This window comes from Cibotium barometz, chromosome 38, assembly GCF_041138505.1.
Source record: "Cibotium barometz isolate CiBa-2024 chromosome 38, ASM4113850v1, whole genome shotgun sequence".
Classification (NCBI taxonomy): Eukaryota; Viridiplantae; Streptophyta; class Polypodiopsida; order Cyatheales; family Cibotiaceae; genus Cibotium; species Cibotium barometz.
The window spans coordinates 46,174,179-46,246,267 of NC_141083.1; positions in this window are offsets into that span (position 1 = coordinate 46,174,179).

Consider the following 72,089-nt stretch of genomic DNA (forward strand, 5'->3'; position numbering starts at 1 on the left):
ACTCTAGACAATGTGATGTGTGTTATCTTTCTCAAGATTTATAATTGTGGGTTTTCAACATCGGCTAATGATAATGTTATCACCAAAAAAGTTCAATTGCATGTGCATTGGTGTGCCACTCACTGCTTCCCCCACCAATGTGGTAGTGCTTACTACGGACTTGGAGCTTTTGATGTTGTGGCCTTCTCCATCAACTTTTTTATTGTAGGGCCTGCTCGGTGTTATTTACCTTGCATGAATGCATGATTCTTTGTGGATTACAAGTTGTGGATTACAAGAGGGCATTAGCGAGGTTTGAAACATGTGTATCATATAAAGAGATGGTTTCCCTGAAACTCTCTCCTGCTAACCAACTTGCATGTTTCATTTCTTCTAGATTGGTGGTTGGCATGTGCAACACATTGGCATCATCGACATTGTGGATAGGAAGCCAGGTCCTCCACACTCTACCAAGAGCTTTCCACCATCACCTTTGACATCTCCAACCACCGGTGTTCTCCGACCGCTCCGACCGTCGGTACTCCTCCAACGTCTTCGACTGCCGTCTCACCGCCGATGCCCCTTCAACACCTCTGACCGCTCTGGCCGCCGTCACCGCCTATGCCCTCTGACTGCCCCGCTGCTGGAACCCTTTGACAGCTACGATCGCCATCACCGTTGGTGCCCCTTCAACATCTTAGACCGCCGATGCCCTTCGACATCTCCAACCACCGGTGCTGTAAGATTCCTCCCTCCAGGTTTTGAGGTGTGCAGGTGTAAGAACCTTCCCTTCTGATCTTATAATTATTCCCCTCTTTGAAATAAAAGAAAGTTCATATGTTACCCTGTTTTAGCCTAGAGAAAGAAAATGTCTAGAGAGAGATAATTCAAAATCGAGATATTTTTGGATATAAAAATCCTCCTGGTGTCTAAAATGGTTTCCCCTGAAACAAAAAATCAAAAAGAACTTTCCAATGTGCAATTGGAATTAATTGAAAATAGGTATAAAGGACATTAGCCTAAGGGTCCAGATTTGGATTATGGTCCAATTAAGGTTCCTATTGACCAATAAGATTAATTCAAATGTAGGGAGGAGATAAATTGAAGAATAAAAGAAAACCCCCCCAAGCTGGACTAATGGATCCCTAAAAAGAGACTCAATTTTGTTATGGTACGATAGATGAAGTAAAGGTACGATAGATGAAGTAAATCTCGGATAGAAATTGTTCTATGGAAAAGAATCAACGGCTGTGCCTCTCAACAATGAGGAAAAAGGCATTGGTCTCTATGATCCAAGTGCAATCTTTTCCTTGATCTGACAATGGGGCTTACGGGTTCGGTTAGGTCAGTTCAGTTAGTTAAGGCTCTTGACTACGTTAGAGTAAAAATATCCTGGAGGAATCGCCCGTGTTTTTCGGGTGAGGGAAGTTTTTTTTCGAGTTCGATTTTGGAAGAACCGAGGGATAAGTCTCTTGTCCGGATATACGTGGGCGAGGCCTCGAGTGAAGGACCCTGCCCACGCAAGAAGTGCTACTTTTGCTGTTAGCACCCCAGAATTCGTTGCGCGGTGGGGATAGGGATGCCCCTTTGACATCTTTGACTGCTATCACTACCGATGCCCTCCGACCACTGTCATTGCCGGTGCCCTCTGACCACTCTGACCACCATCACCGCCGGTGCCCTTCGATATCTCTGACGTGCATGGACAACTCCGATGGCACTCATGGAGGCAACACCTCTCTCCCTTTCCCGAGGGAGGGCGAGATCCTCTTAGAGATCCATCTCCCTTTCCTCTCGACTGAAGATCTCCCCTCTACGCTACATGATGCGGGTTGGACTTTGAGAAGGAGGACACCCAAGGAGGAGATAAAGGGAGCACTCTCTCGACAGCAGCATGACAGACACTCTCTCGTAGGACACTGATTGTAGCACATTCTGGCAGAGGGACTCTCTATTGTATCACCTTCACTCTAGCACATTCGGCGGAGAGGACATTCTCTGGTGGTGGAGTGGTTGCAGGATCAAGGTGCCCAGTTTTGTCCACTCAGGCATCCTGTAAACAGTAAAAAACCAGGTATTTGTTTACCTTTAGTGGCCAATCTCTCCTAGTAGCTAATGAGGGAATTTCCTTTCAAGTTCTTTTGTTGGAACATCACATGCAAAGTTGGGAATATAGTTGCATAATCTGATTAAGCATTAGATAGTCAAAATTTCTCATTTCCTTAGACAATGTATACATCCTGTGTCCCAAATTTGGATTGAAAAGTGCTAATATCTTTTGCATACTCATGTGAGATTCCCACTTTGGACCTTAGATCTTCACATAATATAGACCTTAACTTGATTTTTTGAGAAAATTTTAAGCTATTAGTCTATTTTATTTAAATATTTCAAGGTCTTTAAAGTGTTATAATATATGTCACTTTTTGCACCCACCATAACTACCACTTAAAATGCTCAATCTTGTAGATCAAAAGAGTGGTTAGATAGTGAGACATTAGTAGAATGTGGTGGTTAGTCAAAATTGCAAATCCAATGATGGTTGGATTTTTAATGATCTCTTTTCCAAAATTCTTCCAAGCTATTTAGAAGGCCTGTAAATATTAATAATCTAATTATAGTAAAATTACATTTTTGATGTAAATCATCTAAAACCTATAGGGACTAGTGTACTTGTAATGATACATCTATGCAAAAAAGTTGGATCACTCTAAGTATGGAAAGATCATTTTTAAATCAATTCATTTTATTTTTAATTAATTTTACTAATTAGACTAAATAGTATTAATTTAAGTTATGTTGGGTTAATTTGAGTGCATGTGTATTTTATATTAGTTGCTTGATCTCATTTAAAGTACCTTCCCCCCCTAAACTTCATCTCCAGGCATTGTCCCAGTCCAGCATAAACTGGACACCCTGATCTTGCAACAACCCGGTGTATGACATTCTCTGTGTTGGAGCACAGTCTCTTGTATCATTCTTGTCTACAATTTGGTATACATTATTGCGATCTTCTAGTGTTCTATCTATCTCTCTGTGTGAGTGAGGTGAGTGAGTGGTTAATGGTGGGTGTGGTGTGAGGGTGTGGTGTGAGTGAGAGGCCTATAGGGATACTGCGGGGTGTTAGGTGGTGGTCGGAGAGCATGGTAGACAATATAGAGCATAGGTCTTGTATGTCTAGCTAGTGAGGTTGACTCATCCTTGGTGGGTATACTTCCTTGAGAGGATCCACGCTCCCTTTTTTCCAACCCTAGTGTTTGTGTTGGTAGTCCTCGAGTTCCCTTAGTAGCGAGGACCAACGGAGTCATTTATAGCTAAGACAAAATTTGGCGATCATGATGGGACTCTCCTAGAGGTCAAGCATAGTCTCAAATTTTTTTTTTGTTCTTTTTGGTGATTCCTGTTCATGTGGTGAGAGGAGTGTTGTGTATGCCCCCAAAGACTAGAGCTTTTGGAGGTGATTCACCCCTTCATTCTCCTCTTCAAACTAGTCATCGTAGGGTTCTTCCTCGTTCCCTTACTCTTCCCTCTAACATATTTCTCTTTTAACCCTATGGCAGCTCTAGGGCCATAGCCATTAGCTACTGTCCTTAAAAGCGTGCAAGTTAAACTACCAACCTTCAAAGGTACCATCACTGAAGATGTGGAAGACCATGTGCAGCAGTTCCTCACTATGTGTGACTCAAGAGGTTTCAACCGAGATAATGCACACTTAGTCTTGTTCCCAACAATGCTAGAAGTAAGTGCCGACTAGTGGTACACTCAATTTGCCATCAACCACTTCCCGGATTGGGCCACCCTAAGGTTACAGTTCTTAGCTACCTTTTGGCCTCGGAACTACTTCGACCTCATTACTCAAGAGCTCAACCAACTCTCCATGAAGGCGGGGGAGTCAGTGGCCCAACTTGTCACAAGAGCTAAAGTTTTGGTCGCTCGACTACCCCAAGATCCTAGAAACTACATGCTACAACATTGGGTACTTCGAGCACTCCCTCCTCAAACGGCGATGAAGATGAGAGAGACCTTTCCACCCCAAGACACCTTGCAAGACTTCCAAGATAGAGCTACACAATTGGAGAACGCTCACCTCATGGCAGAGCGTAGTACCTCTTGGTCTCCACTTATCCTCGACATATCTTCGGCTCCTCCAACTATTCCTCTAGTCTTGACGGTAGCTTCTACATCCGCTTCCATGGATGAGCTAGCCAAGCTCAAGAAGGAGCTTGAAGATTTCAAAAGGTCACAACAAGAGGTTGTGGTCGTGGTAGCGCTCAGGAAGGAGATCGAGTAGCTCAAGGTCAAAGATCCCAAGACGAGTCCATGGTGCCCGGTATGTAGCTCATAAGGCCATCTTAAAGAGAATGTGGGGGAGAGGGAGAGCTTCAAACCCTAGCAAGCAAACACACACACACACAAGAGAGAGCAAGACACAAGACAGAGATGGATAGCTAAATTTTCTTCTATCTTCTTCTTCTCTACTCAACCAACATAACATAAAGATAAGAGTACACGCTATGTGGGTTAGTACTCAACTACTACAACATACAAGAGCCGGTCCATAATGTGAACCCGACTAAATGAGCTGGCGCTATAACTATGCCAGTCTCTAGTAATCCAAGATGGCCGTCACATAGCCTGTCATCCCACTAGCTGCATATCACCCATAATCTCACCAACCATGCCAGTGGTGTAGTTGCAGAAGCTAATGTGAATGGATGTGATGAGATGTGAATGGATAAGATGTGATGTGGATGTGATGTGATGTGGATCTGGGTAGATGTGAATGAATGTGATGTGATGTGGATCTGGGTAGATGTGAATGGATGTGATGTGATGTGGATCTAGGTAGATGTGAATGGATGTGATGTGGATCTGGGTAGATGTGAATGGATGAGATGTGATGTGAACCTGGATAGATGCGAATGGATGAGATGTGATGTGGATGGATGTGATGTGATGTAATCAAGATAGATATGATCAGATGTAATATAATGTGATTGGATGAGAATGGATGAGATGTGATGTGGATGGATGTGACGTGATGTAATCAGGATAGATATGGATAGATATGATCAGATGTAATATAATGTGATTGGATGAGAATGGATGAAGGATGATGGGAATAGATGTGATCAGATGTAATATAATGTGATTGGATGAGAATGGATGAAGGACGATGGGAATAGATATGACTGATGTGGAATAAGTAACGTGAATTAATGTAGAAGAATGTGGAATAAGTAACGTGAATTAATGTAGAAGAATGTGGAATAATTAACGTGAATTAATGTAGAAGAATGTGGAATAACGAGAAATGATGTGAAACAATGTGGAAAGATGAGAGTTCGTTAGAAACTGTATTTATGAAACCCTGTTTTTAAAAGGCTATTTTATGTCAAGAATACTGGGGAAGCATTTTGACTATCTTATCGATTAGGGTCATGACCACCTAAGTGAAAGTTGCAACAGCTTGCGGAGAGTCAGTGTTGGCTTACTATCCCCACAGCATAACTGAGATCCAGGCGTGATAGTCATGTAAATAAGACTGCCAAACCATCTTTCTATACATAGATGGATCATCCAACTCTTCACCAAAGTCAGCCCGCAGCTTCACATTCTGCTCCAAAGGTATACTCATTGGCTTACACCCTGTTATCCCATATTTTGCCAACATATCCAATGCATATTGGCGTTGCACTAACCATGTCCCTACATGGTCTTTGATCACTTCAATCCCAAGAAAATATCTCAATTCACCCAAGTCTTTCATATCAAACTGTCCACTCAATGCCTTCTTGACATACATAACATGTGTCTTGCGTGGCAAGGTCGACCAAGATCTTGACCAGCCTCGGTTCGATTTAAATGGTGAGTTTCTGGTACGGTGGATGAGGGACCAAGGAAGCAGTCTATGAGTGAAGCACTAGGTGACCTACGAAGGAGCCTAGAGGGTGCTGACCATACAGTGCTCGGGCACTGGGTTGCCATGCGTGCATCGAGGAAGATAATGGAACAAGGAGTTAGAGTTGTTTTCTGAACAAGGGCATGGATCTGGTCGATTGACCTTGCTAGTCTTCAACGGATGAGTCCATGGCTCTTTTATATGGATCTGTTGGTTGATCTTGCTGATCTTCAACGGAGAGTCCATCTGGATTTTTCTTATGTGATTATAATTCTGAGTACTATGAGCTAGTAACTATAAAAGGCCCCTGAGTGAACAGGTGGTGAGCATTCTGGTTGCCAATGATGCCACAGGTACATCAATGAGGGAATGATTAGAAATTGAAACTTAAGCTAGATATTTTGGAGAATTATGATCAGTGATACTATGGTTGTTAAATTTGAAGCAATGTGATGAGCTATGGTGGATCAAATGCTAGAATCAACATCATTAGAAAAGAGATTAGATGATTATTAAGACGTGATTAGTGAGCAATTAACTGATAGCTTAATGTAGGCATGGATAATAAAAAACTAGCAAATTCTCATTAGGCCAATGCCTCAATTTATAGGGTTTACATCCAAGCATCTAATCCCACCGATCTCTCCTTGATTCACTCCACCTCTTTTGCTTGATTCTCTCCACCTCTTCCCGGAATATCTCCACACCTCCTAAATCTCCTCATGCTACCCTTTATTCTCTCCTAGTAGATACTTCTCACCTTTTCACACCTTCTCTCACATTTACAGACTCTCTTTTATAGCCTCTTGCTAAGGGCTTGTTCCCGCACACACCCTATTCACTTGTATATTTCAACACCTCCCCTCAAGTGAAAACTCCTAGCACACCTGGACCCTATACCAAGTTTCCCTCTTACTTGATAGTCTGTGAGGGACTAGTGCCTCCAGTCCCTAAACTCATAGTCCTTGACACACTCTCTCTCTATGTGTCCAGGGCTACTACAAGTGCCCGTGACCTTGACTAAAGTGCTCACACATACATCTACCACATGGCCTACATCATCAATGGCTCAGAGGTGGTTTTACTCTGTTGGGGCAGGTTACATTAGGTTGTGGGGTTTCTCCTCTCTCTCTCTCTCTCTCTCTCTCTCTCAGAAAAGATGATCCGACTCCACTTCCTTTAGGAGCCTCCATGAAGTTTGCCGATGTCGTTCCTTCTCCACTGGGTTTGCTGTAGCACTCTCTTGCCATGTGTCCTAGTTTTCCACAGTTGTGGTGGCAATAAGTGAAGGTCCTTCCTCCTGCTCTGCCTCTTTCTCGTCCTCGTCCCTCGAGAGAATCCTCCTCGGGTGAAGAATGCTTTTTCTTCTCCAGCTGTTGAGTCTAGCCATTTCTTCTCTTTGACCCTGGTCTCTTGCTCTAGTAGAGCTCCTTCTATTTCGTGTAGCTTCAATTCAAGTGCATTCTTTAATGTTGCTACAATGTTTTCTTCTCCAGCTGTTGAGTCTAGCCATTTCTTCTCTTTGACCCTGGTCTCTTGCTCTAGTAGAGCTCCTTCTATCTCGTGCAGCTTCAATTCAAGTGCATTCGTTAATGTTGCTACAATGTTTTCATATTCACCTATGTCCACACTCTTCAGAAGCACTGCTAGTGCCTTATTATCTTCTACCTTTTTGCCAATGGTGGCTGACAGTTGTTGCTTAATGCTTTTATATTTGTTCAAGTGTGTGATTAAAGGTTCACTTTCGTTCATATCCAGTTTGTAGAATTGCATTAACAGATTTATCTTTGGATTTTTTGCTTGAGTGCCAAATAATTTATTGAGTTCATCCCATGCATCTTTTGCCCATTGTATCCCTGTGATGTGATTTCAGTGTGCGATAAGTCCTAATGCTTTCTCATTCCTGCTCTTCCACTCATTTTCCCCTCACACCTCTGGGCATTCATCTCTTCCCTCAACTAGCCCCCACAGATTTTTCCTCACATGAGCAGATACATGGTTTTTGTCTGCCATGTGTAAAACTGCTCCCCATTGAATTTGGCTATCTCTTGTGTCGTACTCATGATGATGTGAAGGGGGTCTTACCTCTTGATCCAATTTCAAGATTCAAGGGCAGTGTCTACCCTTTTACAACTCAATCCGGTGTTTAGGTGATGATTACAACAGATTTATCAACATAAATTCATTAAACCAAGGGTAACAAATTTGTACGGAATGGTTGCAGTATCAAACCATTTTGGAATTGCAATCTGAAGTTATAGGGATCTGTATAAGATATCCAATGGTTAATTTGAACCCTTAATTACACTAAAAAATAGTGATTAGTACTAATTAATCATTGATTTGTAAATTAATCCTCTATTTTATGTGCAAAAAATAGAGTATGCGGGGAGTCCAGATCTAGGGCCTTAGAGTTCAAATGAGCTCAAATCCTTTCAAGGCCATCAATAGAAATTAGTCTAGTAGAGGATTAAGCCAAGAAACACAAGATTTGACCAAACATTGAATGCTTAATCGCTGTTTTACCAACTTGCAGATTTGAGGAAGAGCTTGGATCTCATTGTAGACTTGATCAAATAAAAAATTGTCTTCTCCAGCTTGTAGAGCACCCTTGAAAACCCCTAGGACCAAGAGGAATTAGAGCAATTATACTACCTGGTGTAGACAAGATCTCATTTTTCCTTTCGAAAAAAGGCACCAGCGATTTAGTGAAAATTGGCAGCAGCAGTGCTCGGCGGTTTGATGACTTGTGTTGATGGGCTGGAGCATGGGGCTTGTGGCTATGTGTGGCTAAAAGCTTGGAGGATATTGTTAAGCCTGGAGGGAGATCAAGCCCCTCCACTAGCTGGGGGTGTAGAAAGCTCTTTGAAAAAGAGGTAAAAACTTAATTATCTACTAATCCTAATTAGCTAAGTGATTAGCAAGATAATGGGCTCATAAACTTGATGGATTCTAGGCTAGGCTGATACCATGTAAAATTTGCAGCAATGTCATGAGCTATGGTGGATCAAATGCTAGAATCAATATCATTAGAAAAGAGATTAGATGATAATTAAGACGTGATTAGTGAGCAATTAACTGATAGCTTAATGTAGGCATGGATAATAAAAAACTAGCAAATTCTCATTAGGCCAATGCCTCAATTTATAGGGTTTACATCCAAGCATCTAATCCCACTGATCTCTCCTTAATTCACTCCACCTCTTTTGCTTGATTCTCTCCACTCTTCCCAGAATATCTCCACACCTCCTAAATCTCCTCATGCTACCCTTTATTCTCTCTCCCAGTAGATACTTCTCACCTTTTCACAGCTTCTCTCACATTTACAGATTCTCTTTTACAGCCTCTTGCTAAGGGCTTGTTCCCGCACACACCCTATACACTTGTATATTTCAACACCTCCCCTCAAGTGTATACTCCTAGCACACTTGGACACTATACCAAGTTTCCCTCTTACTTAATAGTCCGCGACTAGTGTCTCAAGTCCCTAAACTCATACTCCTTGACACTCTCTCTCTCTACGTGTCGAAGGCTACTACAAGTGCCTGCGACCTTGACTAAAGTGCTCACACATACATCTACCACATGGCCTACATCATCGGTGGCTCAGAGGTGGTTTTACTCTGTTGGGGCATGTTACTTTGGGTTGTGGGGTTTCTCCTCTCTCTCTCTCTCTCTCTCTCTCAGAAAAGATGATCTGACTTCACTTCCTTAGGAGCCTCCATGAAGTTTGCCGATGTCGTTCCTTCTCCACTGGGTTTGCTGTAGCAGTCTCTTGCCATGTGTCCTAGCTTTCCACAGTTGTGGCAAGTGAAGGTCCTTCCTCCTACTCTGCCTCTTCCTCGTCCTCGTCCTTGAGAGAATCATCCTCGAGTGAAGAATCCTTTTTCTTTTCCAGCTGTTGAGTCTAGCCATTTATTCTCTTTGACCCTAGTCTCTTGCTCTAGTAGAGCTCCTTCTATCTCGTGTAGCTTCAATTCAGGTACATTCTTTAATGTTGCTACAATGTTTTCATATTCACCTTTGTTCCACACTCTTCAGAAACACTGCTAGTGCCTCATCATCCTTTACATTTTTGCCAATGGTGGCTAATAGTTGCTGCTTAATGCTTTTATATTTGTTCAAGTGTGTGATTAAAGGTTCACTTTTCTTCATATCCAGTTTATAGAATTGCATTAATAGATTTATCTTTGAATTTCTTGTTTGAGTGCTAAATAATTTATTGAGTTCATCCCATGCATCTTTTTCCCATTGTATCCCTGTGATGTGATGAATGATTTCATCATTTTAACTGAGTGCAATAAATCCTAATGCTTTCTCATTCCCGCTCTTCCACTCATTTTTCCCTCACACCTCTAGGCATTCATCTCTTCCCTCAACTAGCCCCCACAGATTTTTCCTCATGAGAGCAGATACATGGTTTTTGTCTGCCATGTGTAAAATTGCTCCCCATTAAATTTTGCTATCTCTTGTACCGTACTCATGATGTGAAGGGGGTCTTACCTTTTGATCCAATTTCAAGATTCAAGAGCATTGTCTACTCTTTTACAACTCAATCTGGCGTTTAGGTGTGATTATAACAGATTTATCAGCATAAATACAGAATGGTTGGAGTATCAAACCATCTATGAGTTGCAATCTGAAGTTATAGGGATCTGTATCACATACCCAATGGTTAATTTGAACCCTCAATTACCTCAAAAAATAGTGATTAGTGCTGACTAATCACCTCACTGATTAGCAAATTAATCCTCTATTTTATGTGCAAAAAATAGAGTATGCGGGGAGTCCAGATCTAGGCCTTAGAGTTCAAATGAGCTCAAGTCCTTTCAAGGCCATCAATAGAAATTAGTCTAGTAGAGGACTAAGCCAAGAAACACAAGATTTGACCAAACATTGAATGCTTAATCTCTATTTTACCAAAGTCACCTGCTGCTGCAGATTTGATGAAGAGCTTGGATCTCACTGTAGACTTGATCAAATCAAAAACTGTCTTCTCCAGCTTGTAGAGCACCTTGAAAAACCCTGGGGCCAAGAGGAATTAGAGCCATTGTACCTGGTGTAGAAAAGATCTCATTTTTCCTTCATAAAAAAGGCGCTAGCAATTTAGCAAAAATTGGTAGCAACGCTCGGTGGTTTGATGATTTGTGTTGATGGGCTGGAGCATGGGCTTGTGGCTATGTGTGGCTAAAAGCTTGGAGGCTATTGTTAAGCCTGGAAGGAGATCAAACCCCTCCACTAGCTGGGGGTGCAGAGAGCTCTTTGAAAAAGAGGTAAAAACTTAATTATCTAACTAATCCTAATTAGCTAAGAGATTAACAAGATAATGGGCTCATAAACTTGATGGATTCTAGGCTAGGCTTTGATACCATGTTAAATTTGCAGCAATGTGATGAGCTATGGTGGATCAAATGCTAGAATCAACATCATTAGAAAAGAGATTAGATGATTATTAAGATGTGATTAGTGAGCAATTAATTGATAGCTTAATGTAGGCATGGATAATAAAAAACCAGCAAATTCTCATTAGGCCAATGCCTCAATTTATAAGGTTTACATCCAAGCATCTAATCCCACTGATCTCTCCTTGATTCACTCCACCTTTTTTGCTTGATTCTCTCCACCTCTTCCCAGAATATCTCCACATCTCCTAAATATCCTCATGCTACCCTTTATTCTCTCCCAGTAGATACTTCTCACCTTTTCACAGCTTCTCTCACATTTATAGATTCTCTTTTACAGCCTCTTGCTAAGGGCTTGTTCCCGCACACACCCTATTCACTTGTATATTTCAACAATGGTTTCATTTAAGATTGTTTTAAAGACAGTTGAATCTGTGAAACAGGCAATTTCATATTGGGTGTGTAAGTGGTATGACTATCTTAAAGTTTGCTTGAAGCGCCAGCTAGGGGACCTGGAAACTTTTTTTCCTAGTACCTAGGGCAAACATAACCAAATTTCTAAGTGGATCCTATTACTACAGTGGTTGGGTAGTTGGCTAACCCATGGGATTGGATGGGGTTAGGCTGGACTGATGGATCCCTAAAATGAGACTCAATTCTGTGACTCAATTCTGTTATGTTATGATAGTTGAAGTAAAATCCCGGATAACCCTTATTCTATGGAAAAGAATCAACGGTTGTGCCTCCTCTTGATGAGGAAAAAAGTGTTAGACTCTATGATCCAAGTGCAAGTTCCTCCCTTGACCCGGCCATGTGACTTGCGTGTTAGGTCGGAATGTCAATGGGTAATTTAAGGCTCTTGACTACACTAGAATAGGTTTTCCTGGTGGAATTGCTTATGTCTGCAAGGGAAGTTTTTTTGGATTCGGTTTTGGATGAATCGAGGGATTAGTCTCTTGTCCGGATATTCATGGGGGAGGCCTCGAGTGGGAGACTCTGCCTTGCGCAAGAAGTGCTACTTCTGCTGCTAGCACCCCCGAATTTGGGGGCTGGGATCTTTCACACCTGCTCAGCTCAGCACATCAAAATTGGATAGAGAGGGCATTCAAAGTGTTGCATTATTTCTCAATTTGTGTTATAAACACCATGTTATGCCATATACAAGACAAACAAAATCCCAAGGATGTATGGGATACTTTGGTGAAGTTGTATGATATGACTACAGCACCAAAGAATATGCGATTGAAGCAAAAGATCCATGGTGTGATTTGCACAACAGAAGTATAAATGATTATGTGCAGGAGATCAAAGAATTTGCTAATGCCCGAGAATGTATTGGTGCCCCCCTGGACGATGATAATTTGGTAGCCATTACATTGAATGGCTTGGGTAAAGAGTACAAGGCATTTGAAACCTCTATCAGGGTTAGAGGTGGAGAGACTCCCTAGACTTTGATGATGTGATTTCATTGCTTATTGTGGAAGAGATGAAACTTGGTCTAGGTGCTTCATCTAGCACAAATGAAAATGCAAGGGATCAAGTATTTTATACTTATCAAGGTGCTAGAGGAAGGGGGAGATTCAGTCCAAGAGGACGTGCAAATGGACATGGTTGGCAGGATAGGTTACCACACTCTCAACAGAATTTTCAGCCAATCATTAAGTGATAGAGGTGGTCGTGGTTATGCACCTCAAAGAGGACGAGGTAATGCTCATGGAAGAGGTCATTGGCAAGGCCAACAATCATCTATGCAACATGTGGATTGTCACAATTGTGGAAAGTTTGGTCACATGGCTTGTGACTGTTATCGCAAACCGCATGATTAGAGAGGGCGTAGAGCACATGGTAGCAATTTCGTACATGGTGGTAATTTTGCATCCAGCAGTCATGATGGTAGTGCAAATCATTTGTTTGCAATGAAGTATGTAGTGGGTTCTATGATGACACATGGAGACAGTGATCTGATGCATGGTATATGGATTCAGGAGCGTCAAATCACATGACTTGCTATGGTGAGTGGTTTGAGCACATGAAACCAATGGATGAAAAAGGATATGTGGAGATAGGTGATGAAACTCAACATTCTATCACTCATGTTGGGAGTGTGCCATTGGTGATGCATAATGGCAAGGTGAAGTCTATGTGAGATTTTTTGTATGTGCCTTCCATTACAAAGAGTTTGGCTTCTGTTGGTCAAATGGTTGAGCAAGGATTACATGTATGATTCAATGAGCATGGATGCTTCATTGAAGACTTTAAGAATGGTTGTAGAGTTATTGCCAAGGGCAAGAAGGAAGGCAGGTTACTCAAATTGGGGATGCAGGTATTCGAGAGTTGAAGTTGGCCATTTTTTCTAAAAGCGATAATGTGGTATAAGATGTTGATATGTGGCACAAACGTATTGGGCATGTGAACATATAGAAGTTGAAGAATATGCAAATAAGAGGCATAGTTGGTGGGCTGCCTAGATTCAAATATGATGGGAGTATGCATGTATGTGATGCTCCAGTTTGGAAAGCAAGCAAGGTTGCCATTCCTTAGAGAAGTCAACATGAGCAGGAGGCCACTTGAGATTATTCACACTGATGTATGTGGGCCTACACAAAGCCCATCCATTAGTGGCAGCAGGTACTACGTAACCTTCATTGATGATTATAGTAGGATGACTTGGATCTATTTCCTCAAAGAGAAGAGCAAAGTGTTAGCAAAGTTCATGGATTTTAAAGCATTTGCAGAAACGCAATTTGGTTGTTGGATTAAATGCTTGAGAATGGATGGAGGTGGTGAATACACCTCACATGCATGAGAACTTCTTGAGGAAAAATAGCATTAGAAGGCAACTTTCATGCAGGTACACACCTCAACAAAATGGTGCTGTTGAGAGGAAAAACAGGGTCATTGGTGATGTGGCTAGGATAATGCTAAATGATAAGAGCATGCCAAAATTTTACTAGGCAAAGTATATACCATAGTGTTGTATTTCCTTAACAAGACACCTATAACTGCCATACACAAAAGTATGCCACAGATGCGTCTTATTGGATATAGGCCAGACATTGGGCCTCTAAAAGTGTTTGATAGCATTGCTTATGTGCATGTGCCAAACGTTGGGCCTCTAAAAGTGTTTGATAGCATTGCTTATGTGCATGTGCTAGATGAGAAGAGGAAGAAGCTTGATCCAAAAAAAAAAGTGTATCTTCGTTGGGTATGCACAGGATTGCAAAGCATACAAATGTTACAATCAAGATACTAGGCAAGTGCTTATTTCACGAGATGTGGTGTTTGATGAGCTTGCTAGTTGGTACAAAGGAAAAAAAAGATGAGGATGCTAGTGATTCTAGTGATGATGATGTGCATGTGAACTTGCAATAAGTAAGTTCTACTTCTATGTCTGGGCCAAAAGAGTCAAGCGGTAGCAGTGTACATCCATGGTCACGTTAACTAAATTTTCTATGCATATGACGGGAAGGAGAAGAAGAGAAAAGAAGGTGGGATGAGGAGACTCTGCACACTGGAGATTTAGGATGGTTCAGATGAGGGAATAGTTGATACTGCTACCACCGAGTTTAGACAGGAAAATGCGTTGACAAGGAAAAAATAAGTGGTGACACGGAAAGAAGCCGAACCAGTTGAGGAACCCCAGAGACCAAAGGGAGTGGGTGAGTACTACCCAAATGCTGAGAAAGAGATAAAAAAACTAGAGGCTACACAAGTCCTCGTCTTTAGAAAGCCAAAAAAGGTTTAAGGAGGAATGACTGCAAGCCAGTGAGGCTATTGAAATTGTCTATCCTGAGTGAAATACCACAGAGGAAGCAAAATTGCTAAATGTGCAAGAACCTATGTCAAAAGACAATAAAGGTGAGATTGACTTAGAAGAAGGAGGAAATAATGAGTTATTCTCAAAGACTGACTCACAAGAAGGAGGAAATAATAATTCATACCAATTTGGGAGCTTCTTAAATATGAAAAATCAACCATCATGCTATATATCATTGGAAATAACATGCCACATCATCAGCAATTTGGAAACTTCTTGAATATGAGAAATTTCCCATCATGCTATGTATCATTGGAAACATCTCGAAGAGTAGATTCCTAATCTATAATCTTCAAAAACATTTGATTTGATTTACAAAAATTTAATGAGCAGCCCGTTTTTCTAGAAAAAGTTGACATGACATTTCTTAGAGGGCCCTTTTGTGTCCAAATTTTGCCTAATGATTCTCGACTATGGAATTATTTAAAAAATCAGGCGGAAGGTAGAATGCAGGCGATCCACCAACCAATAAGGAATTACTTTTACCTCTCAAGGAGGATGTAGATACACTTGGAGGAAGGGATGACTTCCTTGAACTTGTTCAAATTATGGTTAATCAGAGATGGAAAAGTAATATGAGAGTGATGACACAAATGTAGGCCAATCCACAACTAACGATAAGGAATTACTTTTAACTCTCATCAAGGAGGATATATATAGGCTTGGAGTAAGGGAAGACCTACTTGAACTCTTTCAAGTTCTGGTTAATTTGGTAATATGAGAGTGAAGACACAAATGCAACACTTCCCCAGTGCTGCATAAGGGTTATCATGCTCTTGCAATCCTTGATGAATGGAGCTGGAGTAAGTTGTCCACGAAGAAAAGTTGGGAAAAATGGGAAAAGCCAGCCTTATACAATGGCTGAGTGTACCATGTCGCAACCTATTAGAGTTTTATAGAACTTGAAGATGAAATATACACTCAAATTCAAGATTATTCACAGCCAGAGTTGCATTTGGGAATGTGCATAAGAATGAATGCTATATGCATTATGTATTGGGCACATTACATCAGTGTAAAAATGGGATCAGACACTGCCCTTGCTCAGAATAAGGCAAGAGGTAAGACCTCCCACATAGATTTGGGTTTGCATTGCATAACGACACAAGATAAACATCAAAAGCCTAAAAGAACTGTCAACAAAACATTTAAACATGTTGCTCACATGGAGCAAGAACTGACGGACAAGATGGAGCAAGACCTGACGGACAAGCTCATGCCCCAGCCATGAAAGAAGAAGAACATCTCTTTCCAAGAAGAGGATCCACACCAAGAAGAAGATCTAGAGGAAGCATTGAAGGAAGACATGGACACGAGAAGAGAAGCTGCCACAACAAGAAGAGGAAGACACGGACACGTGAAGAGAAGCTGCCACAACAAGAAGACTGAAAGAAGAAGAAGACACGGACACGCGAAGAGAAGCTGCCACCCACGACAAGAAGACTGAAGACAAGAGAAGATGTGAGGCTCCAAAGAGTGAGGAGCCATGTGAAAATCTCAGAGAGAGAGAGAGAGAGAGAGAGAGAGAGAGAGAGAGAGAGAGAGAGAGAGAGAGAGAGAGAGAGACCCCACAACCCAATGTAACCTGCCCCAACAGAGTAAAACAACTATATAATGCACTATACTAAATATCATGCTTTTGTTTAATATTAGTACAAACTATAAAATGAAATATGGTCAGAGGGAAGGCACTTTCATAGGAGCGTGTGAATTCTAAAAGAAACACATTTGATTGTGGTGTGATGGCAACTTTTGAGCAAATGAAGAAAACAATATAGAGGAGGCCGATCAAGAGCAAGAGGAACATTAATTCGAAGAATATGGATATGATGAGTCACCTATCGATCATTTGACAATGCTTTTTTAGATAATGATAGTGATATTGATATGGAACCCCATTTTTTCATTGAGCTTTCATTAGATATAGAATTTGATGAAGCAACACAAATGGATCTATTACAAGATGGAATAGATTCATGATCTTGACATTGTTTCTATAATTATTTCCCTTCAAAAGTTTTCAGCTATCTTTATTTTTATTTTTCAAACATGGCTTTAAGGGTTCCAAAAGGTTTTTTAAAAACTATCATTAATTTTTCTAGACATGTATGACCTAATTTCAATCTTCAACTCTATGAAATTTTTTATAACACTATAGTAGCAAAATTTTACATGCTAGTTATGCTGCCTAACAACAAAATCATAGTGTAGCAGCAAAATTTTGATGCTATAATTTGCTGTGCTGCCAGTGAAATTTTGATGTTGAGTAATGAGAATATCAACAAAATTTCGCTGCTATTCTTGTTGTCCCGTATTAAAATTTCATTGCTTCCAAAAGATGTTTTTTAAAAACTATCATCATTTTTTGTATGTATGTGACATGTATAGCCTAATTTTAATCTTCAACAACTCTATGGAATTTTTTTATAATAGTATAGTAGTGGAATTTCGTTGCGAATTATGCTTCCCAACAACAAAATCATAGTGTAGTAGCAAAATTTCACTGCTATAATTACTACGTCGACAATGAAATTTTGCTACTAAGCAACAAGAATAGCAGCAAAATTTTGTTGCTATTCTTTTTGCTAGCACACAGAACGAAATTTTGTTACTATGAGCATCGTTATATTGCTACTGAACAACCACAAAATGCCCCAACATCTCGAAGGCCTCAACACTACTAGAAAACGTTCTATGTCGTTGACGTGTTATAGTGTCTCTATCAATCCTCTACTTCTTCGACATGATGCCATCAACATAAAATTTTCACTCATGTCGCCCACAATACAGTAATGATTTTAAGAACAAATATTAGGCTAGGTGGGAGGGTTGTTACCCCTTTCGTACACATTCTGTAATCCCCACCCTAGCTTAGGTATTTCACATTGCATATGGCCAGTGGCCCACCTTTGTAATGGAAGCTAGCCATATAAGTCATGTACATATGAAGAGAAAATGTTTTGGGCACCCCATAAGTGTGGGAAACTAGGCAAATCCTAGATATATATAAGTGGCTTATGAGCATGTGAAAGGGGTCTTTTTACAATACAATCTACAATTGAGAGCTCCTCTATGTTGGAGACAACAGATGTTCTCCTGCTATTTATAATTGTACTACTTTCAAGGTCAAAGGGTAGCATGTAGTCATAGTGTGTGAACATTCCTTGTGAATGTACTAATATGTACTAGTGTGTGTTTGTGTCAGAACCTCCTCTTAGGATTAGATATTATGCAAGTGTGCAAGTGTGTCGAATGCTTCCTTTTGGGAAGAACTAGTCCAAGATTGATCGAGTCAAAAGATAAGGCTCAAGCCTACAAAAAGGCATTATACTCAAGCTTCTAATTATCAATCCAAATCAATTATTGAGTTGTGGAATCTCTTGACTCTCTTGAGAATTATCGTATCTCTCTCTCTCTCTCTCTCTCTCTCTCTCTCTCTCTCTCTCTCTCTCTCTGTGGACTGCTTCCACATAGCAATGGCATTCATCTTTGAGCCTCTTTAGGCCTTCAACATAAACCCTAATTGCTTGGGCTCTAAAAATTCACTCTTTTCTTGGACCTCTAAGTTTACCTTGCAGGTTATATCATCACTAGCAAATGAGCACGATGTTCTTGTTAACATTTTGTGTTATTCTATTCCTTCTACACAATTGAGGGTAGTTTCTCTTCAAATGGGAGAACTTATAGGTATATATCTTATTATATTTTTGATGCACAATAATCATAGAAAAATTTGCTTGATGAACTATGTGCAGAAACCAGCTTAATAAATGGAATGTGTGAATGTGCACAAGGTTATTTCATGACGCGAATGTGCACAAGGTTATTTCATGACGCGAATGTGCACAAGGTTATTTTATGTGCAAGTGTGCACAAGGTTAATTTATGAGTTATTTTTGCTAGCCACGTGCCAAAATATTGTACAAATTATTTATACATGCTTGTGCATGGCGTTGCTATATTATTAGCACATATGTTAAAAGAGTTATAGTTATTTACACTTAGTGTGGGAACAAGCTCTAATAGAGTGTAAAAATTGGACTATTAATAGCTCCTTGGGCTATATATTGAATATAATTCTTAAAATACTAGCATGGACTGGGAGCTACATGCATGAGCGGAGAGATTGAACCCAATAGTGTGTTGATGGTGATGTCTACTCTACTCATGTTTTAATTTTATGCTATGCTTCAATTTTATCAATTTAATTCAAGTTTATGATTTAATCCTTGATGTATATATAAGTTTTGATTAAATTATTTAAGAAGTACACGAGGTCCCATGATAATGCACTTGAGAGGGTTCCATACCAATCTTGTCTAGCTTGCTTGGAAAATAATCTCATATATGTATTTATCCTTATTTCTTAGCAGGCTTGCTATCCAAATCAATATTCTTATGAGTGTTCCTCTTTTGATCCATGTTCTTTGATCTTTTCATCTTGAACAATAGGAGGTATCTTACACTCGATCCGATCCGAGGATGATAATCAGTACTAAGATTTAGAGCAGTTTCTCTAGCTTCAAAGAAAGTAGTCCAAAAACACGATGTAAACTTTGCATCTCAATCACTGCCAATCCTTTTGGGCAATCCATGAAGTCTGAATATTTCCTTCAAAAAGACTTTAGCAATATTAAGAGTTGAATAAATCTTCTTTATTGGAATAATGGGTGAGATTTGTAGGACACGTGTCCCCACATCTCCCCCCCATTCTGTCTCCTTTTTTTAATCACATTATTTAAACACTAGTTAATGACACTTAAACACTTAAAACACAAAAAATAATTATAACTAAGCCACAAATGTCATGGATTATATTAGAAATTTTAAATTACATAGTTTATTACACCTAATCCTAAACTACATTTTGCTGAGAGCTCGTTGCACTAAATTGACAAGCTCAGCACGAGTTGTTATTTCTTGCATGGAAGAGATAAGACAATTCTACCTCCACTTCGTGATTGCTTCGAAAAGATTCTCTTGGGCTTTGTTGATGTTGTCTTGAGTACACCTGCCATGCTCTTGTATGCCATAAACAAGATTTGTGACATACTGCTTTCTACAAAGTATGCATCTTTATCATTTTGGTACATGAGCAATAATAACATGTTATTGTTTATATTCATTAATGTTTTGGGCCTAGCCATTTAAAATAAACCTATACAAATGCATTACATTGATTAAGCATTGATGGATGCATAGGCTTAAAAGCATTAATGTAGACTTTACGTATAAAGCCTCTATGCATAAGGCTTAAACATTGTGATTAAGCTTTGAGCATAGAAGATTAATGCTTAAGCCTCTATGTATAAGGATTAAACATTATGCTTAAGCCTTGAGCATAAAGTCTTTATGCATAAAGCCCTTATTCATAAGGGTTAATCCCTTATGCTTAAGCCTCTATTCTTAAGACCATATGCATAGAACATAAGCATAAAGTTTTTAGGCTTAAGCATAGAGTCCTTATGCATAAAGCCCTTGTGCATAAAGTCTCTATTCTTAAGACCATATGCATAGAACATAAGCATAAAGTTTTTAGGCTTAAACATAGAGTCCTTATGCATAAAGCCCTTGTGCATAAAGTCCTTATGCTTAAAGCCTCTCACAATAAATCCAATATGCATAAAGTCCTCCTCTATGTATAAAGCCCTTATGCTTATGTGTAATGAAAAAAAATACTGCCAAGTACCCTCGGGTGTACCATAAACAAGTAAAGAAATGAACTATGAAAGACAAGTACTCTTACCTTGAGAAGAGGATAAGTAGGCAATGCATTGCAAAGCTGAGCTTATGTTTTAAGGATAATCTACAAGCATCGGATAATATATATGTTAATAAGCTTTATTTATATGACTTTAGCTTTATGCATATGGCTTATGTATTAAGTTTTAAGCATATGGCTTATGCATTAAGCCTAATTCCCTTATGCATAAATCTCTTATGCTATAAAAGCCTCTATGCATAAGGCTTATGCATATGACTTATATATTAAGCTTTAAGCATATGGCTTATGCATTATGCTTAATGCCCTTATGCATAAAGCCCTTATGCTTATGCCTCTATGTATAAGGCTTAAACATTATGCATAAGCCTTATGCATAGAGTTTTAATTCTTAAGCCTTAAAGCTTTCTACATAGAGGTTTTATGCGAAGCCTCTATGCATAAGACTTAAAAATTATACTTAAGCCTCTATGCATAAGGCTTGAACATTATGCTTAAGTCTTGATCTTAAAGGCTTTATGCATAAAGTCTTTATGCACAAGGCTTTATGCAATAAGTTCTTATGCATGAAGCCATAATGCATGTAAATTAGTTTTGCCAAAACAAAGAGGTTTAGGATTTAGGAATGTACTTACTTGCCATGCTTGCCAAGCATGTCCTCCAGTAATAACAATATATCCTTAGTCTTGCACCCTTTCAAATAGAGTTTCTAAACCCTATTGTAATGCAAAATCATATTCAGGGGGGCGGTTCACTGCTTCAAGCTATAGACATACAAATGCATGAACATTATAATTATGTTGTTATTTAAGATAACCTTCTTTAATTAAAAGATAAGATATAGTTTGAGGCTAATATATACTTACAAATATTGTTGGGATATCGACTCCTCTTTCACGTGTAACATCGTGCCATAAGTTATTTGCCATAATTTATCCAAGAAAAAACATAAATACTTAAAACACTTATGCATACTCTAATGCATATGGCCTATGGCTAATGCATGCATATGGCTATAGCTATCGGCATGCATTGGAAGCTACCAGCATGCCTAGGTAGCTATCGCCATGCATTGGAAGCTACTGGCATGCCTAGGTTGCTACCGGCATGTATTCGAAGCTACCGGCTTGTCTTGGAAGCTACCAGCATGCCTATGTAGCTACCTACATGCATTAGAAGCTACGGGCATGACTAGGTGGCTATCAGCATGCATTGGAAGCTATCGACATGCATGGGTAGCTACCGGCATGCATTGGAAGCTACCGACATGCCTTGGGAGAGCTACTAGCATGCATTGGAAGCTACCAGCATGTCTAGGTAGCTATCGGCATGCATTGGAAGCTACCGACATGCGTGAGGCTTATGCATAAAGCTTATGCATATGGCTAATATATAAGTCTCATACATGAGGCTAAGGCATATGGCCATCTCTTGAGAGAAGCATAGCTCTCTAAAGGCTATCCATAGAGCATGAAAAAAATAACAAACCCTAATCTTAAAGCCCTAAACTTACAAACCTTATAACATGTAAAAGCATAAGAGACGAATCATACAAGAAAGAGATCTCTTACCTTGTGAGGCTTGTATGTGTTGAAAACCTACAAAATTAGACCAAATTAAGGGAAAAAAAGTATTAATAACAAAACCTAATCTTAAAATCCCTAAAACTTACAAACCCTATAAGCATGTAAAAGCATGAAAGAAGAAACATACAAAGAAAGAGATCTCTTGTGAAGCTTGTATGTGTTGAAAACCTACAAAATTAACCCAAGTTAAGAAAAAAAAGTATTAAGAAAAATCAAGATCTCTCACCATATGAAGCTTTAATGGAGAGCTCTTAATTAGGAGAAAAGAAGGAAAAATACTCGTAATGGTTAAGCTTCAATAAAAAGGAAAAAAGAAGGAAAGAAAAACTTAAAAGAGGGAAAGGAGAAAGGAAATACTCACAAGAAAGTTTTCATGGAAAGCTTGTTTGCATAGGAGATGAAAGAAAAAAGTAGACATACCTTGCTTGAGCTTGAGGAGGATAGGGTAGGAGAGGTAGAAGTGATAGATAAGACATAAACCTGTAAAAAAAAAAATCAAAGTACAAGTTTATTGTATTCAAAAGATAAAAACTACCTAGCAGCAAAAGAAGTGATATTTTTACAATATAGTAGTGTTTTTTTGCTGCTATATATGCTATTGAGCAGCGAGAAAATGCTGCGGAGCAGTGACAAATCGCTGCTCATCATCGTTAAAACCCATGATATTTTCCTTTCGAAAACGCTGCAAAAACATTGTTGTGCTCGCGATGTGTTGTAGTGTTTATGCATAATGCATGCATGATTAAAAAAGTGCTCCCAAGCACCCAAGGGTGCACCATAAACAAGTAAAAAAAAGGGTCTGTGAAAGACAAGTGCTCTTACCTTAGTTTAGAGAAGTTGAGTGTTTGTTGAGAAGTAGAGTTTTTCGTTGAAAGACAAGTTCCAATCTACAAGTAGAAGCACAAAAACAAATTAGAGCTATGCAAGTGAAGACAAGTGAGACGAATAAGAAAAAGAAGAAGACAAGAATCAAGACCTAGTATGCACATATAGATTGAAATAAAGGGGAGAGAATAGAGAATATAAACCCTTACCTTCACGAGGTAACTATGAAAGCACATAAATGAAGGAGAAGAGCACGAGTTTCATGCTTGAGGTATGGAAGATGAAGGGAGGAAAGGAAACGAGTTTAGTGCAGGTTTTTGGTTGAACAAAGAAAGGACACGTGCCAAGCGAGAGGAAAAAAGTCCTTTTGCATGTAGTTGTAACTCTCTCACTACGTTGCACGAATATACCATCATCCTCTTGTAGTGCATAAGCTCTTGTTTCTTATCAATTGCATCGAGTTTGGTTGAGAGCTCTTTCTTCAAAGCAGCACATTTTTTTTTTGAGCTCTCCAACTAAAGCCTAATCCTCATCAGTCGAAGCCCTTGTCTCTTTTAGAGCTTCCTTGTAAAAGAGGGTTAGGTTTCAAAAATCTATGGGTCCAATTCATGACTAAGGGGTATTGTTAGTCACACTTTTTGTTTGAACATGAACCTGGGAAGACAAACCACCTCATATATGTTCACTCGTCCATGCATAATTGTGAATGCATATTTACCCCAACACTACAAAAGAGGTAAGTTGATTGGATCCCTTCATCTCTATGAGCCTATGGATGTTTGTGGAAGGGTCTTAAGACAACTAACCCCACATAGGGCATGGATCAAAAAAGGGTGGCTTGTGAATTTTGTGCTAGAAGGTGGGTTGTTATAGTACTCTTCCAAAGGGGGTTGTAGTACCCTTCCAAAGGGAGTTTATCCTAAAGTAGAAGAGTAGACAAAAAAAAATCTACCCTCAAAAATGAAAGACTAAGTTTTTTTAAATAAAAAAAGGGTAATAGTATACCCTTCCAGCTCGAGGAGACGCAAACTTTACTCCCGTCTCTGAAAGCGCTTTCAGCGTATCGCGTAGTACGTATCGACAGGGCAAGCTGACACGCACACTGCCACAAAAGTAAGCATGGGGAGCAGCTGCAGGCCTGTTCGAGGCACACGTCAATTTGGAAATCAAAAAGTGAAGTTTAGTATCACGAGCGGATAAGCTTTGGCGCCGTCGACGTCCGCCTGCTGCAGTACTACTTGTAGGGAAGCTGCTTGGCATTTGGCCTTATCGCTTGTATGGTAGCGAGCCTATCTGACCTTATCCCTTGTATGGATCTTATCAGAAGATGAACAATAAAACTGTCGCTCACATTCGTCAATATGAGCACATGCAGCAGCAGGTCGATGAAGCGTCCAATGTTCTTCCCACTGGGTGCAGCAGCTTGCGCATAATGCTCTCTCTCTCTCTCTCTCGTCGGATTGCAGGAATCAGCCTGACCTAGCTTTCATAAATAACTTCTCCTCTTTTATTTCTTGTATTTCTTCCATCATCTTGCTCCTGCTTCTTTACGATGATGTTCCTTAAGGCTTTCTACGCTCCTCATCCCTCTTTCTTGTGCTCTTGCGGAGACATGAGGGTAGGCATTGTGCCAAGCTGCATGCACCAAATGGGCAAGGGTAGCGTGATCTGTTTAGAGTTTTCTTTTGGGCGTGCACGAATAAACCATCGACCGGAATATTTTGTACCCCTTCGACGAAATGCAATGTAACGAGACGGGTCTAGTGCATAAGTACTTCAGCCCTGAGTTACCTTAGAGACAATGATTGATTCATGAATCATCAATTACTCTCACTATTTCTTCCTTTCGCATTTCCAAATTCCAGCTTGTTTATTCTTGCACTTGTTTTCTATGTGAGAATTAATCTTAATGCTTTAAGCTTAATACATTAAGATTATACATAGGATTAATGCATAAGCTTTATTAATGCATTAAGACTATGCATAGGCTTAATGCATAAGACTTATTAATTAATGCATCAAGCCTATGTATAAGCTTATTGCATTAAGTTTATGCATTAAGCTTATGTATAAGCTTCATACATTAAGACTATGCTTTAAGCTTACGCATAGGCTTAATGCATAAGGTTTATTAATGCATCAAGACTATGTATAAGCTTAATGCTTTAAATTTAATACAAAAGCTTAATAAACCATTAGCTTACACATAATCTTAATGCATTAAGTCTATGCATAATATTAATGCTTTAATCTTAATACCTAATGCATTAAGCTTAATACATTAAGACCATGCATTAGCCTTAACGTATAGGCTTAATGTTCACCTAACATAATAAATGCTCAGTTTACTAATCTCTTCTCTTGTGGCTAGGTTAAGAGAATTCATTCTTTGGCAACTTGAAGCTCTCTAAAGCAACGGTGCCTTCTTGCAACAAGCATTAGAGGTAAGCACCCTTCTTTCATTCATGTTTTCATAGCACCTCTGGGTGCCACGGCTTTCTTTTTCTTTAGTACATTCTTGTTTGAAGGTTATGCATGCATGCATAAGCTTTAGAAAGCTTTATGCATGGGCTTATGCAGAAGCTTTAGGCATGAGCTTATGCAAAGGCTTTATGCATAAAGGCTAAAGACCTATGCATTAAGCTCAGGCATTTGGGGGTGATGCAAGGTAAGATGGAAAGGGCAAGCATCTCATTAAACGTAAAATATCTTCTCTCATCATTTCTATTCCTTGTTTCCTCTTTATACCTTACCCCCCACTTTATCATAACTTCACTTATATTCAATTTGAAAGAAGGCAAAATGTATTCACCTTGTTCCACATTGTTTTATCCATTATCCTTGCTCTTCCTATGCCTTATGGTAAGTGCAATACCATCCACATGAGATGGGGTATGGGATAATCCTCTCCATGCCACTTCCTAATCACCAACCCTTAGCGGATGTGGAAGAAGTCATTATATAAATGGAACAAAATTCTCACGATCATGTGGAAAAAATCAGTGAGATGATTTTCATATACAACCTTATTGAGATCTAGTATGGGCATGATGTAACAATATGGTTTTCCACAAATTGGACAAGCATGGTGGGTAGAAGTCGTAAGTCCTAATTGTTTGCAAAAAATGAATATGTTAGTTTTTAGAGCATACTATTATGTTGCAAAAGATAAATATATTAGTTTGCAAAAAGCTAAATATATTAGTTTTTAGAGCATACTATTGTGTTGCAAAAGAAATATTTATACATTAAAGCCAAATACTCAAAGTTGGTAATTGAGGATAGAAAGGATATCGCAGCACTAAAAATCATGTATTATCCAAATAAAATTTACCTTCACCTCCACGCTACTTTGTGAAAGCAACTAGGACACATCATACACTTGGATGCCATGCCATAGTGTCTCAAGCTTCGTGGTGGTCAAAGGTTCAAGATACCTATCCATGCTCTTGGACTTTTTCTTTCTAGGTACAAGAAGAGATAGCTTCATATGACCCTATCTTTAATGAGTAATATGTTAAATTTGACATCATTGGATGCGTGGCCAATGGTAGTAGGAGTAAACTGCGATCTTCCTCAATGGAAGACCTATCCATGCTCTTGAACTTTTTCTTTCTAGGTACAAGAAGAGATAGCTTCATATGACCCTTCTTTATTGACTTCCATTGAGGAAGATCACAGTTTACTCCTACTACCATTGGCCATGCATCCAATGATGTCAAATTTAACATATTACTCATTAAAGTATTGTGATGCCTTATTTCTTTGAATTAACCGTAACGTTGTATGTGCTTTATTATGATCCATCATAAATGCACAATTTCTCCCTTGCATTGCTCACATGGACACATGATTGTTAACCCCATTTTATGTTAACTTAGCATCTCTCCATTACATACAAGAGATAGCATGATAAGTGTCATCAACAACACTCTAAACATTGTAGTTATAAGAATAGTTGGCTATGTCATAAAACTATGTAACTTATAAGCATCTATTTCATCTTTCATCAAGTTTTGGTCACCCAAATGTGAATAAAGGCTAGTTGTATAAATAACATACTTCTCATAATTTGAGACACAATCCTTCTTTGTGCCAATTAAGTCTAGCCTTATCTCTTTTCTCTCTTGCGTGTCTAGGGTGTGTAAGAGAGCTACATTCTTGGTGTATGTTCCTCTTATGCTTGGATTCTTGAATGTGAGAGTAGAGAGGAGTGAGTGTTGTTGTGTGGAGAAAAGGCAACTTCATGGTAACAACTTGAGAAGGAGGTAGGAGAGTGGTGCTAGCTTCTACCGAGATATGGGCTTGGACACCTACAAGTTTTCCACAAACAAGTTCCACAAACAAGTTAAGGTGAGCATTATCCATACACTAGGAGAGGATGGTGTAGCATGTAACACTTTTGGCAGTGCTAGGGAACTCCTGGTCTTTTCTACTCTATTTGCACTCCCTGTCATCTTCTTTTAAGTCTCTTTTCCCTTAATATGGCTGTTGAAAGCTGTGTAATTGGTAGAGAAGAGAATAAGAAATAGGTAAGTTTGTGAAGAAAGAGGTGAAAAAGGATTGTTTTAGCATTTAAATTTCTTATTTGCATTGTTTGAAAGTTAAGAAGGTAAAAAAACAAGCACTTGCATCAATACTTGCATGGTGAGAACTCCATATTCATGACCGTGATCGTGATTGTGCAAGGAACACCCATTTGTTGCATTTTCAAAAATCTTGAAAATTCAAAAAAATAAAGAGCCATTGATTCCATTGCTTGATGTCATTTTTACATTCATGTTGCAAAGGAATAATCTAGAAAGATTAAGATTTGCACCCCTTAATTATTGATTTTTGGTTGATACTTGCGGAATCACATCATCGTGAATATGTAGTCTATAAAGTCACCCCATGACTTTCGATCACAACATGATTTTATGACAAACTCATTTGTTCCATGATTTTTGGGATTACGCATTAAAAACATCTTATCTCTGAAAGATTCCATTACAAAATTCACTCTTAAGATTTTAATACTTACATGTGGTATTAAAATTTAAGGAAGGTGATGGGTCTCAAAGGTTATTTCAATTTTCAAAAGAAACTCATCTTTGAAAGTTAGGTTTTTAAAATAATGCTGCCAAATAAGGCTGCCCGAAGTATACTTTATTGAATGAATGAACTGTGATGGGTTAATTCACTTGAAGGTTGTGGAGTCTTGTAAATACCAAAGCAAGGTTTTGAGTTGTATGAAAGGAAAGTTTGGCAACAACTATGTTGATTGTAAAAGATTTAAAATACATACTTGGATTAAAAGTTATTTGTTGAATTTTCTTTGTAAAAGTTTGGCACATTGTTGGTCTTGTCTTGTTTAATAAGGGTGGCTTCACAAATGTCTGTGGAATAGTTAAGTCCCTACATCCCTACTTGCTTGTTCGTTCTTGACTTCCTAAACCATGGAGGAACCTCGGGGGGTTCACCTAAAAATATGTAAGTGTAGCACGTGAGTTCATTAGGAGGGGTATATTAATTCAAAAAAGTTACAGAATTATATTTACAGGAGGGATTTTTAACCAAATTTGGGAAAAAAAACGTAAGTTTATGAAGAAAAAGGGATCATTTTATTCAAAGAAGTATGTAAGTGTAAGGGGTTTTTTAAATATCCCTTGAACGCAAGTGATATATAAAATTTCTTAGAGATGAACTCCCCGAGGGAGGAACATAGTTTATGTATTTTATCTATCAATGGTTTCATCTATTCAAAGTCGGGTGCGCATCACCTTCTGTAAAAAGACTCGGGTGTTCACATCAAAAAATGTTAGTGTACCATGTGAGTTCAGCAGGAGGGGTTTTTTAATTAGTTATATTGAGAAAAATTAACAGGAGGGGTTTTTTAATTCAACTTTAGAAAAAAATCCGTTAGTTCATCGGGGAAAAAGTTTTAGTTAAGGGGTTTTTTTAATACCTCTTGAACACATGTGATACCTGGGGTTTTCTAGTAGTGCACCCCCCCGAGTAAAAAGAGGGTTAGGTTTCAAAAATATATGGGTCCAATTGATGACTAAGAGATATTGTTGGTCACACTTTTGTTGAGCAATATTGTGGATCTAGCAAGATAAACCACCTCATATTTGTTCACTCATCCATGTAAAATTGTGAATGCATATTTACTCCAACACCACAAAAGAGCTAAGCTGATTGGATGCCTTCATCTCTGAGCATTTGCTTATGGACATTTGTGGAAGGGTCTCAAAACACCAACCCCGCATAGGGCATGGATCAAAAGGGTGGCTTTGTGAAACTTGTGCTAGAATTGGAGGGTTGGAGTACCCTCCCAAAGGGAGTTCATCCTTAAGAAGAAGAGTAGAATGCCAATCACTTGTTAGTGCACTGGGTAAGGTTGGAGTTTGAGAGTCCTAACACCATGGGTTCAAATCTCCCCCTGTGCGAGCAATGGCATTAGTGTGTGTGAGTAGTATAGTTGTACTTTCAAAATTCAAGTCACGCCAAAAAAAAGAGTAGAAAAAAAATCCACCCTTAAAAAAGTTTTGAAAAAAAGTTGTAGTATGCCCTTCGAGCTCTTTAAATGAGGGTCTAAGAGCTCTTTAAATGAGTTTCTAAGCAGTGTGCAACAAAAACCTGAGTTTAGTGTAGTTTGCACTTGGATATATTGAAAAATACCTTCTAATTTAAAACTTGAAGATACAAATAGCTCGAAATTCTGAGAACAAAAACCTTCAGATTTCAAGATTTTTCTTTATAAATAATTTCACAATTTTAAGATGAAGGTTTTCCACTTGTTAGGATTTAAAAAAAAACAAAAAAAACAGTGGTTCTAAGGCTACCCCTTGCTGCTACAACTACAGTGTAGAGTCTAGTGCTACAACTAGGCAAACTTTACTCCCGTCTCGGAAAGCGCTTTCTACTGTACAGCGTTTCGCGTACTAGCAGTAGGTATCGATAGGGTGAGCTGACACGCGCACTGCCACAGAACGATGTCCAAATCAAAAAGTGCAGTTTAGTAGTATCACAAGCGGATAAGCTTTGGCGCCGTCGACGTCCGCGCCTGCTGCAGTAGTAGAGACGGTCGTTGGCAGCTTGGCATCTGGCCTTATCTCTTGTATGGTAGCTAGCCTACCTGACCTTATCTCTTGCATGGGCTACCTGATCTTCTCAGAAGATGAGCACTAAAACTGTCAAATTGTGCTCTCATTCGTCCATATGAGCACATGTAGCAGGATGAGGTGTCCAATGTTCTCCCCACTGGGTGCAGCAGCTTGCGCATAATGCTCTCCGTCTCTCTCTCTTCCGATTGCAGCAATCAGCCTGAACGTCTAGCTTTCGTAAATAACTTCTCCTCTTTTATTTCTTGTAATTAAGTAGCTTTTCTTCCATCATCTTGTTCCTGCTTCTTTACGATAATGTTCCTTAAGGATTTCTACGCTCCTCATCCCTCTTTCTTGTGCTTTTGCGGAGACATGAGGGTAGGCATTGTGGCAAGCTGCGCGCACCAAATGGGCAAGGGTAGCGCGGTCTGTTTGCAGTTTTCTTTGGGCGTGCACGAAAAAACCATCGACCGAGTTGTGCAGACGGGTCTGCATGCCTTCAGCACTGAGTTACCTTAGAGACAATGATTGATTCATGAATCATTAATAACTCTCATTATTTCTTCCTTTGAGACTCAATTCGCATTTCCAAATTCCAGCTGCACTCGTTTTCTGTGTGAGATATGTCTTCTAAATCCTTCACGTATGCTAAAGAATCATCGTTAGGTCATATTAATTTGTAAGCATTCCTAATGGAGTAATCCACGGCAATGCCACGGGTGTGGCAACACAATGGGTGAAAGAGGTGAGTTTCTCTCTCTCATGTATATATGTGTAAATATATATATTTACACATATATATGTTTATATATACATTCATATATAGATGTGTGTATATGTATACTTACACACAATGTGTGTATGTGTGTGTAAATACATATATATGTATGTAGTGTATATATACTATAAGAGTATAAGGCTATAGTTGTGCAATAGTGAATGAAAGTAGTGAGAGAGTGGTGCCATTAGTGAGAATGAAAGATCTGAATGTGGTATGGTTATCTATGTAGCTATCGATGTTGTGGATATAGTCATATATATATATATAGCCGTGTACTAGGAAAAAATCCAAGTATAGATCTAGAGAGCAAACTAGTAAATTTTTGGGTGTTGGGGTGTAATATATGTGCTTGCTAAGAGATAGTTGTATTTTGTTTAATAATATTCTTAACAAATAAATGCATCACCTTCATTATGAATAGAGAGTCGAGAAAATCAAAAATGAATTAGGATGAGTTTGGCGCGACATGGGGCGTCTTGAATTAAATCCTTACATGGGACGTTTCTTTTATTAAATCCATGCTAATTAGTCTATCTCAAGATCCACGTCTTCAAGATTAATAAAGAGATCTATCCCACTACTAGTGGCCTCCACATCATTATCATTAGCATGTTTAGATTCGATTATATTTTCCTCATCTTGGAAAGTGACACTCAATTCGATTGTATTTTCCTCATCTTGGAAAGAAACACATTCATCTTGACTGGTTGGTAGTATCTTGCACTCGGCATCTTGTTCATCTTTGACTTCCGCCTCATCCATGAACTCAGCTTCAACATCCTTATCTTGAAAAATATGCTTTGAATGAGGAGAAACTTGTATAACACGCCACCATTTCTTGTTATTTAGGTCTAGAAGAACATGTATAGTGTAAATTTAACATGCATAAGGATTCTATAATGAAACATTGACTTTAATATTTTTAGTGAGATTGTACATGTTCACAATATTGAGGTAGCACTAATGTGTCTCTCTCCATTTGCCAAACTTTAAAGAATTGATTGCCATAACTTCATGGTTGGCTTGAGGAACTTGACATGCCATGTTATTCTTAAACCACTTGACATATAATATAAAGATTTGGAATCACTTCTTGAATCTAACATTCTGGATGTTTTAAATCACGCCACAATAATCAAGCATTGCTCCACTCTCTTGCTTAAAACTTGCCATGACCCCACAACCTTGAGTATTTCTTTGAAGCTATATATTGAGTGTGAAAATGCCTTCCCTCATACCACATAGTATTGTATATCCTATAATACTACCAACACAAAACATAATTTATCTATGAGAATAAATAACCATTAATATGATATTATTTTGATTAGAGAAGATATGTAGAGACACACTTGCTTGAGGCTCACATCCTCTTACGCATGCCCATTCCTCTTATGTCACTAGCTCTCTATCTTTATTTGCCTTTTCCATTTCATGATTAAGCAATGGATGTGATGATCCTCTCCAGACCACTTCCCAATCGTTGACCCTTAGCGGATGTGGGAGATGGAACAAACTTCTCATGATCATATGGAGAAAATCAATGATGGTCTTTGTACACAATCTTCTTGAGATAATTTGGGTGTGATGTAACAAGTGAACGGTCCACAAATTGGATAAGCATGGTAGCTAGAAGTGGCGAGTCCTAATTGTTTGCAAAAGACAAATATATTAGTTTTTAGATCATACTTTTAAGTTACAAAAGATAAATATGTTAGTTTACAAAAAGATAAATATATTAGTTTTAGAGCATACTATTGCGTTATAAGAGAAATATTGATACGGTAAAGTCAAATACTCAAAGTTGGTAATCAAGGATAGAAAGAATATCGGAGCACTGAAAGTCATGCATTCTCTAGGGGTTCACTTAAAAATATGTAAGTCTACTAGGTGCGATCATTAGGAGGTTTTTTTTTCTCATGAGGTCTCATTCCATTCCTAGTTGCACATGGGAATTTCACGTGGCTACACACACACCCCATTCTAACTACACACATACCCGAGTACCACAAGGGGGTTGCCATTTTATAGGTCATGGACAAGCTGCGGGACGAACCCCACAAGTTAGTTACTTCACTGATTAGAGTGAACACCTTGTACAACTTTGGTAGAGCTAGGCGTCGCACGTTGAGTCACGATCTTTGATGTCCATGGCAACCATTATCCGTGATCCAAAGCGTGAGCTTGAAGAGAAAGCACTGCACATTGTTGTCACCGTCGCTTCGCAGGATCACTGAAGAGGAAGGTGGAAGCAAGCACCATGACGATCGAACGGCCCAAGTTGTGTGGATGGATGCCTACATGCGCGCATGCATGCGAACACACCCTTAGTATAAGATGTCCCCAAGAGGATTTGAACCCAAGACCTCCTGTAGAAAGTCCAAAGTCTTATCCACTAGGGTACCACCTTGAGGGCATTAGGAGGGGTTTTTTATCCAAGATTTTGAGAAACATTTACAGAAATCTACTTACATAAGGGAGTTTTAAATGGCATTTTGAAAAAAACAAAACATGTAAGTTTATAAAGAAAGAGGGGTCATTTTATTAAGTCAAAATTCACAAAAAATTATAATTTTTAATACCCTTTCAATGCTCATTGTATGTAGACCTTTCTAAAATTACACTCCCCGAGCATGCATTATCCACATAAAAATTGCATTCAACTCCATGCTACATTGTAAAAGTAGCCGAGACACATCATGTAGTTGGATTTCATACCATAGTGTCTCAAGTTTCTTGATCAAAGGCTCGAGATACATATCCATATTCTTGAACTTTTTCTTTTCGCGCACAAAAAGAGCTACCATCACATGGCCCTTCTTTATTGACTTCCATTGAGAAAGATCACAGTTTACTACTACTACCATTGGCCATATATCCCTCAGGGGTTGACTATATGTAAACTCTCTATATCACATGCGTTCAAGGCCTAATTTAAAAACCCCTTATCTATAAAATTTTTTATCGGGATGTCGGGGATTTCATTAGTTGCTGTGCAGCGAAATTTCACTACTGGGGCAGCGTTCCCAACAGCAAAATTTTACAGCTCCACAGTGAAAATACACTACTGAGTAGCTTCTTTAGCAGCGAAATTTCACTGCTATACTGTGATTTTGCTGCTGAACAGTGAAATTACGCTACTATTTTTATTGCATGAAATTCGAGAGAGTTGTTGGATGCTAAATTCTAAAAATACATGTCACATACACATAGAAAATGATATATAGTTTTTTTTTAAAACATCCATTAAAACCCTTGGAGCCATGTTTCGAGCAAAAGAAAAAAGATAGTTGAAAACTTTTGAGAAGTGAAACAATGTCAAGATCATGAATCTATCCCATCTTGTAATAAATCCATATGCGTTGCTTCATCAATGTCTATATCTAATGGAAGCTCAGTGAAAAGATGGGGTTCTACATCAATATCAATATCAATATCACTATCATGATCCAATGAAGCATTGTCATGGACTGATAGGTGACTCATCATCTTCTTCTGATTGATGTTCCTCATGCTCTTCATCAGCCCCATCCAAAATGTTTTCTCCATCATCTTCTTCCAATGAGCCTATTTGAGGTAGTACTAACACCTCATCTAGAGATTTGGCCGCCACATCTTGATCTTGAAAGATATGCTTTGAATGAGAGGGAAAACTTGTATAACATACCACCACTTTGGATCAATTCAATCGTGTGAAACATAATCTAATATCACAAAGAAAAGGGATTACACTTTTATTATACTACATCAAGATTTAATTTGGGATTGGTTGGGTTACTAACTTGTTGACAGTGTTGAGGTAGTACAAAGGTATCTTTCTCATCATTCCAAAACTTGGTGAAATCAATTTGAAAGAATCCATTTGGATGTTTCTTCACGGTTGCTTGAACACCTCTATATATCACCTTGAACCATTTGACATACCAAAGATGAATAGACTAAATGCTCTAAATCCAACCTCAAGAATATCCTGAATAGTTTCACAATACTCAAGATTGTCCTCTATGACATTGGTATCATGTCTACTGGCTCAACTTTCTTGCTCAAAAGTTGCCATCACACCACAATCAAATGTGTGTTTCTTTTAAAATCCACATGCTCCGTACGAAAGTGCCTTCCCTCTGACCATATTGCATAATATAGTCTGTACTAACATTAAACAAAAGCATGACATTTAGTATAGTGCATTAAACAAGGTATATACGTGAGATAGAGATGAAGAATGTACTTACTTGAGAGTCACATCCTCTTGCATACTCATGCTCTTCTCTTGCATATTGCATAATATAGTCTGTACTAACATTAAACAAAAGCATGACATTTAGTATAGTGCATTAAACAAGGTATATACGTGAGATAGAGATGAAGAATGTACTTACTTGAGAGTCACATCCTCTTGCATACTCATGCTCTTCTCTTGTGATCATCTCTTCATTTTGCGATGCCATCGATATTGTCATACGAAGCCATTCTATATTGATCACATTTGGTAGAGGTTCCAAGCTAGGCATGAATGGCAAGCGTCTATTTTCTCTTCTGAAAGCTCTTCTCTCATCCTTTCATCTATCGATTGCATCCTTATATCTCCCAATCCACTTCTCCATGATGGGACTATTTAGAGTGCAGAATGTATTCACCTTGTGGCATAATGCTTCATCCAGCCTTTGTTGCCCTCCTTTTCCCTGAGGCATATTACTGATTAGTCGGTCATTTTCCTCATTTCTCCATAATCTTGGCATGGAAGGATCTATGCGAGATAGATGTTTTGAGATATACACAAGAGACTCTTACATCAACCATCCCTCTCCCATGCTTGCTTCTAGCCTTGCTCTTTTCTCACAAATTCCTTTAAGGTTTTCATGAACCTTTCAAGAAAAAACATCCATCGAACATGAACAACACCACACAATGCCACTTCATCAACCAAATGCAACACAAGATGAAATTGGCTAGTGAGAATTGTTCTAGGAAAGTTGTCCTCGATACACAACACTGCCTCAATAGCATTGAGATGATCCATCTCAATGGATGTAGGATCTATCTCCTTTAAAGATATTTACATGTATACATAGCAATTATGTGTACTATTTACCAATGCAAGCGCATGAGAATTCCAAATAAGAAATATAACTTAGTGAATTGAAGAGAAGGTTCATACCTCACCAAGCTTCCCATTTTGTAAATAGCCTCTCTCACCTTCTTGTCTCCACAACCAACTATAGCAATTGGAAGAATAAACTATGCATAGAAAAAAATGGAAGTTAGCATATGAGCTTACAAATTATGTACCACAAATAGAAAATGAAAAAGCGAATTTTTATATACCTATAATATCTTGTGCTAATCATGTGTCTTGAGGCCATATAATTGTTCCTTTCCTTTCTTTTTGGTCTTTGTGAAGGGACCCTTCAATGAATGCATTACTCCCATTGGTGTACGAAAAGAGGCGATCACACTTTTCACCTTATTGTTCTGCCTCTTGGTTAATACCCATGGTGCCTTTGGTAAGACTATTTTTCCACTCTCACTTTCGATTGGCCATGGACTTTGAAGGCGTTTACGATTTTGTAAGTCATCCCTTGCACCCTTTATATCTCTTTTACCAATTAAATGGTCCGAAATATTTTTTGCCACATTCAGATATGCATGGGATCTAAGAGATGATTGATCCTCATGTCACACCAATATGGAAGTCGAAAGAAGATTGAGTGTCTAGACACCCCATTTGGTGGTGGATTGGGAGTGCTTTTCCATGCCTCAAACTAATCTCTACCTCTCATCACAAGTGGTGAGACATCATGTGGCACATACTTGGGATGTGAAGGAGGGAGAAATCGATGATGTTTGTCATACACCACCTTCTTAAGTGTAGAGGGTCTTTTCGAAACAGGTGATAATCCGCAAATCGGACATGCATGATGTCCGGAGGTTGCCAAATCTATTTTAAAATTGAGATGATTGAGATAGAGATATAAACTTAAAGTTTAAAGGCTAAACTCTTATGTATATAAGGTTCAAGTAGGTACGTGAGTACTTCGAGAACCCGGGATAGTGATGCACTCGGCGGGTTCACCTCAAAAACTGTTAGCGTATCATGTGAGTTTAACAGGAGGGGTTTTTTAAGTAGATACATTGAAAAAATTTAACACGATTACATTAACAAGAGGGGTTTTTTATTCAACTTTAGAAAAAAATCTGTTTGTTCATAAGTAAAGAGGGGTTGTTTTATTGGGGAAAAAATTAAAGTTTAAAGGCTAAACTCTTATGCATATAAGGTTCAAGTAGGTACTTGAGCACTCCGAGAACCCGGGATAGTCATGCACTCGAGGGGTTCACCTCAAAAACTGTTAGTGTACCACATGAGTTCAACAGGAGGGGTTTCTTAAGTAGATACATTGAGAAAATCTAACAATATTACATTAACAAGAGGGGTTTTTTTATTCAACTTTAGAAAAAAATCTGTTAGTTCATAAGTAAAGAGGGGTTGTTTTATTGGGGGAAAAATTTTAGTTAAGGGGTTTTTTAAATACCTCTTGAACGCACATGATACCTAGGGTTTTCTAGTAGTGCATCCCCCGAGGTCATGCATCATCCAAATAAAAACTCCTTTCACCTCCGCCTCATGCCTATTTATTGGCCTTGAAACGTCATGTACTCTGATACCTCGCCATAGTGTCTCAAGCTCCTCAATCAAAGGCTCGAGGTACATCCATGTTTGCCACCTTATACTTGCCTCTTATACTTGCCTGGTACAAGGAGAGCAAGCATGATATGACCTTTCTTGATTGTCACCCATGGAGGGAGGTTGTAATTCACCAATACAATAGGCCAAGTAGACCATGATGTGGACTTGAAGCCAAATGGGTTAACACCATCCATGCCCAAACCAAGACGTAAGTGACGAGACTCATCTCTAAACTCTGGCCATTGATGCTCCACATGTTGCCATGCCAGTGAATCAGCTTCTACGATCCTCATGATGCCATCGATCGAGTGATGAGTAGCATGCCACATCATGATTTTGGGCCTGAGTTGATCAACCCTCCTTAACTGGTTTTGATGTGGTAGTTCAAGTGTTTGGTGGTTGATGGTGAGGTTTTTGCATGGATGGCTTCACTTGGTTCGTTGTTTGTGTAACCATATCTTTCTGTTCCCTTCATAGTTTCTTATGCCTTTAACAACCGTTTGGGTAGGAATCTTACTTTTGCTGGACACCTGACTTCCTTTTCCTGGGGTAGAGATTGGTTGTTCTTCCCTTCATAGAGAGTCCAACTTTGAGACAAGCACACTCTATCTCAAGGCCCTCTTCCTCGATCAAGGTTAGAGTAGCCATGTTTATTTGGAGTATCATCCCATTCTATTTTTTCTTGGCTATGGCTACCCTTGCTTTAGCCTCGTCTTATGCCTCTTTTCTGAGTCTCTCTTGTTTTATTTTTTCCTATTTCTTTTTGCTTGATTGTTCCAACATGTCTTGGGTAAAGGGTCCATATTAGTTTTTGATTTTGCTACCATTTATATTGTTGAAAGAAGTGGATTTGAGGAGAGTATTTGTTGAGATATCGAGCTTAACTAGTGCTGCGGGCAGGAAGACATTGATGACCTGTTTGGGTGATAACTTCCACACTTATGTCACTGGCATGTTTGGTGAGTTTATGGTTTATATGCCACCAATGTGGATGACAAGCTATGTAACAACCACTTTGGAGTACTAGAGTTATGGCATAGTTATAGCGCCAGCTCATATAGTTAAGTTCACACTATGGACCGACCATTGTGTATGTTATTATAGGAGAGTACTTTCACTTATATTATGTACTCTTATCTTTTTAGGTATATGGTTGTAGAGAAGAGAAGAAGATAGAATAATATTCAATCATCCATCTCTCTCCTGTGTGTGTGTGTGTGTGTGTGTGTGTGTGTTTTCTTGTTGCAAGGAAATCAAGCTCTCCCTCTCCCCCACATTCTTATGGTATCAGAGCTCCAGTTTGTGTGAAAGATAAGTAGGCAAGGAAGATAAAAGAACAAAGCAAGGAAGGAAGTGGTACATGGGTAAAAGCATCATCATCTCTTTCCCATCTTGTTTAGGTACAACACCACCACCTGGGTAGCTCCGCGAGCTACCCATATCCAATTGAGGAATTATCTTCGTAGATTTGAAAGTTCCTGTGAGGTGTGCAATACTTCGTACTATAATTTATAGTCAAAATTGCATTTTGGGTGCATTTCGTCTCCGTTCGTTCATTGTAAGGTGTTTTTGATAGTTTTGGGAAGCTCTAGTGTCTCAAAACCTTTCGAGGAACTTTATCTCCTTGCAGATCATCCCTATAGCGGCTCTCCCCACATTGTAGACATTGTGTTGCATCTTTATTAACCCCTCTAAATAGCATGCAAACATTGGGACATGCATGTATTTTTGTGTAATCCATACCAGCATAGAGAGCATTTTATGACACCCATCTCGTGAGTTCGATAATAGATTTTGAGGGGGAAGAATCTTCTTGAGAAGCCTACAACATAGGGTAAGAAATCATATGTCAAAATATTAGCAAGGAGAGTATCTAGAAAATGAAATATTTTCAATAGAATGAGGCCGCGAACACCATATTAGTGAATTTGGGAATTTCCCAATTCCTATTTTTGAATACTTAAAAAAGGGGACATGGATAACATGTTTGTAAGTTTCTCAAAACCCTATCATATGACCTATCGTTGGAAAGCGCTTGAAAAATGGAATCTAAAGAGCTATAAAGCACTCATTTTGGATTAGTGGTGTTCAAGTTATGGTTAATCCAAACGTTTGACCACGTGTCCCAAACTTGTGGGAAATTCCCATATTCCCCAATATGGTGTTCGCCGCGGTCTTACCGAAGAAGACTTGTGACACTTTCATCACTCCATCCATAAGTTATTTGTTGCAAGTTCAATAGCTCCAAGTTTGCTCACAATGTCGAGTACGAACATCCCTCATACAAAGGTGTGCTTGCCTCTCTATGCAAGGTTTCCTCCTCTTGTGACATTGGAGCTTGATTACTATCATCTATGACCTCCCATCCAAAGAAGTCATTCACTGTGTTGTCCATGATGAGATTCTCTTCCTCCTCATGTAGCAATGGTGGAGGCACCTCATTCATTGGTTGGGGAAGATCTCAAGAAGATGAGTCCAGCCATGCTTTCCATATGAAGCCTTGTCAACTTTTGCACTCTGCCCAATGTCACCAAATGGTGTGGCATGTTACCTAGAACTCTCCTACGGTTCTTCTCCATGTCATCATCCACATTTGGTCATGCCACTGCCTCATGAAAACCATATGTTTAGACATGCTCAATTGTTATACGACATTGTTGTATATACTGGCCCTTGCATCAATCACACACACATTGATTTCTTTCTCTCAACCATGCCTCGGATCTAATTGATTTAGGATTCATACAAAACACACAACAACATCCCGTATTGCAAGTAGAACAATGACCACAGCAATGTTTTCTCACTGCATAGCAGCGAAAATCCGTTGCTCACCAGCGAAGCTAGCAGCAAAATTTCACTGCTCAGTAGTGACCTGCGAAACTGTGACCCCCGCCTAAATCACCGCTGCGACGGGTGTCAATACTTACCTACTTCCCCTATCCTACACATGCACAGCCCGAGTTTTCCTCCCACCTCAACTCATCCCTCAAGGGTTTTGGATCAATCAAGTCTCCCTTTCCAAGGTAAGCACTTTCTTGCTTTCTTCATGGTTTCATGGATTCATGTCTTCTTCCAAGCCTTCATAGAAATCTTGGACATAGTTTTATGTAAGCTTCTCTCCCTTCCCCTCTCTCCTTTTCTCCCTTCCCCTCTCTTTCCTCTCCCTTTCCCTAAACCTAGCCTAATACATAGAGCTCTAATAGAGAGCTTTGACGGAGAGCTCTCCATCAAAGCTTTCTATTAAGCATTCTATGCATTATGCTAGGGTTTAGGCTTAACATAAACTAGTTTTTCCATTCACTTATGCATTAAGAGTACCCTAGGGTTTAGGGTACTCGCCTCTTTTTGCTTACTAATGTGTGTGAGGACTAATTTTTTTATTTATTATGTTTCTTTTTTGTAGGATTATTCAAGTGAGCAAGGTTTTGGGCATAGCCTCTTATACGGTAAGCCTTCTTTCTTCATTTGTGCTTCTTGTCTTTGTGTTTTTGCACCCTTGGGTGTCACGGATTAGGGTTAGGTCAATAGGCAATAGGCTTCTTTATGCATAGAACTATTTATGCATAGCCCTCTTATGCATAGATGATAGGGCTTATGCATAGGCTATGCATAGGGTATGAATAAGCCCTATGCATAGCCCTCTTATGCAATAGGGCTCGGCTATGCATAGGGCTTATGCATAGCCCTCTTATGTAATAGGCCTTATGCAATAGGGCTTATGCATAGACCTTATGCAATAGGGCTTATGCATAGGGCTTATGTTGCATAGCCTTATGCATAGGCTATGCATAGGGTATGCATAATCCCTATGCACATTCATCTTATGCAATAGGGCTATGCTATGCATATGGCTTATGCATAACCCTCTTATGGAATAGGGCATATGTCTACGGCTATTCATAACCTTATGCATCGGCTATGCATAGGGTATGCATAAGCCCTAGGAATAGCCCTCTTATGCAATAGGGCTAGGCTATAAATAGGGCTTATGCATAGCCCTAGGAATAGCCCTCTTATGCAATAGGGCTAGGCTATAAATAGGGCTTATGCATAGCCCTCTTATGCAATAGGGCTTATGCATAGCCTTCTATATAGGCCGTATGCATACCCTTATGCATAGACCTCTTATGCAATAGGCCCTATGCATATCCCTCTTATGCAATAGGGCTATGCATAGGCTGTATGCATAGGGCTTATGCATAGGCCGTATGAACTAATGAACTAATGTTTTGGTCTATTATAATAATCTTTTGTAGGTCTATTCAAGTGAAAAACCACCAAGGGCATAGGCCACGCAACGGTTCATACAAATTCGGCTAGTAGAGGTAAGCCCTCTTTGTTTATGCTTCTTCTCTTTGTGTTTTTGCACCCTTGGGTGCCCGAGATTAGGTTTAGGTCAAGAGCCTATAGGCCTTATGCATAGCGTATGCATAGGCCTTATGCAATAGGGCTTATGCATAGCCGTATGCAATAGGGCTTATGCATAGCCGTATGCATAGGCCATATGCATAAGCCCTATTGCATAAGGCCTATATGGGGCATTGTTATATGCCATCTAGAATGCTTCTTATGTTAGGTTAGGAGTGGTTATCTGCAAGTAGGTGATTATAGTGGAGGGGGAGCCCTTGATCTTCTCACTATACTTCTCTTGTAAAAGAGGAGGTGCCTTTGGCTTTAATAGTAGGGAGCATGTGGAAAGTCCTTAGAAGCTATCATCCAAAAAGGGGCATTGCCCACCCTACTTGTCTAAGCAGTATTATAGGAGGCCGACGATGTCCTAATATCACAGGTTGTATTTTTTGTCTAAGCTTGTGTTGTTGTTTTCAATTGGTTGGCTTGACATTGTCGAGGTAAGTGTCCTTATTCATTCAATCTCATGTTTATTGCACCCTTGGGTGCCAAGTTTAGGAACTGGACTTATGCATAGAGATATGGGACATCATTACATGAAATCTAGAATGCTGCTTATGTCAAGTTAGGAGTGGTTATCCGCCGAGGAGGTGGTTGTAGTGGAGGGGGATCCCTCGATCTTCTCACTATCCTTCTCTTGTAAAAGAGGAGTTACCTTTGGTGGCTTTAATAGTGGGGATCGTGTGGAAAGTAGCTATCGTCCAAAAGGGGCAATGTCCACCCTACTTGTCTAAGAAGTATTGTAGGAGATCTTAACAATGTTCTAATATCATATGTTGTATTCTTTATCTAAGATTTAAGTATGGCTTGGGTTAGAGTAATTGTGTTTTGTTGCCTATGCATGTATGTAGCAGCAATGTCGATCAACCCATCCCATAAGATCCCGATGTGGCCAATCTGATGTCCATTATAATGGAACGATATGGGCCGCAAGCTTGGTCACAGTTTACATAGACACATGTATGGTTTCATCAAACCTTTTCACATACACAAAGTTAATCTTTTATACATTCTATTTGTCTTATATTTTAATCTTATATGTAAGCAAGCTTACACTCAGGCCAATCGATGCCATGGGGGTAGACTACCCCACTTGTCTAGTCGATGTCGTGGGGGCAATCTACCCCACTTGCTCAGTCAAAGAAGACCACGCCTTTGATAGGCGTGGGGCCGAGTGGTGCAGACCCATCACGATGTGGTTGTGATGAGCCTACACCACCTTCCTCTACTAGACCGACCCCCACTCCCTAACGTCCGTCTTCACCACGATGTTGACATAGTAGGGAGTTTGGGGGAGGTAGTAGACGTGCTAGCAGGGGGAAGCAGGCTACTTTTGCTTTGGCAAAAGCAGCAGTAGGTCTCCCGATGAGTCTCCCAACCGATGAGTCTCCCCAATAGGGGGGCTCTTCATCTACACATTATGATCCAGTCCCCCAAGAGACCCATTCCACAATTCGATCCACGCCCCCTACCATACACAGTGGATGCCGATGGTGCCCTCGATGGATGCATGAGGAAAGCAAGTCATGAATCGTATGTATGTAATTGTGAACCTAGAGTTTGTAAACTCCTTCAAAAAGTGGAAAGCACAAGATGAAATTTCTAAGCAATATGTTATCAATGTGATTAAGTCGGAGTTCCCCATGCCACATGCGGGTCTTTGCTTCTCCGAGGTGTGGATGAAGTGGCACATCAAGCTTTTACTCTCTAATAGGAAAGAAAATATCAAGAGAGCAGCAAAGAATAATTTAGAGAAGCCTAGCATGTGTACGTCCAAGGAGTGGAGGCAAGCATGCAGGTTCGTGAGAAAGCACCCAGGTGCTTTTCAACAAGTGGCGGCATGCGAGTGCTTTCTGACTACAAAAGCGAGGGGCTTCGCACTTCATCTCCAGTGGGAAATCCTCCTGTCTTGCTCATTTTGTAAGTAATGATTTCTTCTCTTCTTTCATTTTGTTTTGTAGTATATATTTTTTTTCTTGAAATAATTGTATATTTTTTTCTTCTTCTTTTTTGTAGAGGGAGGTTGTTGGGCGTGACCCAACAAAGGAGGAGTATGACTATGGGTATAGATCCCCCGTCCGCAACAACTGTGGGCATGGATGTGTATGCGAGGTGTACGCTTGGATGAGTCCATTTTGGGGACTCAAGATGATGAGGTAAGTGAGCCTAAACCATTCTCTTTTCTACATTTAATTGTATTTTAATGCTCTTGCTTACCTTACGCTTAATGGCATGTATGTAAGATGAAGGGGAAGAAGAAGAGGAGGATCCAGATTATTAACATGAAGTAAGTGAAGAGGACGAGGAATTGGATGACGAAGATCACTCGGAATCCGATGAGGATTCTAGTCATTGTAAAAACTTTATGTATATATGGCCAAAGGCCCAATAATATCTTAAATATAATAACTTTTTAAGCTCAACTGCATTCTTCACAATGTATGTGTTTCTTATATTTGTGTTTATGTTACAAATCTGAAACTGACTTTGCTTTATTTTTTTTTTAAAGAGCTGGGGAGTCCTGTGTGCAAACTCCCCAGTCTACCCCAGCTCTTTTTTTTATGTGTAGAGTGTTCGCTACTCATCAACGAAAATAGAAGTAGCTGCTCCAACAGTGAAAATAGTAGCAAAATATCATTGCTTGCAGTAGTGATATTTCACTATTCCACAGCAAAATGCCGCTTATATTTCGCTGCTATTTTCACTGTTGTGATCAGCAAACCCGTTACAAAAAAAATAGCAGTGTTCCTAGCAACGAAAATGGCCCGACACCTAGCTACCCTTCTAGTTATAAAAACGCTGATATTTTCATTGCTAGACCCTCATTCTGTTGTAGTGAATTTTCATTCATGTGACAAGTTGTCCTAAAAATAATGCACAGTTTTATAAATAACATAATCAAATGCATACATGGGAACAAAATTTAACGTATTACTCACCAAAGAATTGTGATGCCTTATTTCTTCGAATTGATCATACTAACCTTATATGTGCTTTATTGTGATTGATCGTAAATGCATAATTTCTCCCCTGCATTGTTCATGTGGACACATGATCTTTTGACAGGGTGTATTTTTTAGGTGAGCATTTTTTAATGAGTGCTTTTTAGGTTTAGGCAAGTGGTTTCTCTCTGTAATATTTCTCTCTCTCTCTTGCTCTCTTCTCTCAATTTACTACAATTTCATAGCATGATTTTTTAAAAAGGCACCATACAAAGATGAAACTTCCAATATATTCCAAAGACTCTTGCATATTATGACCACCATCTAGGAGATGTAGAGCACAAACAACAATACAAGAAAGAATTTGAGACCTTGTAATACTATTGGGACTCAGCCTATCATGTTTCTCTCTCTCTCTCTCTCTCTCTCTCTCTCTCTCTCTCTCTCTCTCTCTCTCTCTCTCTTCCCTCAATTTACTACAATTTCGTTGCTACTTTTTTACAAAGACACCATGAAAGATGAAACTTCCATTATATTCCAAAGAAAAATTACAAGACTCCAGCATATTATGACAAACACCTACAAGATGTTGAACACAAGCATTAATACATGAAAGTATGTGGGACCTTATAATATTATTAGGCCTCAACTATCATCTTTGACTACTCCAACTACCCCAAATTTGCCATGAAAGTGAAAAATTATCCTCAAAGAGGAGCCTTTTTTGCCTCTTCAATGATGCCAAAGGCTCTCCACATCCCAATGGCCATATTAACTTTCACCTCTAGCATGTTCTCGTCTACAAGGTCTACCATCTTCTTTGTTGTGAGGTTCTTGTAGAGTTCCTAAACTTTAGATGTTTTTGTCCTCCAAAAGGGCATCCAATCTTGGTTCTTTTTCTTTGAGGTGGTGCACGAAAGATGGAAGAGCTTTAATTAAGATGCTTGAAAATGTCATATTATTAGAGGGATTGATGGATGAATCTATGGAAATAGAGTGTATGCCTAACCTATGACAATATAAAGAAATAAAGGGTGGGTGGGGTGGGATGTATCCCTCAAATAAGCATAGTGGAAGATGACAAACTCTATTTTGTTTTATAAGGTTTCAAAAATATAACATAAAAATAACTTTTGAAAGCATGTAAAATATTGAATGTCTATGCACATGACTTACAGCATGTACAAAGACAACAACATAATCTCCCTCTCACTCAAACTTTCTTTCACTCAATCTCTCTCTCCCCCTCTCCATCTCTCTCCATCTTGCTCCATCTCTCTCTATTGTTAAGTCAATTATCTAAAATGTTATAGCAACTTCAACTACAATGTCATAGCACCAAGTTAAGCGTACAAAATTTCATCACAATAATGTGAAAATCAATATTTTTTTTATCATTACAAGATATGGATTACATCAAAGAGGGCACCGTGGGGCTGATGATGCAAGTAAGGTGGCTGCATATAGGGAGCTCTACCAAATGGTGTAGGTGGGAATAATGGCCTTGCTAGTTCAAGACGTTGTGCCCATGACGGGGGCATCATCTGAGGAATCATGGGGGACATATGTGGCATAATAGGTCAATATGGGACCTCTAATGGAACACTGAGTGGCCATGATGAGAAGGTCAACCTTGTTGGGCTCACGGGTAATGGGATGGGGTGGAGGAGGGTGTTGCTGAACATGTCGAGACAAGGTCCTCAAGTCCCTCTTCTCCTCCCATCAACAAGCATAATCAATGATGTCTCCCTTGAAATAATTTTGCCCTAAATCATTGGAAACATGCAAAAGAGATCAAATACAAGAACTAAATCACACATTATCCCACTCCATGCTGGTGCGATACCGATGTAATCCCTTCCATGCTCTAGCAAGTGTCCCAGTTTTGACAAAGCAATCTAGAACTACATCCCCTTAATCAGTGAACATCCCGAGTAACCACCTGCCATACATGCTTCTTTCATTTACATATATATATGAATGAACAACAATACAAAAGACAATGAATATAGAACGATTACACTACTTGAAATGAATTGCAATGAAGTGAATGCCACAGACAAAGCTCTAGTCTTACCTTCCAAAAGCCTCATTATGCTAAAAAAAATATCGAGTGGGATCCCATCTACATCTAACATGTATGGGTGGGTTCCCTCTCAAGGTTTAGGCTCTATGAAGACATCTTCATCCACCTCGGTCCTCGAAACCTAGATGATCAACAACAACCTCACTTCCCTGCCTGTCATACTTTAGTTGACGACGTAGTGTGATGGGGGTGCGTAAAGGTGGTGAGATGACAAAAGAGAGACCTATGTGTACACACATGTTAGGGAAATCATGGTGGTTCACTCAAAATATAAAATGAGTACAATCCACTCTTTCACTCACCTCTTGTCTTCCATCTTCTGAAATCAGATACAGGTATTGTGGGAGCTGCATGAAGAACAAAGTCCTACGCAATGTTATATTGTAACTTTCTTCGTCTCACACTATAATCCCCAAGTTCTCTGTAATTAATTGATTGAAATCAATTGACTTCCATTATTAAATCATTCTATCACTAATGATGAACTAAATTCTTACCACTTGAAGATAATTTGTATAGGTGATCTTTTTCTTAGCTTTATTTTCAAGGGCCAAATTTTTACACTTCATTTAAAAGTCCTAGCATATATTGTTAGCTTTTAGCTAATTTGGATTGAAGATCTTCACCATATTTCTTAAGTAGAAAACAATAAAGTTAAACTACATTATGTAAAGCTTACTCAAGAAAAAAGTGCTGATGAAGAAGATCAATTATATAATAGACTATGTTGAAACATTACACAAATGTAAAGGCCTGAGAAAGCTCTCTCTCAGCATGTGTGTGTATGTGTGTGCAAATATATATTTATGTATTATATATATATATATATCAATATTTTTTTAAAAAATTTAAATTAATAGCTTGAGGAAAAAAAATTAATTATATTAAAATAGTCAATTAAAAAACAACACATTATTTAAAGGTGTTAATGACTATTCATTTGGTGTGTACTTTGTACTTGTTATGACATTCATTTTTATACTTCTTTTTACTGCTCTTTACAATGAGCTGTACAATCTCCTTCCCATCTTCTAAGAAGAATCTATGTTTCACCAATAGTCGAGTTATCGTGAGTGAAAGGTTCTACAAGAACAAGTAGCCCCCATGTCATTATCTGTACAAGCAATAGTAAATATTGGGTCCCAAGAGTTGTGTGTCCCATTAAAGCCTACGTCTAATCATCAAGGGGAGAAGTTTGATATACTTGAAGACTCTCTTTTAATTAATTACTTTGCAATAGTTGATGCTTCGTTAATGTCAAGCCCACAACCAATATCCATATTAGATAGCTTGCCAAGAGGACTTGCAACTCAATCAAACTGGTGCATCAACCCCATCCAAAGTTACAAGAGGAGAGGAATACCATATTTCGGAGTTTAGGAAAATCCCGATTTCCATTTTTCAAAAGTGGTACAGGAAACTCTTTTAAGAGCATCTTGGAATACCTTTGGAGCATGAAGAAGGAAACACATTAGCAAATATTTTGTTAAATGTCAAAGAGATTATCAAGGTCCTGGAGATTTCTAGGCAATATAGTGGTGATATTGCATTTGAGTTCCCACCAACCATGAGATCACGTGCAGGAATGGACTTCATGGAGCATATGTATAATCCCCACTGGTGATTAAAGCCACAAACCTTCAACATTGGCTTCCCTGCAGAGTGTCAAAGAATCCATTGCCTAGGTAGTTTAAAGTGTGTGAATGAGCTTTATACGGTCTCAAACACATCACATTCTAGTGGGAGCATGCTAAAGGCACCGATCAGTTGGAGAGGAGTGCAACAGTGCATCCGGAAAGCTCTTTGCCATTACTGCTCAATGCATACAATGTGCATCGCTACATGTAATTGCTACATCTATTATGGGATTCCATCCACAAATGAGATGATAAGCTGATTAATGATACACATCTGTATCCATGAACATAATGTATGGGTAGCCACATCCAAGGGACTAACTGATAGAACAAAGAGAATGGTGTCTAGGGTGTTAGGAGTAGATTGCAATGCTAGGTCAAGAAAGGTACAAATGTGTGTGGTAAAAGAAATCATGATGTAAACACTAGTGCAAGAAAGTGGTTCCTCACATTTCATTGGGGAACAAGAGTTCATTAACATTGTGGAGCAGATGGAACCGTTGGTGGAAGATAGCTCGTAGGTTGGATAGTTATGTTTTTGTAAATGAGTTATAAATATCTAGAAGTAAAGTGTGAAACTTGAACAATTTTATTATTAGGTTTTGGAGGTCAGTAAAACTACAGCCCGACATGGGCCTTCTAAGGAGAGATTCGGGTTGGATACACTATTGAAGCTGAAAATTGGAGTGCACTTATGAGTTTTCCCATGCAAGCAGGTTCCCAAGACAAGGTTCTTCAAGTAAGAAGCGCTTTATTTTCAAGATGTACACCATTAAACCTGCTTCTGGTTTGGATTTGGTGAATCAAATGTGATGGATATGCATGGATACAATTTGACCACACTCGACAAACATTAGATTGGTGGGTGACCATGGCTTGTTGTATGTATGACCCAAGGTTTCAACTATGTTACATTGTAAATGATGAGTTTTCACGTAGCATGCAGAATCTTCTAACAATTACGACATGCGAAATGAAAGAGGAGGATGTGGAGATCCAATTTCTGTTTTTGGAGTGCATCAATGAGGTGATGGAAAACCAAACCGTGGATTTCTTTGGTTTCATGGCAGACGAGGCAACTAGAATGCAATTTGACATGTATTCAACGGTGGCAAAAATAATGTCCTAAGAGATAAGGAGACGTCTCAGGGGGGTCACTCATAAAAATGTAAGTGTAGCACATGGGTTCAATAGAAGGGATTTTTAAAATCCCTTTTTTACACATTTTTTACATACAGAAGGGTACCATTTAAAGGGCGTATTCACAAGTTGAATAGAAGAAGGGTATGTTTTATTCATGAAAAATTAATAGATAAGGGATTTTTAAAATAGGCCTTGAACACACGTGATACAGAGGGTTAACTTATAGTGAACCGAGGTCCTTCATTGGGAGTAGAACATGGTTATCCTCACAACAAAGTATGTGTGCATCACATCTCAAGATGAGCACAAAGCAATGTGAAAGAAGTAGTGTAAGGCTTCTACTAGTGAAGCTGCATCAATAAAGGCTCAATTAATACTTCAATGGTGTCACAATGGTCATGTCATGGACAGGAATGTTTCAAAAATGGACTCTTGGTTAAGCTAGTGGGAGGTGCACATAGCACATTGGGGTAGTGTCATGAGAACAGAAGAGAGAAGTAATGATGGTCCAAATGCCCAAGAACAAACATAGCAGAGAGCAAGCATGGGAGTTGGCTTGCAGAGGAAGGATATAGATGCAAGATTTATCTTTATGATGCATGCACTGTAGACATGGAAAATGCAATTTTACAAAACACTAAGGTAGTCTCTTACTCTCAAGGCAAGCACATAGCGAGAGGACCAAGCTTGGAGAAACTTACGGAATGGATGTCGACAAGTACTAAGGTAGTCTCTTACTCTCAAGGCAAGCACATAGGGAGAGGACCAAGCTTGGAGAAACTAACGGAATGGATGTCTACAAGCCCATCCCAAGTGATCCAAATAGTCAATTAGGCAACTGAAGGAACACCCATGTATAAGGCACCTATCCCCTTGACCGGTGACAAAGAAACTGCGCGTCATAAAAAAGACCAACCACTGTGGTCATTGATATTGATGATGAGGCAATGTATTGTCCGAAGTATAGTGCACATGTACAAGACCACAAATATGCAAGGAGGCCAAAAAAGATTAATTTTAAGGAGCATAATACAACCACTACTCCTCAAAGAACAGTGGAAGCCACAAGGTTTAGTGTGATTGAGTGCAAGGTGAATGAAGAAATATGGGAAATCCAAAGGACATACATTGGCAACAAGGTCAAATGTAGGCGGAACTCCTCATGGTGGTAAGAGGTATGGGCAACACATAGCCGGATCTACAAAGGGTGTGCCTACATGATCATTTGAGGGGTATTTCAAGCACCCTAATGGTCTCATCAGACAATGGATGTAGTTTTGCCCAGATCACATGTTGGATTGATATCTCTCCCCCCTCTCCCTCTCTCTCTCTCTCTCTCTTAATGGAGGAAATGTGTATGAAATTTATTATCCCATTTTCCAAAAAAAAACTTAAGTTTCTCATTTTGCATTAAAAGATTAAAGTTAAGTTTTGTTGAATTTTGTTACTTCATTGCATTTTCAAATAGGTGTATTGCAAAACGTGGTCTTGTAGTAATGTATGGTAATCATCTTACAAGCTTTAAATGTTTAGAAATCATAAGGAAATGAGAGGAGAAGAATGAGGGAGAGAGAGAAAGATGCATAGTGGGACACAAATCACATGAAGCCTTTAAGAAGCCAAGAAAGCTTTTCTAAAATTGCACGTACAAAAAGAAAAGATACATAAACACTCTTTCCAAAAAAAAATGGAAAGGTGAAAATGAGAAAATATTCCTTTATTATTGTCAATAAAAAAGGAAGAAAGATGTTGTTTTCTTCTTCACAAAATTACAAGGAACATCTCTATATGCACCTCTCTCAATCCTATAAATATAGAGACATTACCTTTAGTGTGGCTACACTTATTGTAATCCAACTTTTGTAACCGCACGCAAAGCGCTTGATGTAAAAGAGACATGGGATGACCGTGCTTACGGCTTGTGTAATGCCAATCATGAGGAATAGTTGTACATAGAGCTAGAAAGACTAGTTTTGGGTCCCTAATTGTGAATGGGTGGCTTGTAAGATTCCTCCCTCCAGCTTTTGAGGTGTGCAGGTATAAGAACCTCCCCTTCTGATCTTATAATTATTCCCCTCTCTGAAATAAAAGAAAGATCCTGTTTTACACTGTTTTGGCCTGGAGAGAGAGAAAATGTCTAGAGGGAGGTAATTAAAAATTGAAATATTTTTGGATATAAAAATCCTCCTTGTGTCTAAAATGGTTTCCCTTGAAACAAAAATTCAAAAAGAACTTTCCAATGTGCAATTGGAATTAATTGAAAATAGGAAAAAAGGACCTTAGCCTAAGGGTCCAGATTTTAAAAAAAATTAGATTATGGTCCAATTAAGGTTCCTATGGACCAATAAGATTAATCCAAATGTAGGGAGGAGATAAATTAAAGAATCAAAGAAAAACCCCCAAAAATGAGGAAATGCTCACATAAGATGAAGAGTTAATTGAGTACAAGGTTTATTAGTTGAAAATTAAGAGATATTTAGAGGAAATGATGCATTTTTGACACCTTAGTGTGTGTGGGGATCTCCCCTCATGAAGGAGGAATCTATTTCACATGTGTGGAGGAGTTTTCAACTCAAAAATAATGAGATATTTTCATCTCTCCTCTCTCCTGTTTCAACTAGATCCAAAAAGTAAGCTAAACTGACCCAAAAATGGTCAAAAATTGACCAAACTGATCTGAAAAATTCTAGAATCAGTTTGCTTGGTTAGAGGCTCACTTTTTCCTATACATAGAAGCCTCTCCCTTTGTAAGAGCTTAATGGTGTTTATGCACTGTTACTTTGCTCCTGTCCTGAGCCATTTACATTGAACTTTTTAATAATTCAATTATTTTTGGCATAATCCTCTCCAAAGTGAATTGGTGGCCACTCTTGCTTCAAACAAGAGTAGAACCCTCAATCCCTCAAGCCAAAGGAGAGCTTACAAGCTCTATGTAAGTTAATTTTCTTACTTGTTTAATTTTAAATCTATGGTTTTCTTGATTTTTATGTTTTGCAATAAATTGAATTAAATTCAAATGCTATGCCTTGATGAAAAGGCCACCCTCTTCTCTTCTTTACATTCCAGCCTTTCTTAATCCTAGAAAGATTAACTAAAGGATTAATTAAACTCTTCTTATTATTTACTCTCTTGAATTTAGAAAATTGTATAGATTAGAGTTCTATGAATCTAAATTGGGTTAATTTAAGTCAATTAAAGAATGATAAAAAATAAAAAATATCAGCCATACAAAGGAGGTTATGGCAAAAGGGATCTTCAAATGCTATGCCTTGATGAAAAGGCCACCCCCTTCTCTTCTTTACATTCTAGCCTTTCTTAATCCTAGAAAGATTAACTAAAGGATTAATTAAACTCTTCTTATTGTTTACTCTCTTGAATTTAGAAAAATGTGTAGATTAGAGTTTTATGAATCTAAATTGGGTTAATTTAAGTCAATTTAAGAATGATAAAAATGAAAAATGGTCAGCCATACAAAGGAGGTTATGGCAAAAGGGATCTTTAAAGGATGAGTTCTATATAAGGGATCTTTTTCCCAGGATTCTGTTGGGTTCACCAGACTATAAGGAACCCCAGAATCAGTTGGATCTTAAGGGAAAGAGTTGTCCTCTAGTTTGTGAGATGAGGACATCTCTTGTTTTTTAAGTGGGGTAGGATGTAAGATTCCTCCCTCAAGCTTTTGAGGTGTGCAAGTATAAGAACCTCCCCTTCTGATCTTATAATTATTACCCTCTCTGAAATAAAAGAAAGATCCTGTTTTACCCTGTTTTGTCCTAGAGAGAGAAAATATCTAGAGGGAGGTAATTCAAAATTGAGATATTTTTGGATATAAAAATCCTCCTAGTGTCTAAAATGGTTTCCCCTGAAACAGAAACTCAAAAAGAACTTTCCAATGTGCAATTGGAATTAATTAAATATAGGTAAAAAGGACCTTAGCCTAAGGGTCCAGATTTTCAGAAATTTTTGGATTATGGTCTAATTAAGGTTCCTATGGACCAATAAGATTAATCCAAATGGGAGGAGATAAATTGAAGAATCAAAGAAAAACCCCCCAAAAATGAGTAAATTCTCACATAAGATGAAGAGTTGACTGAGTAGTACAAGGTTTATTAGTTAAAAATTAAGATATATTTAGAGGAAATGATGCATTTTTGACACCTCAGTGTGGGGATCTCCCCTCATGAAGGAGGCACCTATTTCACATGTGTGGAGGAGTTTTCAACTCAAAAATAATGAGATATTTTCATCTCTCCTCTCTCCTATTTCAACTAGATCCAAAAAGTAAGCTAAACTGACCCAAAAATGGTCCAAAATTGACCAAACTGATCTGGAAAATTCTAGAATCAGTTTGCTTGGTTAGAGGCTCACTTTTTCCTATACATAGAAGCCTCCCCCTTTATAAGGGCTTAATGGCATTTATGCATTGTTACTTTGCTCCTGTCCTGAGCCATTTAATTGAACTTTTTAATAATTCAATTGTTTTTGGCCTAATCCTCTCCAAAGTGAATTGGTGGCCACTCTTGCTTCAAACAAGAGTAGAACCCTCAATCCCTCAAGCCAAAGGAGAGCTTACAAGCTCTATGTAAGTTAATTTTCTTACTTGTTTAATTTTAAATCTATGATTTTCTTGATTTTTATGTTTTGCAGTAAATTGAATTAAATTCAAATGCTATGCCTTGATGAAAAGGCCACCCCCTTCTCTTCTTTACATTCTAGCCTTTCTTAATCCTAGAAAGATTAACTAAAGGATTAATTAAACTCTTCTTATTGTTTACTCTCTTGAATTTAGAAAATTGTGTAGATTAGAGTTCTATGAATCTAAATTGGGTTAATTTAAGTCAATTAAAGAATGATAAAAATGAAAAATGGTCAGCCATACAAAGGAGGTTATGGCAAAATCTTCCACAATTTTGTGGAAAAGAAAGATTATTTTTTATGTAATTCCAAAAGAGTAATTCCCACCATTTTTGCATCCAAAAGAAATATTAGGATTACTCCATGTACATATTCACCTATGAATATGCATGGATATCATTGATATTAATTATTAAAATTGATTTTCATGCGTAGAAAGATACATAAAGAATTTGTTTTTGTTATTTCAAGTGTTATTCTCATTAAATTTGATTTTTATGCATAGAAAGAGGCATAAAAGAATTTTTTTCAAAAGTTTATTCTCATTAAAATTAATTTTTATGCATAGAAAGATGCATAAAGGAATTATTTTTATTTCAATAGTGTTATTCTCATTAAAATTGATTTTTATGCATAGAAAGATGCATAAAGAAATTATTTTTATTTCAAAAGTGTTATTCCCATTAAAATTGATTTTTATGCATAAATAGATACATAAAGGAATTATTTTTATTTCAAAAGTGTTATTCCCATTAAAATTGATTTTTATGCATAAAGAATTTTTATAACAAAATTAGAATTCTCTTAAACTCTATGTTTAAATTCAAAAGTGTTATTCCCATTAAAATTGATTTTTATGCATAAAGAATTTTTATAATAAAATTAGAATTCTCTTAAACTCTATGTTTAAATTCTATGAATAGATGTGATGAGATGTGATGTGAATCAGATAATGTGAATGAATGGATGGATGGATGTGATGTGAATAGAGGTGATGAGATGTGAGGTGAATAGATGTGATGAGATGTGATGTGAAGCAGATAGATGTGAATGAATGGATGGATGGATGTGATGTGAGAATAGAGGTGATGAGATGTGATGTGAATCAGATAGATGTGAATGAATGGATGGATGAGATGTGATGTGAATCAGATAGATGTGAATGAATGGATGGATGAGATGTGATGTGAATCAGATAGATGTGAATAGATGTGAGGAGAATAGATGTGATGTGAATCAGATAGATGTGAATGAATGGATGGACGGATGTGATGTGAATAGAGGTGATGAGATGTGAGGTGAATAGATGTGATGAGATGTGATGTGAATAGATGTGATTAGATGTGATGTGAATCAGATAGATGTGAATGAATGAATGGATGAGATGTGATGTCATGTGAATCAAGATGTAAATGAATGATATGGGATGTGAGTGGATGTATGTGAAAGAATGGATGTGAATTAGTATGTGAAAGAATGGATGTGAATGTATGTGATGAAAATGGATGTGAATGCGTATGTGCAGAATGAATGTGAATGAGCATGTGAAAGAATGGATGTGAATGTGTATGTGAAGAATGGATATGGATGTGTATGTGAAGAATGGATGTGAATGTGTATGTGAAGAATGGATGTGAATATGTGAAAGAATGGATGTGGATGTATGTGAAAGAATGGACATAGATGTGTATGTGAAAGAATGTGATGTGATGTAAAGAGATATGATGTGACATGAATATATGTGGATGTGAAGTGATAGATATGAATGTATGGATAGATGTGAGAAGTCGTACATGTGAACGATTGGATGGATGTGGATGAATGAGATGAGATGTGTATGAATGAATATGATGTGGATAGAAGTGATGTGATATAATGTGGATAGAATGTATGTGATGGGATGGTTATGAGAATGTATGCGGTGGATATGAACGAATGAATGTGATGGATATGAATGAATGTGATGTGATGTAAATGGAGATAGATGTGATGTGTGATGTGAACAAATATGATGTGATGAGATGTGGATATGGGTAGATGCGAGTGGATGAGATCTGATGCGAATAAACGAGAAAAGATGTGATGAGATGGAAAATGATGTGATGAGAATGGGAATACATAAGGGAATACATATGAAATGAATGAGAATTAATATGGAACAATATGGAAAGACGAGAGTTCGTTATAGAAACTTTATTTATGACATGTTTTTAAATGACTGTTTGATGTCAAGAATGTTGGGGAAGCATTTTGACTGTCTTGTGAATGAGGTCATGGAGACCTAATCTAATAAAGTTGCAATAGCTGAAGGAGAGTCAACGGAGGATGTCTCACGTAGCAAGGTCGGCCGAGGTCTTGACCAGCCTCGGTTCGATTTAAATGGTGAGCTTCCGGTATGGTGGATGAGGGACCAAGGAAGCGGCCTATGAGTGAAGCGCTAGGTGAACTACGAAGGATCCTAGAGGGTGTTGCCCATACGGTGCTTGGGCTCTGGGTCGCCGAAGATACCCACACGTGCGTCGGGGAGGAAGATATTGGAACAAGGAGTAAGAGTTGTTTTCTGAATTCGGGGATGGATCTGGTTGATTGACCTTGATGGTCCTCAACGCATGAGTCCGTGGCTCTTTTATATAGAATCTTGCTGATCTTCAATGGAGATTTCATTTTGATTTTTATAAGTGAAAATATTGCCGGTTACTATGAGCTAGGCACTATCGAAAAGGCCCTTGAGTGGACAGGTGGTGAGCGTTCTAGTTGCCAATGATGCCATAGGTACACCGATGAAGGAAAAATTGGAAATTAGGATTCAACCGGATATTTTGGAGGATTATGATCAGTGACACTATGGTTTTATTAAATGATTGTTTTAAAGACAGATGATTTTGTGAAAAAGGCAATTTCATATTGGGTGTGTAAGTGGTGTGACTAGTTTTAAGTTTGCATGAATATCCGACTAGGGGACCTGAGAACTCTTTTCCCTGGTACCTAGGACTAAACCTAACCAAATTCTCAAATGGATCACATCACTACAATGGTTGGGTGGTTGGCTAACCCATGGGACTAGATGGGGTTATGCTGGAGTGATGGGTCCCTAAAATGAGACTCAATTCTGTTATAGTACGATAGACGAAGTAAATCCCGAATAAAAATTATTCTATGGAAAAGAATCAACGGCTGTGCCTCTCAACGAGGAAAAAAGCATTGGTCTCTATGATCCAAGTGCAATCTTTTCCTTGATCTAACTATGGGACTTACGGGTTCGGTCAGATCAGTTCAGTTAGTTAAGGCTTTTGACTACATTAGAGTAAAATTATCCTGGAGGAATTGCCCGTGCTTTTCGAGCGAGGGAAGTTTTTTCGGGTTCCGTTTTGGAAGAACCGAGGGATTAGTCTCTTGTCCGGATATCCGTGGTGGGCGAGGCCCCGAGTGAGGGACCTTGCCCCGTGCAAGAAGTGCTACTTCCGCTGCTAGCACCCCTAAACTCGTTGCGTAGTGGGGATCGGGATCTTTCACGGTCGGCCACTGTAAATTATGAGCTCTTGTATATAAGTCATTTTATGGAATATGAAAGGGGACAATCCCATTCTAGTCTCATTTGATCTTTTCCTCTTTTCTCTCTCTCTCTCTCACTCACTCACTTGAGCTTGTGGATGTATGCTAGCTTGTGTTTGCTTGCTTGCATGCTTGATTGTTGGTGTGTGTTTGTAGGGATGGTGATGTTCTTACCTCTCCCCTTCTCTCCCCTCTCTTTGCTCTCTACCAAGTCCCTCATGCATGAATATGGCATGAAGTGAAAGTTGAGCTTTCCAAAGCTCCCTCCTTCTTGCTCCCAACCTATGCATTGAATCTTTACTTGGGTGACATAAGTAGAGGTGGTGTGAGCCCCTAGTGGCTTCACATCGAGGAGCTAACCCTCATAAGGGTTGGCTAAGTGCAACTCTCTGGACTCGACCCTTTCATGTTTCCTCTATTCTCTTCTCTCTTCTTCTTGTGTGCAAGGTAGAATGTTAGGTCTAACATCTTTGGCGTCACTGGTGAGGATTGCATTTAGCTTAGGATCCTCCACTTTATTCATTTGCTAGTTTCCTTGTTTGGCTCGGTTGGAGTGCAAATCCACCGGTTGTTTTCTTGATTTTGTGTTTGTTTCTATTTGTTGATGGTGAATCCATGGAGCATTGAAGGTTGATCGAGCATCGGAGTATTTAGATCTTCAGCGAGTGTGGGAGAAGCAAGTGCTCAACATTGCCCTTGACATTCATGCAACTCTTTGATTTTTTATTTCTTTTTTTTATCAAGGTTGCACTTTAGTTTAATCCATAAATTAATTTTAATTAGTTAGTTTTAATTAAGCATTGTAGGCACCAATAGATAGCTTGAGACTAGCTCTAGCTCTCTATTGAATCAAAAACACAAAAGATTGGTGGGAAGATATCTGAACTAGCGGGAATCTAAGAAAAAACCAAGCAAAATTTGAATTCTATTGGTTGTTCTGAGAAGCGAACGGCCGATCACTTTACAGGCCACGGTCGTGGCACATCTGCCATGCCCATTCCCTTGTCAATTGGCCAAATTTGGTAAGATCTTTCCCCTAAATATGAAAATTGCATTAAAAACTAGAATAATTGCATTAAATTGGGCATAAAGTGCACTTAATCAAGCTAGTACAACTGAATTTCTCAAAGAATATAGTGGGTGGTTGTCAGACCTGCAGCCTTAAATTCCTTGAAATCCCCAGATAAATGTTAAAAATCTCTAAATCTAAGAGTGCCACGGTCATTCCAATCTTGCTAGGCCCATTCCTTCATGAAGGTTATGCCCACTCCAAAGCACTCATTGTGTTTGCCATGGCCATGTCAGTTTTGCCACGCCCATGCCATGTTGAAATGAGTGATGCTAGAGTTCCAAGTCACCTAGCCAAGTTTATCCCACATGAGCTACCATAGCTTTATTGTACTTTCCTCATATAAAAGGAGGACATTTGAAGCATTGGAATACAAGCACAACATCTCAAGTCTTTCTATGAGTGCAAGTTTCCATCTTGTAACCTAACTGATGAAACTTAATTCGCACACACTCATCACCATGAGTATTGTTCATTTTTATCCACCTTAGATTAGTGTTGTCATTAGTGTAGGATTAGGATCTAATTAGATAGATGATTAGGAAGCTTGATCCATGATTTCAACATGGTATCAAAGCTTGGTTTAAGCTCCCTATAGCTTAGCATCCATCTTCCCTAACCCCACGTTAGTCTAATCTCTTCACAAATCATCTCACTAATAACATCCTTATCTTCTTCTTCTACTTGTGATCCAAACTTGCTCAAGCTTGTTCTCCTCAATCTCTCCACCGTTGGCCAAGCCTTTCAAGAGGCATCTCACACAAGCCTAGGAAAACCTCCAACTCTAGCCATTCACACCAATTCGACGCCAGCAGCTCACGGGAATCGCGAATTAGCGCGGCTGGTTTTCTCTGCCATTCTCCACGTGTACTTTGAATTGGGGCAAGCCCCTTTAAGAGCTTGTTAGAAATAGCAAGAGGAGTCTACAACTTCAATTTGGTAGCATATTATCCACTAAGCTGGTCATAGCAAAGTAGAAAACTAGTCACTGTGTTTAGGGCAAACAAGCTTATTTGTTGGGGTTTGAGCTAAGGTTTCCTACATAGGCCTCTTCCACACTTCGAGCACAATATCCTCATGCAAAAATCCCCTTCAATGATAGCTTCCACAAGCTCAATTGAAGCCTCCAAAAATTGGGCTGCTAATCATCGTGTGAGTAAGCACTAATTACCATCATTAGTGTTGCATTACCGAAAATTGAACTGAACCAAAGGAAAAATTAAAAAATTAGACAGCTATTCTATTGTGGGAAACTTTTGTTGCATCAAAATTCATCTCAATCACTTTCATTACTCAACTTAAGTGAATTTTCACCGCATTAAGTTTATCTCTAGTCTATAAATCACTTGTTGTAAAATGGTAAGACACTGCCTGAGCACTAAAATCAAGGCTCAAGGTAAAACCCCCTTCCAATCATGGAGCATGTAGAAGTCGTCTCAAGATTTAATGGTGTTGGGTTTTTTACATGGCAAAGCAAGACCATGTACTTGCTTATGCGTAAGGGGCTTTGGCACCTTATTGAGGATAAAGAAGTGGAGGTTGAGCCACTTCAAAACAATAAATATTAGGGGAAAGTCATTGAGGAAGATGAATCTATCGCTATAGCCTATATTGCTAAAAAGTGTTGACAAAGAACCTTATGAATCAATTGTTGCTACACTTAAAAATTTACCCACAACACTAAAATTCAAGATGTCGAATCATCTCTACTTAAACAAGAATCCAAATTAAAAAATAAAGAATCATTCAAAACACATTCAAGTGAGCAAGCACTGTATACAAAGGGTGGGAGATTTCAAAAGACAAATCAATCATCTCAACTTCCAAGATGCTATCACTGTAGAAAACTTGGTCATACCAAGAATGAATGCCGCAAAATAAAGATAAACCAAAGCTTGTTTTATGACTATTGTGGAAAAATTGGTCACCTAGAAGAAGAATGCTATCACAAAAAGAAGCAGGCAAACTACATCGAGGTCAAAGCTGCCCCAAGTGAAGACGCACCATTGTACTTTTCACCCCTCTTGTCTCTACAAAAAGTGTGATGTAATTAGCCTCTGAGGTCATATGATGCACTCAAGATGAAATTCATAGCCAAAGTAGCTGTAATGCCAAAGTAGTATAAAGGCCAAAGTAGCCTAGCATAAGGGGAGAGAGATGAAGAGTGAAAGCCTAAAAATTGTACCCAATCTAGCATCAAGGGGGGGTGTTCAAATGAGTGATGCTAGAGTGCCAAGTCACCTAGCCAAGTTTATCCCACATGAGCTACCATAGCTTTTTTGTAATTTCCTCATACAAAAGGAGGACATTTGAAACATTGGAATACAAGCACAACATCTCAAGTATTTCTATGAGTACAAGTTTCCATCTTGTAACCTAACTGAACTTGAGTCTAAATCTAGTTAGCACACACTCATCACCCCATGAGTATTGTTTGTTTTTATCCACCTTAGATTAGTGTTGTCATTAGAGTAGGATTATATTAGGATCAAGATCTAATTAGGTAGTTGATTAGATTAGGATTAGGATCTAATTAGGTAGTTCATTAGGGAGCTTGATCCATGATTTCAGCATGCCATTCTCTTTTGCACTTGATTCAGAAAGCGTACAACCATTCCATTTGTGCCATGCTCATACCACTTGTCCTTCCTAACCAAAGCGAATGCCCATAACCAATTATTTTGCTTGAAGCGTACACCCATGGTAATCTTGCCACGCCCATTCCTTTCTGGGCCCTAGCTAGGTATGCCCGTTCAACAACTACCATGCCCGTACCTTTTCCGTTTTAAAGCGTGGCACCAGTTCCTTTGTGAATCCATGCACGTGTGACCTTCAGGAAGTGAACGCCCATGCCATCTACCCTCTGAGAAGCATATGCCCGTTCCCTTCAACTTTTGAAAGCGTACTCCCGTACCATTCCAAAGCCTACGGTCGTACCATTTTAAAAAATAATACAGACTTTTCACAATGGGGTTCTGCACAGTAGTTCCACATTTCCATGCAGCTACGCTCGAGTAAATTGGTGCAAAATAAACCTCTTTTTGACAAAGTGAACTCTCTTGAAGCTCCCTCTCTTATAAGGTCGAACCCATCGGTCAATACCACATGGAGTCAAACAGTGCTTGTCTTTGATAGCACTAGCGAAAGCAAAGACCACCCTAGTATAGGACGAGGAACTCCTGACCTTGAGACAGGAGAGCCTAAACCTCAGTGCATGGACAGACCATCTCCAAGAGCAAGCTCCTACCTCTCCCACACATTCACAAAGAAGCCTTGCTTTGAGGCTCCACAATTTTATCTTGGGAAACACGCAGTATGAAGAATCGCAACCCAGGGTGAGAGGTATGGACCAACCACAAGAAAGTGATCTCTCACTGTCTCTAGATCCTAGAGCGGAAGTAGGGCAAGGTGAAAGCCAACACACCCAGACCGAACCACTAGTCTGTTGAGTTGTGCTTGTTTTTAGGAGTGGCTGATTCTTACAGGGCCCAAAGGCATGTAAAAAACCTAAGGCCATGTCCATTATCTCAAGGACCAAAAATGTCATACGAAAGAGAAAGGGGGTCTACCCAGGCCCCCTTCACATCAGCCCAATCTGCCTAGGAGGCAGAATGGAGTGCAGCAATGGACCAGATGGCAATATTATGAGATGAGACACCTGATAAACAAGATGATACTGCTAAAGTCAAGCAAGGTGAGTCTTTGGCAAAAACTGTTATTTTAAATGTTCAAGATGATGTGGAGCTGGATGCAGCAAAAGGCAAGGAAGCGGAAGTCGGATTGGGTGCAGTGGACAAAAGTGTTGGCAAACCAGTGGATTAGGTAGAAGGTTTGGCGGATCAAGGGATTGTGAGTCCGAAGTCAGCCTTTGGCTCAAGCCACCGGGCTGTGCCAAAGTGTTTAGGGGATGAACTTAGGAGGATTATTATTTTGTCATATGATATGTAACCTTAGGGAAATCAAATGTGACTTTTGGGATCTTAGGGGAAGTTGGAATGTCTTTTGGCGTTGGATAGAAATGGGCAGTTATGTTTTTGTGCGCAAGAAGGAAGTAGACGGATGTAAGCAAAACTGTGGTTTTGGGAAATTTAGAAGTCAGCAAGTTTGTCAATTTGTCAATTGATGTTTATGTTTTTGAAGCTTTGACAGTAATGTTTATAGTCTCATTAATGGAAGGTGTTTCTCTCTTTGTAGTACTCTGTACAATGTTGTTCATCTTTGTTTATCTTAGAGATAATGTGGAAGTTAGAGTTTGTTTGCCAGATTAGAAGTCAGGTTATTTGTCATCCTGTTCAATCTACTAGGAAGTTACACTAGTTTACATCTTCCTTAGCAATCCTTGCATATTTGGGCTTCATTGGATAGGGTCGATGTTGGACTGGTTTAACTTCGGGTACCATGGGGATGGTGTGTTGTACCACTTCTGTAGGAACTCCCTTCATATCATGGTGTGTCCATGCAAAGAAATCCCTATACTCGTTGAGGAGCTACAAGTTTAGACTCCTCAGACTTATTTAAGTCATTGGCTATGTAGACAGGCTTAGGATCTTCTCTTGGTTTAGCCAAGTCTACTTCGTTGACCTCTACAGGCCCATCATAGACTCCTCCACTCTCACTTGTGGGGTTACGTTTGGCATTATCAAACACTAACTTGTGTTCCCCTATGGTGTATGACTTATAATGCTCAGGTTCTAGAGGTGCAAATTAGGCTCATTTTCCTTTCCTTCATTAGCTGCTTTAGCTACAACCTTAGCCTCTCGTTCCTTCTGTGCAAGTTCACAATTTTGTTTCTTTCTAGCTAAGAGACTCGGTTTTAGTTCATCAGAGACTTCCACCTTAGCTATATCGATTGGGGGTGGTCTATAATACCTGACCTTTTGTAACTCCTCTTCCCAATCGTCTATAAACTTTTGATGTAAGTCAACTAAACCCCCACCATGTATTGGAGCCATTGGGTAGTAGTTGTTCTTTCTTGCAACCTTTTATGTGATTCACTACTGCATAGCATTTACGTCTCTGCCATCTTCGGAGATGCTTCTTGGCATCTTGACAAACTTCATCCCTTTCTTTAGATTGGAAATCCATATCAAGGTCAGAGATACTCCCTAAAGTTTCTTTAGATGTTGTGGGTGTTAGAAATATGTGATCTAGCATCCATTCTTAGTGTGTTTCCTTATTGATACCTTAGAGTGGTTTGTTCTAAGATTAGAAGGTTCAAATTACTAGAGTAACTGGGTGTAGGTCTTAGTTATCTTCCTTTGATTGGGGCATCACCTTTTAGGTGAGTCAGGTGAGAAATCATAGGTAGATGGAGAGAATCAAGGGCTTTAGGTGCCTCCGTCTCATGAGCCTATAAATTCAGGGGCTACTACTCACACAAGAGAGAGCTAGAGATAGCTAAGTGGAAATTATAGTCCCCATACTTTGTACTTGCTTAGTGATCAATATAAGTGATCCTTAGTGGAAATACTCTATGTTTTCTCTCTTCATTGATATTTATCTATGTGATGCATTTGTGGTGACCTTGAGTATACTCCATTACTCATTGGTTACATTTCATAACATCTAAGCAGTGGCATGTGTTACTTTAATGATGGTGTGAGATTGTTTATGTGAGATGATCTTGTGCTTTGCTTAATTAATTCAATAACTAAGCTCACACCATGTCTTTTAAAATGGTATCAGAGCTCCTTTCCATGGGAGTGTAATCTTTCATGAGAGTTGATAGATACATCTTTGTGATTGTGGGTAGCATTCTCTATTAACATTGAGTGGTATTCTTTGTGAGCGACTCTTTACTAAATTCATCACTTCATTGAGTGGAAAATTGGAGTGAAGAAGAAGGTGTTGCATTTTGGGGCTGATTCATCACTTCATTGAGTGGCACATTGGAGTGGAGGAAGGAGTCAAAACAATTTACACATGTGTAGGTCTCTATGTGAGCATAACCTCTTTGTGGATCCTATCTTTAAATCATTATCTCATCTATTCCTCTCATTCTCTTAGTGAGTGGCACAATAAGGGATTAAGGGAGGGTTTATCATTTAGTGGGCCACACCATTGTGGGTGTGAAAAATACTCTTGGGGGAGAAGTCTCTTTGTGAAAATTTATCATGAGTAAGAGAGGGCAAAGTTCAAGCATTTGAAGACAAGCTTGTGGAGGCTTCTTTCAAACATTGAAGCAAGAGAGAAGACCAATTTTAAGTATTCTTAGGCATCATCAAAGCCACTGATGCGAAGCAACAACATTAAGCTTCAAAATCAAAGGTAAAAAAAGTTCTCTGTTTTTTGTGTGTAAAACAGAGTGAGAAGAATCACTACTTGGAGGCTTAAATCACACTTGAATGATTGTGCATTACAACCACTATATTGGGATTTTAGTAGCCCACATCAGGGCATTAGTCTCTGTGCTTTGATCTTTTAGAAAGTGTATGAAACCAGGAGGCCACAATCAAATCAACAGGTGGGTGTCTCATAAGGTTGAGAGAGAAGCAGAGAAGAGCAGAAAATTGGAGGCCATCATCTCCCAATCAGGCCATGCATTATCAACTCTCTTGTGGGGGTTCTGTAGCCCAATTTGTGGCACAGCAGTTGAGTCTAAGAGCCCAAAAATCCAACGCATACAGAGCTTGATATTCAGCATCTTCTTCAAAGGGGTTCAGCATAACATGTACAAGTAAGTAAGTGTTAATTGTGAACTTAATTAACACTTAATTAGCTGTAATTATTGAGAATATTGTGGGGGCTCCTCTGGCATAGCTCACGGGCAACAACTCCAGCAAAAATTCAGCAGCACAAATTTCCACAATTACAAAAGAATCTAGCCTCCCCAAAATTGCTCACGTTCTTCCTTGTTTATAGGAGATAGGGAAAGTTTAAAATTCGACATTTATCTTTGTGATATTATTAATTGGTAATTTCCAAGGTTTACAAGGCACATTTACATATCCTCTTTGTGAGAGCTCTCTCATTGGCCTAGATACACACATCTATGTGGACATTGCATTCCTTTGTGAAACATGTTCTAACAACTATAATGAGCATATTGCATTGCTTAGTGACAAGAAGTTGAAGGGTAAGTGGTGCCAGTAAAATGCCAAGGTTTTTACAAACTAAAACTAAATCCAAACTTGCACTAGCCAAAGCAACTAAACCCAAGTTCAAAATCTAGGCCAATTCACACTATCATGAGTGGTCATGTGCACACACCTTCATCTATTTAGTGACGGGATCCTTGAGTAAAAGCATTTCTAGATGAAAATCCGAGCTCCATTGTAAAGTCCTAGAGCTATAAAGTACTTCTTTGTTTGTGTAACACTATGTGTGTGAGTGCCAAGCTGAGTACCATGGCAACCATGGTGGTGGGGAAAATGTTTGAAAAAACCAACAAATTTGATGGCTCCAAGTACCACACTTGGTGCATTAAAATGAAAATGTGTCTAATTGAGAAAGACATCTGGGGAGTGCTAAATGAAACTAAGAAAAGACCAAGTCAAGATCCATATCGTATCTCTAAGTGGACCACTTTAGACTCAAAGGCATTGTCCCTCTTCATTTATGGGCTTGGTGATAGCCAGATTCACCAAGTCAGTTATGCAAAGACTTCAAATGAAGCATGGCTTTGGCTCAAGTCTATCTTTGGGCAAACAAATGAAGCTGCTAGATTCTTCTTAAGGCAGAAGATTTATAGGATGGAAAAGGATGATAAAACCAGTATTGTTGCTCATGTAAATGGCATCCATTTTATGATTGAACAACTCAGTGGTGCATGTGTGACTATTAATCAAGAGGAGGCCATCTATGTGGTGTTTTCCCACATGTCTCCTTGCTATGGGTAGTGTGTCTCCATCATAGCCAATCAAAACAATCATACATTAGCCTTAGTGACTTATGTCCTCATTCTAGAGGAAACTCGCATGGAGGGTTCCAAAGCCTCAACTCCTTCAGTTCCAGTGGAGCATGCCTACTCAGCTCTAAGAGGAGGAAGGATGAAGAAGTGAAAGAGAATGGCAAAGCCAAGCAACCAAAGAAGGAGGAGGCAAACTTCTCCAAGTTATTATCCTAGTAGTTTGTATGACATCTTATAGCCCGTGGGGAAAATTTGTTATCTTAGTGATAGAATTGATCCAAGAACACCCTGCATGATATGGATGCTTGATCAAGGGAGGGTGTTTGAAATATGTGACCTAGCATCCATTCTTAGTATGTTTTCTTAGTGATACCTTAGAGTGGTTTGTTCTAAGGTTAAAAGGCTCAAATTACTAGAGTAACTCGGGTGTAGGTCTAATAGCTATCTTCCTTTGATTGGGGCATCACCTTTTAGGTGAGTCGGGTGAGAAATCATAGGGAGATGGAGAGAATCAAGGGCTCTAGGCGCCTCCCTCTCATGAGCCTATAAATTCATAGGCTACTAATCACACAAGAGAGAGTTAGAGATAGCTAAGTGGAGAGTATAGTGCCCATACTTTTTGTACTTGCTTTTAGTGAGATCAATATACTAAGTGGAGAGTATAGTGCCCATACTTTTTGTACTTGCTTAGTGATCAATGTACTAAGTGGTCCTTTTGTGGAAATACTCTCTCTTTCCTCTCTTCATTGGTATTTGTCTATGTGATGCATTTGTGGTGACCTTGAGTATACTCCATTGCCCATTGGTTACATTTCATTAACATCTAAGTGGTGGCATGTGTTGCTTTAATGGTTTGAGATTGTTTATGTGATGATCTTGTGCATTGCTTGACTCATTCAATAAGTAAGCACACACCATGTCTTTTCACAGTGGGCTCTATTTTTCTTGTGGTGACTGAGGAGTTGGTGTCACTTTCAATCTCTATTTCAAACCCCTCATTATATTGGTGCTTAAGCTTGAGTCATCCCATGTGGACTCAAGCTCACATAACATATCCCCTCGATATCAAAAGGTAGAGAATGAATCATTCGTAGGGGCACAATCTTATGGAGCTCCTCACCATCAAGTGTAACCCATGGAGATCCTCTAGCTCCCTAGTTATCGATTGTAGCCACCATCATATGTATCTAGTTTAGATCTTCCTCAAGCTCAATAGCTTGTATTTTAGCATCTTTGTAGGGTGGTTCCTTCCATACATTGGTCTCTTCTCTACAAGTATAGCAGTATTGCAATGGGGCTGAATAAGTGGTGGTGTCTAAATAGTTTTCAAAAAGTCCACTACCCACCATAGGATGTTCGCAATAGCAGCTAGTCACAAGATCAACCCTGATGATAGAATCATCGAATTGGATGTAGACATGGTTCTTAGATCAGTCATGTACCATCTTTTCTTCTCTCATGAACGGGCATCTTAAGATCATTTCATATGATTCTTGTTATTTGGAAAAGTCCATAACAATGAAGGCATGTTTAACCCGATGTTTGAGAACCTTGATCCTTAAATCTCGTAGCATCCCAATAGGTTTGGTGATAGTTTCATCAGCCATCTTGACAATGATGTCTAAGACTTCTAGACCTGGCTTGGTCATCTGCGCTCCTAGCATTTCTTGGTGATTATACTTACTCACGCACCACCATCAGGGACTCCCATTACTGTGATTCCCTTAATCTTAATTAGTAGTAGTGTGTTAGACTCATCACCTTCCAAATATTGTCCTACTTTGTTAAATGGATTTTAACCATAGATTTGGTATTTTCTTCTTCAGGTACAATGCAAGGTGTCTCCATTGTATATTGGGGACATGTCTTATGCATTTCAATGGTGGCAATACAACATTGACTTCCCCATTAAGGAGACCTCTCATCGCTTCAAACAATTCAGGATCTCCACTCAATCAGGTGGTTATAGTTGGTTTCTGAGGCCATAAAGTCTTAAAATTTGGGGATATTTAGTGGTGTGTTCATGACCTCCTTTCCATAAGTAGGTGTCGGTGAGACTGGAAAATGAGGACAGTTGGTGGAGGCAAGTCAACCAAACTGAAGGGGTAGAGGTGTTCATTTTTGTGTCAGCCAACCGGAGGTCAGAGATTAGAGTCAAAGCTGATTGGTGCCTTTTGAGTTGGGGGATCCTAGTGTCCCCAAGCTCTAATCCTTATACACTTTCTTCTTGTGTGTCTATTGGTGGTGTTATAGAGGCCATCACCCAGCCACCACACATGCTTTGGTGAGGACTAAAAAGCTCTTGCTTAAAGATTTGATTTGCAGGTTGTTGGAGATTACATGTGCTGATAGTGGAACAGAGGGGTAATTGGGATTATCTGAGAAATGCATTAAGGATGAAAAATGGGAGGAATGAAAGTCTAGAGGAGCTTTGGAAGGATCTCAATAGGCTGTACCAAGGGGAGGAAGAGGAAATTGCTACTTTTATAAACGGATTCGAAGGAGTTTCGAGGAAAATAGTGAGGGTGTTGGGGGAAAATTAGATACCTCCCAATTTTTTGAAGAAGGATAGATTCATTGGACTACTGCACGAGGTTATCAAGAATAAAGTTGAATTGAAAGACCCTGATACCTATGTTGAGGCAGTCATTTGCATCAAAACAGTGGAAGAAGAGGGTGTGGAGGTAGGAGTTGGCTCATAAAGAGAAAGATTCAACTTTGTCAGCCAGATATGAACATGGTACTTGTGGTCATGTTGTAGAGTTATTGCCAGCTCAAGTACATGTAGACAGAGACCATCATGTTGAGATTCCTAGGGTAGCAGAGATTGGAGACAGAAGTCAAGAAGGAATGTATCAAGAAATTTAGAGGTTGACAAAGTGAATTGAGAATTTGAACCTTGTTGTGCATGGTATTCAGAACCAGGTTAGAAGACCACAGGGGGATAGACAACTAAGGAATAGAATGGAGAACTTCCAGTGCTTTAACTGTGGTGAGAGGGGGCATATTGCTCCATAGTCTACCCAACCAAGGAGGGAGCCAGGAGGAGTATACCCAATAATTCAAAGGCCTGAAGGAAATAGAGAAGTAGGAAATAGGGAGATGAATAATGGGAACTAGGGGCTAGTACAAAGGCAGGTACCACCTCAAGGCCCTTTAGGAAATGTACATATGCTTGAGACCATTGAAGAAGAGGAGGAGGAATATATGTTAGACATGTTAGCTAACAAGAGAACAAGATTTTAGAGATTTGAGTCAGAGGGAGATCCTAAGGAAAAAAGGGCAAAGAAGAAAAGAGAAAAAGGGAAAGCACCCATGGAAGAGAGAGAGTCTAGTAAGTAGGGGAGAGTTCCAGAAGGAGGAAAATTGGGATGGATGACCTTCAGCTAGGAGAAGACATGTTAGATAACAAGAGAACAAGATTTCAGAGATCTGAGTAAGAGGGAGATGGTAAGGAAAAAAGGGCAAAGAAGAAAAGAGAAAAAGGGAAAGCACCCAGAGATCTGAGTAAAAGGGAGATGGTAAGGAAAAAAGGGCAAAGAAGAAAAGAGAAAAAGGGAAAGCACCCATGGAAGAGATAGAGTCTAGTAAGTAGGGAAGAGTTAGAGCCAGGAGGAGGAAAATTGGAATGGTGGATGACTTTCAGCTGGGAGAAGGGGAACCCCCTTATTGTCTCCTTTTAGATATTAAGAATAAGAAGGTAGAAATTACTTATGGCTAGCTGCTGCAGCTTAACTCAAGTATAAGAAGACAGTGGGCATAAGCTACCAGTGCCACATGGGTCAAGGTTAATACACCTCAAGATAATGTAGTTGAGCTAAGCTAAGTGTCCTATGATATTATGCCAATAGTAGATGTCTGAATTTAGGGTAGAAAAGTAAGTAAAGTGTACATAGATGGTGGAGCCCAAGTGTGTGTTATGACAGAGGAGGAAGTTCATGACTTGGGTTTGAAAGTGAAAGGAAAATCCATTTTGTGTTAAGATGGCCAACAATTCTAAAGTCAAATGCTTGGGTGTGATTGAGGCCATGGAGATGAATGTATTGGGCCAGAAGGTAGTGATTGACATGCATATAATTCTAGCCAGGATTGGGGCATATCCTATCATACTAGGAAGCCCTGGCTTATTGCAATGAGGTCCAGACAAGATTGGTACAGAGGGTGTATAGACTTATTTGTTGTTGATAGACCCAAGGGAAAAAGGATAAGGTATGATCTAAAAACAGGTAACATTTTGGAGACTAGAGAGAAGTTGGAGATAGAGAGGGAAGTTGATTCAACTGCTACTACTAGCAGCTATGAAGACTATTCTACAGGTTGATCTGAAATAGATGGGGAGTTAGAGTTGGCTATTAGAATTGGAGGTCTACATTTCTGGTCTATAGATGACTAACCATTTAGCAAAGTTAGCTTGTGCTCAAGATGTGAAGCCAAATGTTCCAAAGGATGAGTTGTTGTAGATTATAGAAAAGGATTTAACCAAAGAAGAGAAAGAGCAGTATGACGAACTGCTAGAAAGATATCCCAAATTGTTGCTAAGGATTATACTTAAATGAGGAGTACCACTAGTGTTGTTCATGAAATCAAGTTGAAGGAAGGTGCTAAACCAATAGTTCAAAAACTAAGAAGATTAGAAACAATATAGAGAGATTTTGGAGACAGAGGTTATCAAAAAGCAGCTACAAGCTGGTTTTATCTATCCAATAGATGATGCTGAGTGGTGTGTCTTCTATTGTAATTGTTCCTAAAAAGGGGAACAAATGGATAATCTGTGTAGACTATAAACCATTGAATGCAAATACTAAGAGACATCACTACCCTCTTCCCTTTCAAGATGAGATTCTAGATCAGGTGTAGCAGTATGTGATGGATTTGATACTATCAAATAAGAATAGCTTCTGAGGACTAGAAGAAGACCAGTTTCATTACTCTATGGGGAGGGTTCTGCTATAGTGTGATTCCTTTTGGTTTTCTTAATG